The sequence below is a fragment of the Pyxicephalus adspersus genome, chromosome 3, assembly GCF_032062135.1.
Source record: "Pyxicephalus adspersus chromosome 3, UCB_Pads_2.0, whole genome shotgun sequence".
NCBI classification, from domain to species: Eukaryota; Metazoa; Chordata; class Amphibia; order Anura; family Pyxicephalidae; genus Pyxicephalus; species Pyxicephalus adspersus.
In genome coordinates, this window is record NC_092860.1 from 59109077 (window position 1) to 59181165 (window position 72089).

Sequence of the window (72089 nt, forward strand, 5' to 3'; positions counted from 1 at the left end):
TTAGTAACAAGTTAAGTTCAGTGTGTTTCGTCTAGGTGGGCTTTCAACACTACGTGTGGAGCTTTTTTGTGTTGCAGTTGTAATTTATGGTAATCCTGGAGGCAGGTATCTATCAGTTTATTGTGGGCCTGTTTGCGTGCTGCTCCCATTTTAATCAACTCACCCCTAATGTAAGCTTTATGAGCCTCCCAGTTTATGGCTGGAGATGTGTCACTCGCTACATTAATCTGAAAATAGCTACTCAACAAAGATTCTATTTCTCCCTTTGCCATGGTATCAGAAATAAAGCTCTTGTTAAATCTCCACCGAAACCCGGGTTGTGGTTTGCTAAAGCCTGTCAGGTATAAAACCAGGGGGTCATGATCCGACCAAGGAGTCGACAAAATTCGGGCCCCAAGTAAGTTGGGGAGCATATGGGACTGGATAAAGCCATGATCTATACGGGAGTACTGATCATGGGCCGCCGAAAAATATGTGTAGTCTCTAACCGATGGGTTCATCTCCCTCCAGCCATCTACTAAGTCATATTTTCTCAGCAAAAGTGAGAGGCCGTGGCTTTTTTTGGGGGGATCCCTATATCTGCCTAGTTTGGATTTATCTAGTATGTGATCCAAGGCCAAATTGGAATCTCCTAGCAGTATCAAGGAACCCCGCACTTTAGGCCAAATCTCACCCAAAAGAGTGTAAAAAAAGCCACTTGACCCTCATTGGGCGCATAGTACGATACCACCGTGATCATATGCAGACCAACATACCCAATCACTACTCAGAACCTGCCTCCTGGATCCCTAAAACCTCTAGAGGTGAAAAGTTCAAATTCTTCCGAAAACACAGAAGAACTCCACCCTTCTTTTTGTCAGAGATAGCATTATAAAAAATCGGGTAATTTTTATGGAGGTATTTGGGAACCGAACTATTGGAAAAATGTGTTTCTTGTAAGGCCAAAATATCAACATTTAAAGAATTATAGTAGTGGAATGCTTTAGATCGTTTAACAGGAGAGTTAAGACCCCGAACATTATGGGATAACAACGTTAGCTTAGAATGAATTACCGGGGCCGCGGAAGGATCAGTCATCATAGAAAAGTAGTATACGTGGAACCAAATAAGTACTTCCTCTGGGATCGGGAAAGAACATTTGGGGACTACAGGACAACACCAAAGACAAACAAGACAAACACAAAACAGTCAACCAGCACATGAAACATGCAAATAGAACAAACCTGGTCCCGGGGTCCGAGGGACAGCCCCAACCCCTGTGCCTCTAGGAGCTCCCAATAGCTCCATCTCGGCAGGGAAATTCCCTCCGGGCCAAGTCAAATAAATAGGGCCCGAACTGGATTCCCTGTAATTTGAGGGCATGCGTAACCCCCCGGATCCCAACTCCCCCCCAGAAGCAGACACTAAGGCATAGAGTACCCGCAACAAACCTAAGAAAAACTTTTAGCATCTTTATCTAGGGGTACAATATGCTTGAAAAAGGCTCGGCAGCCACTAAGTAAATATAACAACACAGCAGTAATTCCGAATAGGAAATTAAGAACATATGCAGTAGTAGAACAAAAAATTAAAGAACATGCCAGTGTGAACTATAAATAACCAATCACCGTAACGCCCCCTTTGGGGCCACAGCGGCAGTCTTAAAATTAGGGATCAACTCAGGTGAACAAAATAATCAGACTCCGCAGATAAAAATAAGGTTACACAAGAACCAAGAATGGGAGGCAAAAGAAGTATCAGAACATGCACTGTCCCAAACCGGCCACAAGGGTAATATCCCCACAGGTCTACTGGCATACGTGTAAGGACATAAAGTCAGAAAATAAAACAGCATCGCGTCCAACACAAATATTCAAGGTGTTTTCTGTGTCTGTTTCCCCGCTGCTTTGGCTTTATTCCACAGTGGGTACAGGGACGTGGAAGCCTCCTTGTCTGGGGTAGGCTGGACATCTGCTCTCTGGAGTAAGTCCAGATCTGGGAGGAGTTGCTCCCCCTCGGCAAAAGAAGAGAAGGAAAAACTTTTCCCCTGCAGTTGAAAAATCAATTTCAAGGGGAAGGCCCACCTATATTTATTCTTGTGGTCAATCAAGACTTGCAATAGTGGCTTAAGGGCTCTCCTACGTTGGATAGTGAATGGCGTTATATCCGAGAAAATTTGTATCGGGTGACCTTCCATCTCGATCAAATCCAGGCCCCTGGTCACTTTCAAGAGTGCTTCCTTGGTGGTAAAGTAGTGAGGTTTGACAATCACATCCCTGGGCAGGCCATCTTGTTTGGGGGCCACCAGAGCTCTGTGTGCCCTATCAAGCAATAAATGTGACTCTGGCAAATCAGGTAGAAGATTGTGTAGGAAGCGCCCCACCGCCTCTGTAATATCTTTAACCGATTCAGGGAGGCCCCTGATCCTAAAGTTATCCTATAGTTAAACTTTATCTCCCCGTTCTTGAGATATTAAAGTTTTCAGAAAGTATGTGGCCAAATATGTGACAGGGTAGCACAGTATGATAGGTATATTTTTTCTTATCTTGTAATGGTGCTGCAGCAATACAATTTTAGGGGGAGATGGCCACAACACCCCCCCCCCCCCTACCTACTTATCCTACAGCTCCCCTTTCAGAAGAAATGGGGATTCAAAGAACATTTATATGTGATATGGCACCAGGGTATGGTAGGAGTGATAAAACTTTAGTGTGTGTGTATGTGTGTGGGGGGGCAGGGTAGCCACAAGAGTCCTCCATATTCTACATTTTCCTTCCTTTACTATTAACCCCCCTTAGCGGTATTCCCGAGTGAGGCTCGGTGTAAAAAAAACATGCTAAAAGCAGTAACCCTGAGTCACACTTGGGGTAGCTAAAAAATTAAAAAAAAAAATCACTTAACTTGTCCCATTGGTGTCCCGCACATCCGTGCCTGTCCTCTTCTGCCAATCTTCAGCCCGCGAGTGCACAGACGTTCCCGGTGACGTTGGTGGGTGCGGTGGGAAATTTAAACTATTTTGCATTGGATTCAATACAAAATAACTGTATTGAATCCAATACAAAGTAATCATTTTATTATAGAAAGTTTTTTAAATATATAGTTATATATATATATATATATATATATATATATATATATATATAGTGTCCAGCTATGTATAACAGCGCAGCGTCTGCAAATGTGACTGCAGCGGCAGTGAGCAGTACTGAGTGTCTCTCCTGAGCCAGGGTTCCATGGCACTAGGAAGGGGTAACCACACCTCAACCTTACTGCCAACCTGAATGCAGCCCTAAAGTTTTGTGAACTTTAGGGGCACAGCACACAAATTGCAGTACCCTAATGTTCTTTGCCTTGAGAGTGGCCCCCAACATGCAAGCTCAATTTGGGGACCCTTGTCTTGAAAAAGCCCCACCTAATGTGAAAATACTCGATTGTTGTTAGGATTTCATGCTTGTGACCCTGGATCTGGCTTAAATTTGGTTTAGTAGCAGCTTATGGTCTCTTATGTAGCCTGGAAATTTCACACTTCTATGACAAACCATGAAGGAGATATGAAGGTTTATACGTGGGGATAATGACAGCTGGATGGACACAGACACAGCTCTCAGGCTGGGAATATCTCACAGTACAAGGTGGGCAGGAAGCCGCTCCGAGATGCGTGCTCTCCATCCGTAGCAAAACAACGAGCAGAGAGGGAATGGAATGAGGAGAGGACCCTTCGTTTACAATGTCATATCCTCCCGAAGCTGGCAAGACATCTTTCAGGTTCATGTGTTTCAATGGAAGTAATTGATTCCTACTAGGGAATGTCAGATTTTCATTTTTATAAATAGAGCCCATAGTCTTTAATGCCCCTAGCGGTAATCCCGAGTGTGACATGGGGTGGAAAAAACATCCAAAAAGCGGTAACCCCGAGTCACACTCGGGGTAAATCTAGGAGCCCCCCTTACCTTTGCCCCGCACTGCAGCAGCGATCGGGCGATCCCGCTGTGATGCCAAGGCGCCTCTCTGTCGGGAGGTGTGGCCGAGCGGGAAATTTAGAGTAATCTGCTTTTAAATGCTGCCCGGGTACCCGCCACGCCGCTGCTCGCATCCGCAGTTAGATGCAGGATTTCTGCATGATGCATCACATCAGACTGCAAATGCGATTACAAATAATACATTCTGGGGGGGATTTCCCGCTGGCATCACCCCTAGAATTTACTATAGCTGCTTGCATCAACCGGAGAATGTGACGCCCGCAGCCTCCGGGTGATACGAGCAGCTTCGTTGGTGGTTGCAGTGGAGTGAGCGGGGCAGGACATTCCCACCACATCACCCTGCAAGATGTGACATCTTCCGGGTGATGCGGTGGAGTGATGGATTCTGGGGGCAGGAAATTAAAAAACAGATTACTATGTAATCTGTTTTTAAATTTTTTTTACAGTAAAACAAAAACACAAATAAAAGTATAAAAAACACATTTTAGTGCACCAAGCATCATTGCCCAGTGCCCCGATTTACATTTTGCCCACTATTAGCCCCGACCTTGATCTGACCTTTTGATGACATAAATCACTTCATGAATGTATCATTTCATCACTTTGTCTTTGACCTTGATTGTTCCTGACTGATTGCCGGAGACCACATGGCATTCAAAAGGCATCTCGCCAGCGCAAGTGCTGTTTTGGAGAAATTTGAAATCAGCGATAGCGATTTGGAGTCCCTTGTGGAAGTGAGTGATTCACCAGGCAAGTTGTCATCAGACAGAGAAAGTGAACTGAACGACGATTCTGGACCTGAGGTCAGTGCTGTTCGCACATGGTGTCCTATTGACCTTGATGCGGACCAGGCAGTACCACCAACATTTCCATTCACCAGCGCACCTCGGATGAAAATTGAGGCTGAATGCGACGACCCCTAGCATACCTGAAGTTGTTTTTGACCGATGAAGTTATCGAAAAAATTGTTGCGGAGACAAATAGGTAAGCCACTCTGTGTTTGCTAAATTTTTGATTTTTTTTTTTATGCACATGTATGCTGCTTTGTGTTTGCTAACTTTTTAAAAAAAAATTATGCCAACATGTGCGCTGCTCTGTGCTTTTTTAAATTGTTTGCTTATTTTTTTATGCAAACGTGTGCTGCTTTGTGTTTGCTAACTTTTTGATTTTTTTTTGTGCAAACATATATGCTGCTCTGTGTTTGCTAACATATTACTTGCAAACTTTACACTATAAAAAAACATATCCTAAAATCCCTTTTTTATTTTGTTTTATGCAGGTGCTCCACACCTGAGGTTTGCAAGAAGCAGAAAGTGGGAACCTGTGACCAAGGATGACATTTGGCTGTTTTTGGGCTTGGTGATCCTGCAGGGAGTTGTGGCCAAACCCATACAGAAGTGGTACTGGTCCAAGAATAAATTGATTGCCACTCCATTCTTTGGCAGTCATGCCAGAATACCACTTTTCCCCCAATTATGAAGTACCTGCACTTCACAAACAATGAAGAATTTGATGGGACTACCCATCCTGCACCAAAATTGAAGAAAATTTGGGAAGTGTCTCAGATGATTCTACAAAATTTCCAGCAAACCTATGTGCCAGAAAGAGATGTCAGCATTGACGAAAGTCTAATGGCTTACAAGGGGAAGCTCAGCTGGGTGCAGTACATTGCGTCAAAGAGGGCATGATTTGGGGTGAAAAAGTATATGCTGTGTGAATCCTCATCTGGTTACATCTGGAATACGGTACAGTACACTGGAAAAGGGACACAGTTCAACCCCAGATACAGCCATTATGGATTGGCAACCTCTTCAGTGCTATCCCTCATTGAGCAATTGCTGGATCAGGGCTATTGTGTCACAAGTGACAATTTTTACACATCTCTTGAGCTTTACGAGTTTCTTCTGCAACACAGAACAGATGCCTATGGAAACGTTAGGGCTAACTGGCCATCATCCTGCCAGGCAGGATGATGACCCTGAGATGGCGTGACAAGATGTGTGCCTAATGAGTACTGTCCATGATGCCTCCACCGTTCTGGTACACACAAAACGTGGGAAAGAAGTGATGAAGCCACAGGTGGTGATTGAATACAACAACACCATGGGAGGTGTCGACAGAGCTGACCAAGCCATGACATTCTATCCAGCGAGGAAATGGTGAAGGAAGTACTACAAAAAGATTTTCAGGTATCTAGTTGAGCAATGCCGATGGAATGTCTACATTCGGTACAAAAGAAATTGTCAGAGGCTTGTGAATCATTCAGACTTCATTCTGCAAGTTTCCGAATCCATAGTCAAGAAGCACCAAACACCATCATTGGCTATGAATAGACCTGGACGTCGTACTTCCACTGTTGTCAACCCAGAATGCCTGACCAGTCGTCACTTCACTGAATACATCCCACCAACCCGGAAAAAGGCAGCACCTACAAGGATGTACGTGGTTTGCTGCTCAAAGACTGATGACAGAGGAAGGAAGAAACGCAAGGAAACCAGGTTCTACTGTCCTGACTGTGATGTTGGAATTTGTGCAGCGCCCTGGTTCAGAATTTACCACACCCAAAATGTCTACTAAAAATGTAAATATTTTTTTTCTAAAATCTGCATTTAATTTATATTATTATTTATCAATAATATTGCATCCTTGTTTGGAAAATTTCAGTGAGAAATTTGATAACATTTTTTTTTTATAAATTACATTGTTGTACTCTTTCTTTTTTTATAATTATGATTTATATTTATTATATTATAATTTATGATTATATTAAATAAATATAAATATTATTGCCGGGAGTTAATCCTAAGAATTACAGGCCCACATTATAAACAAAATTTTCTATGCAAAAAAAAAAAAAAATAGGATCACTTTTTGCATCAAAAAACTGACGGAATTAGAACAGTAGGGAGGTTAACTGGCAAGTTCTAAAAATATACCCCCTATAATTTGTGATTCCAACACGTTTTCCCAAAACAGCACCGTTATTTTGAATAGAAAATGTGCTATTAGGAAATTACCGTATTTTTCGGACCATACGGCACACTTTTCCCCCCTAAAGGGGTCTTATGGTCCAAATACCCTCACGGGCTTCCAGGGAGGCCCCAGCAGACAGCTGCAGTTCTATCTAGCCTGGCAACTCCCCTGCAGCATGGCTCCCTCCGTTCTGCAGCCTCCCCTGCCTGAATTACAAAAGACAAAGCTTTCCACCCCTACCTTATCCAATCGATCGCAGGGCCCTTCCTTTCCCCTCCCTGTTTATCAGCAGCTCACGTCTTTAGGGGTGCTGGATATGTGTTTCTGTGTAAGAAGGCTCCATTACCAGTGGGGAGGGAGGCAGAGAGAGCAGGAGGAAGGCAGTGTGAGGTTAGCAGTGCTGGTTAGCAGTTTTTTTCTTGTGCAGCATGTCATTCTCATATGACAGGTGAGCTGTAGCTTTTCTGTCACTATAGTCTTGTAGTGAAATATCTGTGCTATCTGCAATGTGAAATCTCACTGTCGTTAAATATTTTTCTGCTATATTTTATTAAATAATTTTTTTTACAATTTAATATTTTTTTTCTTGTTTTTCTCCTCTAAAACCTGTGTGCGTCTTATGGTCCGAAAAATATGGTAATCAATAGATTAATAATGAGAAACACCACAAAAACATATCATCCAAAATTATTTTTTTATTCAAACCAGGAGGTATTCACCAGTTAGTGCAAAATGCACTGCACACCTTCAGCCTGAGGAATTTACATCTAGAGATGGCTCCATTACCCCAGAGAACTTGCAAAGAGAATGCAATAAGTAAGGGGCACAGATCAAGTCTCTGCATTGTGACTTTTGAGCAGGTGACTGTTTCCCTGCACTCTGCCTCATGTCAAGTAACAAAAATCAAGAACTACACTCAGTAGGAATTCACTGGGTAACTCAGAGATGCTGACTTATTGCACTCAACAACCCACAACCCCCAAAATAAAATAAAAGAAAATATATTCAGAAGCAAGGAGTTAAAACTTTACTGAACTCCAGTGTTGCCGGAAACCCCGCAATTAAATTAAAAAATAAACCTGCATACATAGTAGAAAATCTTTTTTTAAAAAAATTCACAATTTTTAAATGTATATATCTTATCTTTAAACATAAAAGTTTACAATTAATGGTAAAACAAAGGCTCAGAGGAAAAAAAAAATCGCCCAAAATAAGAAAAAAAAAAATAACCAATAAACCTGAAGAGTTCCATTAAAGCTGCAGATGTATTCAAGACCCTGTTTGGAACCAGTGACTAATTGGCTTTGTGCTAATGTGTCAAAGAAAAAAAAAAAAGGATGTAAAAACTCTTGTCCAAACACCCACAGCTTATCCTTCAAACTCAGAACCTCTAGTCCCTAAGCAGGATGTGTCTTGACCAGGTGATTGTCACAAGTTCAGAGGTGGACGCGTCCTTTCATTTCCACTGTGCACCCCACTCCCTGATGTTAACGTCTATAAGGATGGAATCCTTGCACATTATGATTCTGTCCTCTTCCCAAGCCACTGCCACATGCAGGTGGGCCTGCCGATGCTGGTGCAGTTGTTCCTGTCGTGTATGAGGGGGGTTGTTGGCTGAGATCAGAAAAACTCTGTCCAAACCCACTCATATCCTGTCCATATCCTATAGTAAACAAATAGACAAGTATAAAGATTATGCAACACCAAACACAACCTAAACTGGGAATGTTAATAAAACTGGCACATGCAAAAAGACAACTCAAAATGTTTTCTGCCATTTTTCTTTGTTGAAGTTGCAGGAACGTGGACATTGTGCAACCAGCAGGTAAAAGTATACTCCCCACCCACAAAGCAATGAAAAACATGATGCTTTACTTTAAGATTGCCCTCATACTTCTGTAAATGTTCCCATGATGTTGTAATTTATTGTAGGCTGTATTTCCCTAAACACAGTCATTGTCTTTTTCAGTCCTAAAACAGTTGAGGAACAACCCCCTAGCTTCTACCTAATCTCTTTCTGGACTAAGCTTTGGTAAACCCTACTTTCACAAAACACTTGGCACCAGTGAACAAATATCGGTTTTGGCAGTATAGCCCTAGACAAATGTGACAATATCTCTATGTAGAAAGAGCTAGAACAAGACCAATATTGTCAATGTGATGCCCATAATTGAGAATACAACTTGGTATTTTTTTTTTATCATCTGAATTACTATCATTTGTCCCCCTATATAAAATGCTGATTGTTTGCATACAGAACTAAAACTTTTAGTTTAATTTCCTATGTTGGTGTTTTGAATTCATCCAATGGATTTCAATTACACAAAAATCCTAACACAGCGGCGTCAAAGTCAAATACACAGTGGGTCAAAATTAAAAACTTAGACCAAGTCGCGGGCCAAACTTGAAACTGAAATAGCACCTCTACTGCTACTACTAGTTCCCTGCGTCAAGAAAACAGTCCAATGCGAGGCTTAATGTTATGAGTGGCTGGAACTCCCTCTTCACTGAAATAGCTCTGCTACTACAATTTCCTGCGTCTATAAAACAGTCCAATGCGGGGCCACGCATAGGCAGAGAGGCCACTGGTCTATAGATGCGAGTGATGCCGCTACTACAATTCCCCGGGCAATACGTGCGTCTAGAAAACAGTCCAATGCGAGGCCAATGGTCTATAAACGCGAGTGATGCCAGGAATTATTATAGTTGTAGCGGCGCTATTTTAATGCAGCGGTGGGACAGCTGCAATTCATATTTAGGATTCTTTTGGGGGGCCAAAAAAAAGGAGGTTGCGGGCCAGAGTTTGACACTTCTGTCCTAACACATTAACGCTGAAATTTAAAAAACTTGTAAAAGTCTTTCCAACCTTTACCTCATAAACTAACCCAACAAAACCAATCCAGATACAATATAAACATATTTAGATACAGTTTTTGAAGTGGATCTAAGCCCTACCAAAATGGGATTTTGTTTGCTAAAGCATTGTATATCAAACAATTCCATATTTACCCCTTCATTAAATAATGCATTCACCTTTTTGCATCCCAGTACTGTGAAGATCCTGTGGCTTTATCTGCTTTCTTCAAATAAGCATAGGAGTGTCAATTGCAGATCATTAGTTTGGACAAGCAACAACAATGTACCTGTACAGCCACTTGTAGTAACCACTAGAGGTGAATGTAACAGCACTGATGCACAACTGTAAAATGCCTGAACAAGGACATTTATGTAGGTTTTCCAATGAAAACTGAATTAAAGATAATTTCAATATTCATTATGTTACAATTATATGGGCTTAGACCTACTTTAAATAGATTGCATAAATAATTGGATGTTAAAGCAACCTGGAGACCTATCAATCTTTAATAAATGAATGTCCAATATTTACGTGCGGCGATGTATCTTCCATAAGAATCCAGACCCAATTATAAGACATTGTACCTCTGGTTAGCCATAGCCAAGTATAAACACCTGCCCTTTGTTTAGAAGAAAAACACAAAAAAAAAAAAAAAACCTAAAGTAGAGGGAAAAAAGGTTTAGTCTTTCCATAACATTTAACTAGATTAGCAGCTAACCTGGTTCCTGAAAAGGGCTGAAATTATAATGGGCTGTAATTTTATTGGGCTATTGCCAAAAAAATTCCCTGCCCTCCATGATAATTACCAATTATCAACTTAAATATCCTATACAGCATTTAAACATTCACTTAGGCTTACTTATTCAATTTATTTTTCTTATGCTGACAGCAGCATTTACATCAGCTATTTAATATAAATATAGTGGAATTAAACCAGCTATACTCGCCCATCCCTGTTTCATCACAGGCCGCCTCCATCCTTTACTTCTTCACTTCCTCTTTTCAATCTTTGGCCATCCTAATTGAAAGGGCTGGGATGACCTAACTCCTATGCAGGAGTTCATTTAGTCCTGGCATTGTTTTTTTTTACTATTTCTATGAAGCAATCAGGCAGGTTAAACACATTATTGCAGAAGGGACATCTTCTGTCTTTTTCCGCAATAATGACCTGCCTGATATGATATTTAAAGTGGAACTTAAGTTCCACTTTAAAAAAAAATTCTATCCTATCACCCAAACAAGCTTACATTTAAATATACCCAACAGTCTTACTTATGCACACAAAGGTAAAGTGGGAGCCAAAAAAGCTTACCAGTGTTTTTTTTTGTGCTGGTGGGCAGGAGATACATTACATACAGGAGGTTGTGTTTTACTGGGTATTGAACTTGACACTCCTGTGCTGCAAGTCAATTGTCTTCACCATATGAAACAGTTAGCATGAGTGACTCCCAGTTACTAAAAGGAAATGTGAATTTGTTTCATACAAAATTAACTAGAAACAAGGAAAGGCCATTTATAGTGTAAATATTTTGTAGTTTTCTCCAGATTGAGCTTAAGGCTCCATATTCATATAATTCATAAGGTAGATCTGAAATCAGAATATCCCTTTTAAATAGTAGGTATGCTTATGCTCTTTCCTGTAGTAAGCTTATAAACATACACTTTTGTCTTGCAGTAGTCCTGTTCATCAGATAACCTTACTTTGTTTGATTCTCACAGTGGCTGGTTTTCTGCACCTGCCCCCCACCTCCTATTCTCTATTTTGTAATTACATACGTTTTTCACAAAAGGCTTCTGTAAATACAATATTGATCATACTTTTTCACAAGGTTGGATTTTACATTTAAAAAAATGGGTCAGATCCACTTCAGATATCCAGCGATTTTTGGGATGCATTACTGGTAATGTTTTTGAGGTTGCATTACTGGTAAGGTAGGTCAACTTAAGGGGAGTATGATGAACACTAATGGTGTAGTTCAGGTTCAAGGCAAATATAAAATGCACAAGTTTATGCTGTCCTATCTTCATTTACAAATATTTTGGTCTCACTTGGCTCTTGCATCTTCCTAAACTGCAACACTCAGACTAGGAATGGTAGGGACAGGATTAGGGCCAATAAGTGCTGAAATACTAGGGCTTGAAAAAAGAGAGAAGAATGATAGGAGTCTAATTTATTTTTGTACTAACTGTTCAGTTACAGGCTGCGTGAACCATAGAAACTGTAAGTGTCCTGTCCTGCCAGATATTGTTCAGCTGTTTGGTACACCTGTGGATATTCTCAGGAATAAACAAATAATCCATGTGGAATTTAAAACAGCCTCCATATACGTATTTATTCTGTTTCCTTTTTCTAGAGTTCCGCTACATTAGCCCATTGAAAAAATGTTCTTGGTTGGCTATATCTTAAGCTGCAGTTGACACATAGATATCGATAACTTATAAAAGACTGATTACTGTAGGATGCGTCCTTAATTATCATATAGAACTATGGGAATCCTTTATCACAATATCCAGTGTTTTTGTAAAACCGAGATTGAATAAATATATATAAAACAGATCTGAAGGTTAAAAAAACTAAAACTTTAAAAATACAAAACTACTAAAAATAGACCATTCTAGTTTCTCTGGTATGGACAGAACATGTGGTCAGTTATTGGTTTCTATTGGGGGGGGCCTTAAACTGCTCAAACCCTTACTAATATGAAGCAAATTTCAACGTATCATAGCAGCTGATTTTGAACTGTACTCATGATAATTGCATTACACATTTACACAAATAATGTGTAAAATATAAGTTCCAGATATTGGGCCCTATTACTATATGAGTTGTGCAAAAGCAGTGTGTGATTATACTTGGGGTTATTTTTTTTTTTTTTTTTTTCATTTTGAGCCAAGTAACTAGAATTGCACTTTTCCTACATTTTTATATTCGAATACTGTTTCCTGTATTTGGTAAAAAGAAAAAAAAAAAAAAAAAAAACAGTTTACAGGCTAGCTAGTGACTGCACTGCCACTCTCTGTGCAGGAAGAGTTCTCATTCATTTAGCACCTGGGGGAACATTAGCAGCTTGCAATGGCATATATTATGGGAGTAAGAGTGGCTGCCAGCTAGCCATTCCACTGCTGCTCTCCATGTGGACTGTCCTTAAAAAATAAAAAAAAACTATGAAAGCTATGATCAAAGTACTGCAATGGAAAGATAAAAGACTAATGTTTAATGAATGAGGGTGGAACACTAGAATGGAAGTGGTTAAATACTATGATCTACCACTACCTACCATCACTTACCTTTTGTGTCCTTCAGAGAGAGTTCAAATCCACTCGGATAATTTCACAAAGCAGGCATTTCCTAAAAAGAGTGATTTCTTCAGGCTTTTTAAGTGGGATGAAGAAGGCATGCACTACAACCCCAACCTGATATGCTAACCAGCCAGGCAGTAGGGTTAATGCACGGCATGGTTAGGAGCGGAGTGGTCAGCCCCAAATTATATTAGCAGGGTATGGGACATACAATTACATAAAAGCTATAAAGGAACCTAACACATCTCTCAAAAATCAAACCACTTCAGCCTCTGCTGAAGAGTCTGTACAAGACCTACTAACCACCCAACTACTACCAAATTACATTTTTAATGGAAAAAATAATGAAATATTATTGAAATTACTTACCAAATTGGTTAAAAGAAAATTCTTGTTGACCACCAGGTTTGCCAAGATCCTGAGCTGGCTGCCCTGGAGGTGGAGGGAATGCCAATGGGGCTGCTCCAGGAGTACCAGGTGGAGGTGGAACACCTGGAGCAACAAACTGATCTGGAGGTGGTGGAGGACCATAGCCATAGCTTGCAACGCCTGGCAAAAACATGCAATGAATTTGTTAACTTGACAAGCAGAAATTCTTAATATATACTGTATATTTATTCAAATTATACTTTACCAAATGGAGGTGGTGTTGCATAACTTGGTGGGAAACCTTGAGGTGCAGGAAAACTTCCTGGAGGTGTTGATACTAGGAAGGGGGTAAAAGGTGGAGCACCCCGGCCAGCAGGAGGCCCGTACCCGCCTGTGGAGAAGACTGCATTAGGAAGAACCAAAAGAAGCAGTAGAGAATGAAGTCATCTGCCCAAGTTCCAGAAGAATAGCAAAGATAAATAGGGGAATTCTTACCAATAGTCTGTCCTGCTGGCATCCACATGCCTAAGAAAAACAAAAGTGTCAATTTCTATTTACAGTGATTATAGCGAATTAATGCTAAGTGTTATACTTTGCTGATTTTTTTAAGGTACTTGAAGACGTATCTTTTTAGGAGGCAGTATACCATTCCAATAAAATGTCACAATAGTATTTTCTTTATCTATCTGCATTGAAACTCTTTTCGGCACAGCATAAAAATTTGGGCACAAGTCATCAAGGAAATTTTCACACACATTCCATTCTCCTTTACAATCCTCATCTATCAGAATGCCATTTTTTGTAGTTCCCCCAGTTTCACAGAAGTGGCATTTAGCTGAAAAGTTTGCCCCTGTTCAAAAGGATTGTTTTTTTCATTGTTGAAAGATGAAAGGTGATCTTCATTTACAAAATGATCAACCTGTAAGTGTTCACCATTTTGAAAGTGATGAACACAACAGGCATGATCAGTGGTATTTCTTCTAAACACCCTGATCACATTTTGATGCAAAATAGGTCTATGAATGCCACCTTTAAAAGTGGCGATTGTGCTTGGAAAATCTGGTGATCAGATACTCTATTCAAGTGAAGGGAGCTTCTGGTTGCTAATTAAGGTTAATAATGTAATTCTTTTTTGCTAAACACAACTGTGTGTGTGGCCTCTGTGTTTCTGAAGAAAAGTTAGTTGCGTATGTCCAATTATATAAATATCATATGTACAGTGAGGGAAAGAAGTATTTGATCCCCTGCTGATTTTGTACGTTTGCCCTCTGACAAAGAAATGACAAGTCTATAATTGTAATCAGGGCTGTAGAGTTGGTAGATAAACCCTTCGACTCCTCAGTTTCCCGTACCCGACTCCAACTCCTCTGTATTTACAGGGTTTCTCATTTTATCTTTACACTTTGGCAACTAAACTTACAAAGAAATCTGGACCCCCTAATTATTCATAAATCAATACATTTATTATAAAATTAAATATAACACAATATTTTTATTATAAGTTTTTCTCAAGAAACATATGAAAATAAATTAATGATTTGTCAAATATGATGTTTTTTACTTTTTTATACTTTATAATTAAATATCTATTTAAGGGATTTATACTAAGTTTTAAGATAACAATATCATTGATTCATTTTATCTTCAAAGTTATTAGCTTTATATTTAGTATTGCACTTACCCTTATGGCCAGAGAATTATGTAATGCGGAACGTCAAAGAGTGGTAGACAGTCATCTCAAAGGAAGTGATGCCTCTCAGATAGCAATGGTTTTGGGTTGTAATCGTACAACCATAACCAAACTTATTAAGACCTATTAATCTTCCGGTAGAGTGGAAAAATTACCAAGAGGAGGTCTGAAAATTTCAAAGTTGGATGAAGCCCATAGGGAGGAGTGACGCAAGTTAATGTCCGAAGATTGCAGAATAAGCCTCAGAGAAATTAAGGATCAATTATTTGCCAAATTTGGAATTAATGTATCTATTTCAACAATAAATAGATGCATTGATAATTTTCCAATAGTCATTAAAATGAACTTCTTTAATTCCTGCAAGGCGCAATGATTCCCACTCTCTTCAAGAAAGGCCTAGCTATGCTAAAAAAATCCTTGATCTCATTTTTAAGGAAGAAGGAAAAAATATCTACTTTCTTGATGCAGTAGTTTTACCATCTTAATGAGAACCAAAAGGGGAAGATCTCCTATTGGGCAAAGGGCGGTGCATGTTGTGGCTGGAGTGCGTTCCAAAAAATATTCAATTTGTCGTGTGAGGAATAAAAATGGCACCCTTCACTTTAGGTCACAAGCATGAGCATTTAATCAAAAAGCATTACTCAATTTTATCAATGAGGTTTTGAATGTTTTTAGTAAAAAGAATGTTCAGCATACCATCCTAATTATGGATAATGTCCCCCTTCATAAAACTAGCCAAGTAAAGAGCTTGGGTAAAGGAAGTGACACCAACTCCTATTTTTACCACTATATTCTCTATTTCCTATTGCTGTTGAGAACATGTTCTCTAAATAGAAAGAAGTAGTAAGAAGAAAAAGGCTAATTAATTTGGGTGCTTTATTAGAAAGCATCAATAGTGTATTTTTAACAATAGGCGGTGAGGATTGCTCAAATTAATATAAAAAAAATGTTCAGGTTTTTGCCTAAATACATAGGAGGAGAAAGAATTAATGAATAATAAATCATTTAAGTCTTACATATTTTTAATTATTATTTCTTGAGAAAAACTTTTATGGTAAAAATATTGATCTATGTGTTATATTTAATTTTAAAATAAATTTATTGATTTATGAATAATTAAAATAATTAACTATAATAATTAAAAATATGATGTTTGAATGCAAAAGTGTGAAGATAAAATAAGAAACCCTGTATTACGCTTACGTTTTTTCCACGCTGATTGAAGGAAGGCAACATACACGCCATTTAACCACAGAACTATTGGCTAGGAAGCCGAGGCTCTACTGTATTGGCCAGTTTAAACAAAAGAAAAAAAAAAATGAAAACCGTAAGGCTATAAAGTAATAAAGTAGTGGCATAGCATGCATAAAAATCAGGAACAGGAACTTTACCAGTTTAAAAATATGAACCACATTCTTTGGTGGTTTTAAAACAAAACAAAAACAAAAACAAAGTATAACTAAACTACATGAACAAAAATAAAGCTGGAAAACCTAAAAAAAGTTTATATAATAAACTTAGAATATAGTTGTAGAGTGGAATAGCTGTTAAATGAAACCAAAAACTAACTCAATGTAGTGTTGTTCGAAGAAACAGAATTGCTTCTGACAGATCTGATTATTTTTAGAGCTGAAAATAGTCTTTCAACACTGACTTGGGTGGGTGTGGCATTGCTGTTACAGTTCTAGCCACATCACTAATAATCTCAGGATAAACAAGGCTGGCTTCTTCTACAGTCAGCTTTGATGAGCGATCATACTATTCTACATATTTTAATTCTTTAAAAAACTCCTGCTTAAATTTCTTTATTTGGACATTTTCTGGTCATTTATCTTTCACGCATATGCAATGTTGCTTTACTGTTGAAAGTTCCATTTTGTAAAAGTAGGAATCAAAGCCTATATCTTCATTTGAAGAAAATGATCCTGAGTTACCAGTGCTTATACAGGGTTCTCCCCAGGCCTTTTTAGCTGGGTGCACCACCCGGCACTTTTCAGCACCCACCCGGCTGTTTTTGGGTGGTTACCAAAGAGTTTGGTCACAATACAGGGGCTGCCACCCACCTACAATTTCTTCCCACCCAGCTCAAAAATATTTCTGGGTTGAGCACTGTTATAGCTTCATCCAGTGGTGGTGTTTCAGGTAGTAATCCCTTCATGCGAACTGCTACATCATAGAGGGCCTTTTTTGCAGTATGAGTCTGGTCATCGTTCAACAAACTTCGGCTCATTGGATCAACATACATAGCAGCTAACAAGATTTGATTATCCAGTAAGAGATTCTCTCTTTTCTTCATTGAAGATACAATGCCATCAGCTATTAACCTTCCATTTTTGTTCAGGCAATATATCAATTTCTTCCATTTCAAGAAGAATTTACCAGGTGTTAAATCTTCAGATTCCAAACTCTTGGTGACAAGTAAAGGGGTTAGAAAGTAGATTTTCCAGTGCTTTTACTTGTGTTCACTGGCTTTGAGTTAATAAAACATTTTCATTCCACAGTTCTTCAAAAAAGTCTTTTAGTTCAAGCAAACGCTTTACCATCAAATAAGTGCTTCCCTAGCGTGTTTGATCCAAAATGGCTCTTTTTCCTGTACGTCTTCAAAATAGCATGTTTTAGGGGCCCTGGCTGCAACAGTTACTTGCCTCAATTTGTCAATTAGAGTAGCTGCATGACGATCTTTCAATCTATCTCTTATTGCAAGTTCCAGAGTATAAGAGCACAACGCATAAGTTGAATAGTAGTACGCTTAGATGCTTCTTTAACAACGTTATCCAAAATGTCACTATTCTCTTCGCTTTCTCCGATACTTGCAGAACTGTCTTCCTTTAATATTTGTCACTTTCTTCATTTTCTCAATTGTGCTCAACATATTAGAAGCATTATCTGACAATACATAAATTCTGTTCCTTTTTAATGACAAAATCTTCTAGAACATCCTCCACTAACTTCTTAAGATAGTCACTGGTGTGATGTGCCTGTGTGTCTTTTACTTAAAAATTTTTCGTTATTGAATATTTTCAAACAACAAATCTAACATTAAAAGCAAAACAATAGCATGCATCCATTTTTATAAAGACAAAATGTCCCTTCAGGCCTTTTCATAGTTGTTCCTTTTTACATTTTGCCTCTTCAATTTTAAGTTTACTTATACTTTCTCTTTCCAGAGAAACACCAAATTTTTTAGCTATTACTCCATTTAGGCCTAAAAAGGCTGCCTGTGAAAAAGAAGGGTAGTGGTACACTATTCTTTAATACCATTTCAATAATGTGGTTTTGGAATTTTTCTGGTGTCATTGTTATGGTAACTGTCTGATATAAAGAATATTCTTAGTTGTGTTTGGTCTCCAGTAGATTGTTGAACATTTTTTATTCCAGAAGAAGATGGAATATTTTCATTGATATCTTTCTCATTTACAACTTCCAACACTTTAGGATAAAAACGCTGAAAGTGTCTTTTCAAATTTGATGCTCTTGTATGTGCATTTTTGTTTGACCCACTGAAACAGCCAATTTTTGCATCACATCGTTTTTAACCATCATCTTCAAGAATACACTGGCACACGTAATGTTTCCCATCACTTGACAATGTAAAGTGCTCATAAACAGCAGACAATTTTATTGTTTGTTGACAGACTTTTTGCTATTGTGAATAGGGTGCCGCTTTCACTAAAATAGTAAAACAAATTTTATATTTATAACTAGCATATTCTTTAATTTACATACAAACATACACACAGTCCTGCACTATTGCAAACATACATACACCACAACACTATACACACAAATAAGCTATAGCCCTGCACTAAACTTAGACACAATTTGTCCTATACAGAAAAACATGCACAAACATATATACTATACACACAAACAACACAGAGTCCTCCATTTTACTCAGAAATATATACACAATATGCACTATACACAAACATTCATACATTCCTGAACCATACACACAAACATACACATAGCCTTGCAGTTTTATGCAGAAACATGCACACAGCCTTCCATCATAGTACTCACAAGCAGCCATGCAGTTTTAAAATAAACATGAACACTTACAGTTGAAGCCAAAAACCTGTCCCTTCAAGTTCTTCTAAGCTCTTTTAGCAGACAGAGGAAGTTGAGCAGATACTGCTGCCTTTATTATTGTTTGCTGATCTTCTGCTGAAGATAGGGCAGTGGGAGGCTCCAGGGCCAGGGGGGCCACTTAACTAACTTCCTAGTATTAGGTGGTGTGCAAAATGATGTTGCCCTGCATGGGAGCATATATGGAGAGTGCAGAAAGAACACCTGAACACACATCAGGCCATAGCACTCACCTACACCTATATCATTACACTTGTTTACGCTTAAATGAACTTGTTAAACACATTATTTCTGAAATAAAATAAAAACACTTTTTGTAATGTACATAATCCAGATTACAATAATGTGAATATCAGGTTGTATAATAGCTCAGTTGAACGTCACACTGATAGAAATACAACTATGCACTGGGCTTTATTCTTACATCAGAGAAGTACTTAATTATGACTATTGTTTGTGAAATAGGACATTTGAACTTGCTGTATTTTTTTTTATTATAATTTAAATCTATCAGGAGTCCAAGTCGGCACATTTTTATCGACTCCGACTCCAGGTATCCAAAATTCTCTCCGACTCCGACTCCACAACCCTGATTGTAATAGTAGGTTTACTGTAGCTGTGAGAGACAGAAAAACAACAAAAGAACCCTCAAAAACCCAGTGCTCAAAAGTCAAGAGCTTGATGTGCATTGTAATGAGTGAAATAAGTATTTGATACCTTATAAACCAGCAAGATTTCAGGCTCCTAGGTATCTTCACTGTATGCAGGTAACGAGCTGAGATTAGGAGCACCCTCTGTAAAGAAGTGCTCCTAATTCAAGCTTGTTACAGTACCTGTATAAAAGACACCTGTCCACAGAAGCAATCAATCAGATTCCAAACTAGCCAACATGGCCAAGACCAAAGAGCTGTCTAAGGATGTCAGGGACAAGATTGTAGACCTACAAAAGGCTGGACAAGGCTACAAGACTATCGCCAAGCAGCTTGGTGAGAAGGTGACAACAGTTGTTGGGATAATTCGCAAATGGAAAAACACAAAATAACTCTCCCTCGGTCTGTGGCTCCAAGCAAGGTCTCCCTTCGTGGAGTTGCAATGATCGTGAGAATGGTGACGAAGCAATCCAGAACTACAGAGGGAACATGTCAATGATCTCAGGGCAGCTGGGACCATGATCACAAAACAATTGGTAACACACTGCACCGTGAAGGCCTGAAATCTTGCAGAGCCCACATGGTCCCCCTGCTCAAGACAGCACATGTACAGGCCCGTCTGCAGTTTGCCAATGAACATCTGAATGATCCAGAGGAGAACTGGGTGAAAGTGTTGTGGTCAGATGAGACCAAAATTGAGCTCTTTGGCATCAACTCAATTGCTGTGTTTGGAGGAGGAGGAATGCTGTCTATGACCCCAAGAACACCACCCCCACCGTTAAACATGGAGGTGGACACAATATGCTTTGGGGGTGTTTTTCTGCTAAGGGGACAGGTCACCTTCACCGCATCAAAGGGACAATGGACAGGAGCCATGTACCGTCAAATCTTGGGTGAGCACCTCCTTCCCTCAGCCAGGGCATTGAAAATGGGTCGTGGATGGGTATTCTAGCATGACAATGACCCAAAACACACGGCCAAGGCAACAAAGGAGTGGCTCAAGAAGAAGCACATGAAGGTCCTGGAGTGGCCTAGCCAGTCTCCATACTGGTTGATAGGGGATCAAATACTTTTTTCACTCATTACAATGCACATCGAGCTCTGATTTTAGAGCAATGAGTTTTTGTTGATTCTTTTGTTGTTATTCTGTCACTCACACCTACAATAAACCTATCATTACACTTATAGACTGGTCATTTCTTTGTCAGAGGCAAAAATGTACAAACTCAGCAGGGGATCAAATAATTCTTTCCCTCACTGTATAATGTTAACAAAAAATATTCAAGTGTTTTTAACAATTAACTTGCTAATGAAATCAGTAAAAACATTAAAGCAACTTCTGTTCCTTACTAGCGATATTATACGCTCAGTTTGTTTTAGGATACAAATTTCTCCAAAATAAATCTCACCTTGTGGACTGTAACTCTGAGGCCATGTGGGAGGAGGTTGAGCTGTCCATCCATTGGCTGTGCTGGCCACGACCCTATTGCCCCACTGATTGGTTCCTCCCGGACCAGATGCTTGACTTTTACTATCGCGAGGCTCAGCACGTTTCACTTCCACCTAAATAAAGACAGAGTGTCGTCAAAAATCGTTCCATAGGGCCTGCCCACTCCCCCTCCTGCTGTACCCCTAAATTATACTTACAACTAAACTTATTATTACTATAATTCTATAAAAGGTCTACATTTGGGTCAGTGAAATATTTGACAGGCACAATATATGGCTTAATAAGGACTATTAATTGTGTGTACAAGGGGTTCTTAGAACTATGAAAAGCAAGGAAGCAGAACTTCAGAGTCCAGAATGAAGAGTACTGTGGATGTAGGACAATGCCAGGGTGATTCAAAAGACAGGTATACTTCAAGTGAACTGAAGTCTATACTTCACTCACAAGCAAGAATCACATAAGATGACGGGACTAGAAAATTGCTAGGGTGGATGCCGGTTGGCTTTATCAGAAATAGCTAATGGAAGATAAAGACTTACCTTCCGCAGGCTAATTGCTTTAAGAATCTCAATTTATTAACTTGCAAATAATGTCAGAGGAAATGGATGTGGTAAGAGAATCTTACACTAAATCTAACAAAAAAAAATAAATAAACAAAACATGCAAGTAATACAAAAAATGGACAGTTTGGTCAATAAGAAGCATTTTCTTCATACTGTGTTGTTAAGTTATCAGACCAACAGCTTCTAGAACTACATACCAAACTTTTAATCTCTAATGACAAACAAGGATAAAAGGTTGATATACAACGGCAACAATTGCTCAAACCAAGCTGTTCTCACTGATGACCATTTCCTATCACTATCGCCAAATCTGTCAATAATTGAATACTATCGCAAAGTGTAAATACCATACTCGAAATCAGAATTGATTTCTGCTAAAACCTAAACCATTTTCCTAAAGGGTGCCTCAAAATTGTACTGCAGAATTATATTTAGATGTCAAAAATTAAAATATGACAATAGGGGAAAAAAAAACATCTCACTGTTCAGATTAGGCGGACGTTTGTTACTCTCCATCCAGAGCCTTGTTTCATCCCCTCACCCCATCAGGATTGGTGTCATGTTCCAAATGTCAAAAGCCTAACGGTTTAACTCACTGAGAACCATTTTATATACCATTTTTCCCATTAAAACAATCAATTTACATTCCTAAATAACAAACGGTAATACCATTTTATTTTTTTCCCCAAATGCTATTTAGAGGAAGACTGAAGAGGAGTAACTCAAATTTAGAGCTCCATCTATTTGGTAATTTAAAAGTATCCTCAATACAATACCAAATCAATAAGCAAGTATTTCATATACTATATATGTCAAAGTTGCAAAAAAGTGACTATTTAAGAATATTGTTTCACTGTGCTTGAACTACACTATTAACATTTTTTTTTAACAGCCGACCCACAGTGTGGGAGGTCACCCTATCATATATTAGGGGCCCTGACAACACAGTATGAACAGATAACTTTAAGGCAGAATAGTTAAACTACTGGGAACATGGCATTTTGTACCAAAGATTCACAGTAAGTGACCAAGTAATGAAACAATAACAGCAACCAGTCCTTCATGATGTCTGGGAAAACAAAAAAAGGCCACATAACCCAGTGACTTTAGACATTAGACCCGAACCTATTAGCAAATTTTAAGTGACAATTACATCAGAAGGAGTGGCAGTAAACCAAACCTTAAGAAGAAGAGATGTCCTTAGGGCCAAAGAAATGTCTAGAATAAAAGTAATTTAACAACAGTAAAAAATAAAAAGGGCATCCAATCAATCTAAATAGAAATGTGACAATTCTTCTGATTTTTATCACAAATGTATTTCCCACCATCCCTATACTGCACACTACTGGCCATTCACCAAGGACATTAACTGCTTCCCAAGGCTTAGTTCGGTCTTAAGGTAAAATAAAACTACAACTACACACTTTTTTGCCCATGATGTCGTGAAAATGCATGTTGACAGCCTGGTCCACTGATTGTTCGTCCTCGAAAGTTATAAATCCAAAACCTAGCCAACGACGAAGAGTGAATCAAGGTAGCAGGGTGTTGTGACACAAAACAGGATGATGAACAGTATTAGGAGCAGAACCAAGGCTGTAGCAGCAGGATCACATAAAAGCAACTGCAGCAACTCCTTATATGTTCAGTATGTAGCAGAATTAACAAATGTACTGTGTGACTAAAATTGCTGTGTGTTGTAAATACCATTTCCAATATGTGCACTGATTTGACAAGGAATACAGTCTGTGAAGTTGCTTTACAGTCCTGATGCTTCCCCTCTGGTGGCATTTCGCTTTGCAGCTAGTGCTGACAGCAGCCATATATTGTTCTAAAGCGTTAAACAGAGATACAATATCTATAACAGCTAAGGACTCTCAAAGCTTTTCCAACCAAGTTGGGAAAGCCTAGGAGTATGTACTGGAGAGAAAGCTATATGAATCCACAAAGATACAGGCCAAGCTAAGATGCAGCAGGACAAAACCTGCTGTCAGCAGCAAGAGCAAAAGACATGAAAATTCTCCAAAAAAGTGAAGGGAAAAAAATGCAAATTCCTAAATTATTTGATAGTGTGTAATGAAATACACACTAAATATAATATGAAATACCGTAGAATAAGTGTAAATGAAATATCGGCAGTGCTGCAGTAATAAACCCTATAACAAGCTTTCCTTTACTAGTTAACAATTACTAGAATGATCTTGTTATCAAATTCTCAAATAGTGAAGGCTAAATACATTTTTGTGATCTTAAATAAAAATAAAAGGTAAGCAATGATATTTTTGTTACCAAGCTGTACAAGACTGATGGACAGCTTTGCAAAAATTATTCAACCACTTTCACCCTATAATTCTCACACGTTTTTATAATAAACCTGTGTTTTTCCATATTTGCCCATGTAGCAGCACACAGCTCATCAGTATTGTCACTTGAGGAGCCCACTGTACTCTCAGGCATGATTCAAATTAACAGCACGCTTTCTTTTTACTTTTGGAAGCTGAATGAAGCAACATGAGGGGTACCCATAGGTTTTATGGGAGGACTGCACTAAGTGGACCTGCCATTTCTAAACTTTTTGTAAAGGATGGCAATTGCCTGGATGTAAAGCTAATTTTTTGGTGTTAGTCACACAGCATACAGATAACTGAGGTTTTCACCCTCAGTTTCCCCCTTTCTGTCCTGATGGGAAGTGAGCAGAAATCTCTGATTGGGGACAAAGACAGTAATAAAAAACCCAATAAAGTTTCTAGCCTTTCCCCACACTATCAGACTGGAAAAAAAAAAAAAGTTTTGACTACCATTGGGCTTTAATGTGTTTTCTCTGCCCATTTGAAATCATTAATGATTTGCTTATCCCAATAACAAGCGCCTATATACCCATTTATTAGTTAACCTGTAAACATCTGAAGCCTGATTGAAATTGAATAAATTAGTAGAGAGCAACTGATATTTTAAAAGCCCAAACAAATATGTATTTGAAACCAATTATTAAAAGCAATAGCTCTAAGTGTCAAGCTTCTCTGCAAACAGTTTAGATAACAGTTAAAAAAAAAAAATAAGTCACTTTGCATGATTTATACAATGCAAAGGTCTGAACACTGCCATTTTTTATTTTACCCATTCATTTGATTTTCATACTGTTGCTAGTGCAAAAAAAACATACAAGCAGGGACACTTCATTTACACCCCAAAGTTAAAGTGCCCATCCTTTATCTAACCGAATTGGCCTGTACCTGAGTGATAGAGCTTAAAACACCTAAGGAAAAAAAAAGCTAGAGAGATAACATTAATCACAGTGAAACAAACAAAACAGACAACTTAACAATACTTTACTTAACTTAAATGAGGATGTAAAATGAGAAACACTATAACTTAGCTTAAATGCACAGAGCATTCTACTATATCCATATTTTGACAATGAAATGAACAAAAGAAATTCAGATGGCAAACTATTTTGACACTATGCATGGAACAGGCAATGGATGTTCTGCAGCCAGAACCAGCATGTGACTTGGGCTCAGGAAAGGTACATTCAATTGTATAACAGAGCAGACATTACCAGGACAGAAATTATGCTTCCTGCACACAATGCAGAACACACAGGATTCTGATTGGTGCACTGGCACTAATTCAGAAGTGCCAGTGTAACAAAGAAAAAGCAAAGATGGCAGCTCAAAATGAAATACAAGTAGAAAATGTCAGATGTCAAAGACAAACATCACAGCTTGCAAATAATCCAAATTGTATTCTGCAGCAAGAGGAAGGGGCTGGGCTGTTGGTTCAAAGTTTTAGAATTTTCAGCTCAATTTACAAATGCTGTCAGTTTGTACACTATATTAACACATCTCCAATGCAAAATGGAGCAGGAATCAAACCCCAAGGAAGGTGAAGACAAATGTGTGAATATCTGTAAACTGTAAAATTGTTTGCCATCTAAATGGGAAAAAAAAAAGATGAAAGACTGCAGAATAGGATGGATTAGCTTTCATTTACCTCTGGGCCTTTGTTTCTCAGCATCATAAATCATCACAACCTCAGTCACCTAAAAAAGAAAAAAGAGAAAAACTACTTCTGAACATTACATTACTTTAGCCCAAACAAGATGACCGTGATTCAACTAAAATAAAGCAGACATCTTCTGCATAACAAATTTGGTTTCCACCAACTGTTTAAAGAGGAAGTAAACTCAAAAGTGTCCAAAACAAAAAAAAAAATACACTAATCTTCAATCTCGCTGAGCAGTCAATTGGTCCGGAGGTTTCCATCGGGTCCCCGTGTCGTCCTGGTATCCGTTTTCGGGCCAGCACACCAGACGCCGTCATCTTCCCCTCTTCTTCGGGGTTCTTCTTCCCACGTCACCCGTCACAGGGGCGAGATCGGCTGATGTAGTTTGGGAAAAAAAACTTGCTGATCTCACTGTGCATGCGTGAGATCGGCTTTTTTCTCCCCTTTCTTTTTTTTTTCCCCCTTTAGAAGAAAGAGCTCCTTCAGTGGATGTCTGAGGTGACCAGGCATGTGCAGGAGCACCCAAGAACCTCCCGGGATGCGTGACAAAGGCATCCTGGGAGGCTTTGCGCTCCCATTCATTCTCAATCGCATAGGTGATCAAGAATTTATTTATTTTATTACACATTATGTGCAAATTTAATAATTCCCTATAGGGCACATTTATTTAAAAAAAAAAAAAAAAAAAAACTGGTAATGGCTGCACCACAGTCTGTAAATGTGTATTCTCAAAGTCACATAGCTAGCTCACTTCTAATCACTGGACACTTTCCCTTCAGCAGAAAACTCTTCAGAACATCCCTGCCTTCACACTGCAGACTCACGAATATAAAAAATAAGGAGAAAAACATGCACAGAACAGTGTACAGAGTGCTCCCACCAAAAAACACGTGCAACCAAAATTTAAATATTTTCAAATATTTCCATAATAGACACTTACCATGCCAAATTTTTTGAAGTAATCCCTCAGCTCAGCTTCGCCACAATTGTGAGGAATTCCACCAACAAAAATCTTGTTAGACTTACTGCTTTCAGTTCTTGGACTTTTTTGTTGCTGCACAAATAAACACAATCTACATTTACAATCTTTAACTTATGTAAGAACTCTGTATCTTGTAAACAGAAAAAAAAAAAGTACCATTCCATCTCGTGTTCTTGTCCTCTCTGGCTGCATTCCTCGAGGAGTACATGGCTTTGGGTCAATCTAGAAAACAACACTCTTGCATGACACACAGTATACAAGAAAGTATTTCTATAATGATATTTTTAGACACACACATTAACTCATAAAATGATTTAAACATTAGCGTAAAGCTATGTTTTTATTGATAAAAATCCTAAAAATCTTTTTTTGATTTAGAAAGGTATGGGAAGTCAAATGGCACTTATGTAGTCCCAGTTCACACATCTGACAAAACTAGCTCCATTTCTCTACACAGGAAATGTATTATATTCTAGCATGTGCCACATGGCACACCAGCCAGGGAAGAAATATGGGTGCATCCACTGTTAACATTAACAGACTGTTTCTAGCAAGAATACAGCAAAGCCTATTATAAGCAAGAATTCTATATCTATATACCATAACACACATTTTTTAAACTAAAGTTTAACTACAAGTTAGAAGTCAGGCAAAGCTGGTTGTGAAGTCTCATCTCTCTCTATTACTGCAGAGTTTGGTCCATCCACGGCCATAGCAGAAAACAAAATTACATACTTACATTTCTGCCATCCAATGTGTGAGGTCTGCTGGCTAAAACGGTTCCAACACAATTGGGATCCTTAAATTTGACAAATCCAAAGCCTCTCGACTGATTTGTTGTTTTGTCTTTCATTATTACACAGTCTACGACTTCTCCATATTGGGAGAAATATGTGCGCAGGGTTTCTGTTTAAGGCATATACATACAGATTACGTGAGAAATATTTCAGATTGCGACTATAAAACATTACAAAAGGTATATTTTCCCATTGGGGTAAACCTCAACAAAGCTGACAAAAGAAATCAGTTTATGTTCAGATTGTATTTATTTCAACAGTAAATTATCTTAAAAAGCCACTTCTATTTTTTAAAAAATGAAGCAAAATATACCCTTAAATGTATACACATTCCACTCCCATCTCCCAGACCTCTGTAGTGCTCCATTGCACAAGTGCACTTTACTAATGTACAATGTACGTATGCATGTTTGTGTATAGCTTGGCAAGTAAAGTAGCTTGGCACCATAGGGTTCATAACTGTAAAAAAAAAACTGCAATTGTAATTAAAAGGAATAGTGTCTGATGCTCTTCACAACAGATAGGTTTAGATCAATCTTTTTGATAAAGGCTAAAAAAATTATTTGTACTAGATCTACAGGTAGCACAGATTACCATAAAAGACACACTGAAATTCTAAAGTTAGCTATAGCCAAACAATGATAGACTGAGGATGCTATTAGGTTTTGTATTTAGAAGACTAAACAAATGCTAACTTCTAGGGGTACAGCAACTTACCCTGCGTTGTACTCCAATCAAGGCCACCAACAAAAAGTTTTCTGAGAGAGGAACATAAAAAAAAAATATTAGTAAACCAGAAAGCTGTATTTTCTCTTGTGATGTTCTTTTTTACTAAAGACAGGATAATTGATTATCTTTTTATTTTGTTATACAAAGCAGTGGTCGCCAACCGGAGGACCATGTCTCCCTTATGGAAACAACCCGCCCACTCTACCATTGCAGACTCTGCGATGGAGGAGTGGGCTGATTCTGGCATCATGACGTCACCGGATTGCATGCATTTAGTGGTCTGTAGGTCTGAAAAATGATTGGCGACCACTAATATAAAGTGATATGTATCTGCTTTTAACCTCCTGGGCGTTTTACTGATGTCTAGATTTCTGTACCAAAAGTGGTACACTGTTTCCCATGAAATTTTATTTTAAAGTTGTAGACCTGTATTTACAGAAATATGTCCAAACAAGGGTCTAGTAGGTATCCTGAATAAAAAAAAAAAGTTTGAAACACACAATCATGTAAAAAAAAATTTACTTTAATAATAAAATTAAATAAAAAACACAAAAATCAGCTTAAACAAGAATGCATAAATAAATCAAAAATACTGAAAATGCAATAATTCGGTATACTGTATAGTACTATATTTTTCTACAACACCTCCCTAGTGTGGTAAATTTTAAAACAAAGTCCAACGTCACATAACTATAGATAAAACCACATAAATATATTTTGTATTGGATTTGATACAGGACTTTATATTGAATCCAATACAAAATACTTGAATTTCCCTCTACGACCCCCGTTGACAGGCACATGCACTGACATCAGGGATCGCCGAGGGACGTGTACGCGAACAGCGAGTGTTCTAATTCTTTCCGTACTTCCATGCAAAAAGTGTTACATTTTTTGCATGGAAATTTATTTTAGATTGTAGGCTACTTATAGTTCACCGAATTACCGCATAACTCACCGAAATATGTCCAAAATTTATTAAATGTAATAAAAAAAATGTTTATAAAAATTCTTTAAAAAAAAATTAAAAAAAAGTGTATAATGTCATGTAACTGTACAGTACCCTAAATAAAAAAAAAAAAAAAAATATATATATATATATATATATATATATATATATATTACAATTTTATATATTTCAATTTATATATATTACAATTTTATAATATATATATTATATATATAAAGATTTCTTTGTATTGGACTCAATACAGCTTTTTTGTATTGAATTCAATACAAAGTGATTTGAATTTCCCGCCCTGCCTCCCGCCTGCACGTAGCGACATCACCGGGAAACCCCAGAGATAGTCACTGCACACGCTGAGAGAAGACTGAAGACAGAAGACATCTCCGGAGGAGCTGCAGGGACAAGGCAAGTTTTTTTTTTCAGTTGTAATCTTATTGTCATACAATGTTGTATGACAATCAGATTGAAGTGTAACGCTTATTATTACTTTTAGCTACACCGAACCTGGTACGGGGTAAACGCTTGTAGCAAGTTTTCTTACCACGAACCAGGTTCGGGCTAACCGCCCAGGTGGTTAAATAAACATTGTTATTGTAGTGTTCATTCATAAACCAAATTAAAGTCCAAGTTTTGGTTCACTGGAACCCGCTGCTGTATTGTCTTCTCATGGTTTTAGTTTTAACATGAAGCTAACGTGCATAACAAATGCTGCAAGGCAAGAACCTGTGGCACCTACAAGAGCTTGTGTTTTAGTACAATAGAGCTTTCTATTAAATACCTGTGTCTACCCCTCAGAGAGTGGGGCCTAGCCTGTACACAGGTTCCTAATTTCTCCCCAAATGAGAACAGAACCTCAGTTCTTATTATGAGTCTCCACCATTATGTTATTAACGGCCTGAGTCTCTACGGGTAATGATATAATTGTTTACCAGTGGTTTCCAAAGCTGGAAGAGGCAACTAATATGCAATCAAGTTGATCTCTGAAACCCAACATTCAGAATTACTTGTTGCCAGTATCTCACTACAGGTAAACCCTCCAGCAGGGTTATTTGGCAAATATCAGATTGACTGCTTTTAAATACACTTCAGAGATTGAAATAAAATGGTTTCTCCTGTACACTATGCCTAAAATGACCCATGTTGCAACTTAAAAAAAAATTAGAAAAGCACAAAATATTTTCTTATAATATTTTCTTTTAATAGAATATTATTCTATTAAATAAAAACTTTCCATTTACCATTCCCAGTAAAAAATACTGTGTGAACACCTGAGAGTCCCCTTCTCATCTAATCCCAAAAGAAGATAGTAAACATCAAACAATACAAATATACACTACTCATTTTTAGGTGAACAGATTTCCTGTTGCAATGAAGCATAGCTAAAAATTCAGTGAATGACAGTTTATTCTTTAACCACCTGGGCGGTTACCCTGAGCCTGGTTCGGGGTAAGAAAACTTGCTAAAAGCATTTACCCCGAACCAGGTTCAGCAGTAAGGTTACATTTGTCCATTCCTCATGCCAGGAACCACTGCTGCTTAAAAAACTTCTAGCTCTGGAAAAGCCAGGCACTTACCGACTGTTACCAATCCTAGGTGCCTAGCACTTACCGCCTGTTACCAATCCTAGGTGCCCAGCACTTATGGACTGTTACCAATCCTAGGTGCCTAGCAGTTGCCAGAAGTCACTCGGAAGGGGTAAATGTTTTTTGCTGCTAATATGAGCTAAGCCTAACTTGTTACACCACATTCATTATACTATTACACTACTACAAAGGAATACACTCTTAAAAAACTTAGAACACTAGTAAGTTGGGTCACAATACACAGCATAGGGCAGTTGTGGCAAAATACATAGAATAGAAAAATTGGATATACTAACGGGGCAGGCGTTACAAAGTTGTAACAAATAATTGGGAGAAGGTAGAACACTGAAACAATAAGAGGTTACTGGATACCAATGGCATAAACAACTGGGAGCACTAAATTTGTCGTTTTTTTATATTATATAAGCTACTGTACAGGTACATTACACTTTTTATTTTTAAGATTTTTTTATGTTTTATAATTTTTTTAGTGTATTATTAATTGGACATTACTGGACATATTTCGGTGATTTATACCTAAGAATTATAGCCTACAATGTAAAATAAATATCCATGCAAAAAAAGTAACGCTTTTTGCATGGAAATACGGAAAGAATTAGAACACTCGGCGTTCCCGTACGCGTCCCTCGGCGATCCCTGATGATGTAAGTGCATGTGCCCATCGACGGGGGTCGTAGAGGGACACTCAGGGTTCGCGTTGTTCGGCGATTCCTGATGACGTCGGGGTTGTGGCGGGAAATTCAAATATTTTGCATTGGATTCAATACAAAGTCCTGTATCCAATCCAATACAAAATATATTTATCTGGTTTTATCTATAGGTATGTGATGTTGGACTTTACCACACAAGGGAGGTGTTTTAGAAAAATTTAGTACTATGCAGTATACAGAATTATTTCATTTTCAGTATTTTTGATACATTCTTGTTTAAGCTGATTTTTGTATTTTTTATATAATTTCATTGATAAAGTTAGTTATTTTTTTTACATGATTGTGTGTTTCAAACTTTATAATATTCAGAATATCTACTAGACCTGTTTGGACATATTTCGGTAAGATACAGGTCTACAATATAAAAAAGAGAGACGCGGGGAGGGGAGAGAGAGAGATAACAATTAGTTGCTATTCTCAGTGCAGCTTGGCCCTAATAACAGCTCCTATAAATACCAGTATGTGAGCTAGGAATAGAAGGATGTAATCCATGGGGAGCAAGGCCAGGGTTGCTGTAGATATGGGCTGTAACTGCACCTAGTGTTTAATCAGCATAATAAGCAGGAGCTGCACACAGCAATTACCAAACAAAGATCAACTAGTCAAACCGGTTTTAAGCCAAAACCTTGGAGCTGAGAGATCAAGGCCACCATACCAGATGGATACAGAAATGGCTGGAGAAAATATTGGAACTCCCAGCGAGCAACTGTACAGAGCTAGCCTGCCTACGTCAAACAACACAGCCGAAGGGTATCGGTTCCACACAATCACTAGTTTACTTAGAAGGCGAATCTGTCCCGCCATATGGCATGAGTTTGCTACAATGAAAGCACGAGCCAGAGGGGTAAAAGGGACGCCTGAACCGTGGCTAAGGCCATGCGGAAGTAGAAGCTCCGTGGGTACATAGTTATGGCCTCACATGAGAAGCCATGCCTCCAACATAAAAAATGACATAATGCTAATATTGTGAGGCGACCTTCCACAATCGGCTGCGCACTTCGTCTAAAGCCGCCCAGCTTCCCTGTCTGACCTCCACGCCTTGTTTCTGCTCACACCACACTCTCAGGCCTGGCATCCCCTCTCATACTCTCTCAGGGTCACAACAGGCCTCGCCTTCTCACGAACCCTTATTTAAACACGACACGAAGACGGAACTGTTACCGTTCGCAGCCACTCACCCGATCTCATCCCCGCCCTGACTATTCATTTCTCCGCAGCCAGTCCCGGCTCTTAGCTGCTTGACTCTCTACCTCTGGCCGACGGTAACACAGTGTGAGACTACGGGGTTTCCACGCAGGGGGCGGTGTCATTTCAGACGCGCGAATCTGCGACGAGTGCGTAGTCTGTGTGGAATATTCGTGTGACTGGTGGTGATTTTCATCACTAGAGGGCAGAGTGAGCTTCACCTGTCTAAAAATGGAGCCATTTTGTTAGAGACAACAACCTGTCTCTCTAGACATATATGTGAAATGGGTGCCTGCATAGCATAAGAATGCGCATAAAAAGAGCGACATTGTTTCAGTTTATATATAGTGGTATCTGGCTAACAAGTTACCACTCTTTGTCCGCCCTTTTAAGACGCTTCTATTAGTTCAGGTTTGTAAAAGAACAACCAGTTCTTTGATCACTTTTTCATCATCAAACTAATTTGTAAATTAAAGCCTCCTTTATATTTATACAGGTTTGCTAATGGCCATGTTTAAATGTTGGATCTGGTCCAGAACTGGAAACACTTGCCAAATAATACCAAATGATCTTTAGGAAATCCACTCTGGGTTTGCTGAATCACCCTAGTTCTCCCATGATAGACGATCTTCTCCAGTCTTTGACAGCTTGAATAAATCAGGCCCTAAGTGAAAAATAGCAATAATGGTCTGCCCTCCTAGAATTAAATAATGGTTAAAGTTTAAAAAGTTAAATAGTTAAAAAAAAACCTTACATTTTGCTTGATTTCCATCCTCTTTCTTTCTTTACCAATCATGTCTAAAATTATTATGATGTATATAAAAATCCAGGTATAGGTGCAAAATGTTGAGATAAAACTTCAACTTTTTACTGGGGGTTAATCCAGCTCATATACAGCATCTCTTTCAACCCGGGTGATCGTGTCTTGGTCCTCGTCCCCACAGTTGAGAGCAGGTTTTTAACTAAGTGGCAGGGGCCATATGAAATATTGGAGAAGGTAGGGGAGGTAAATTATTAAACCAACTGGACAAAAGGAAAAAAGAGCAAATTTACCATGTTAACTTAATTAAGGCCTGGAATGATAAAGAGACCTTTTCTGCTACCCCTCAGCCCCTTCCCCTAGCCCAGGCGGGCATTCAAGATGTAGAAGTGGCCAAGTCCCTGTCAACATCCCAGAAGCAGGAAGTAAAGGAATTTCTGCAGAGAAACCAAGAGGGGTTCTCAGATCTGCCAGGGTGTACGGTAGTGCTTAAGCACGATATTATTACTGATCCGCCTAAAACCATTTATATAGATCAGTTCAGTGGCCGGCACAGACGCCTAAACAACAAAACAATAGCAAAACTTACCATGGTAACAATATGCTGACTCTAGCAGAGAGAAAAGAAATCACCTACTTTACATGATGATTAGCTCCCTGAATGTCCGGTAGCTAGTACGATTGGCCGTGACATGTTCCCAAGCTTTATACTTACTCTGCGTCAGATGTTTCCGGGACTTGCTCATTGGCGTCCCACATGTTGGAGGACTTCCAACTGTGAAGATGACGAAGCCGGGGGAAGCCGGAAGTGACAGAGTCAAGGTGGAACGCAAAATGCATTCCAAACACCAGAAAAGCCTGAACTGAAATGATCTATATATACATCTTTGCAATATATTTTTGGAGACATTGGAAGTTTCTTAATTAAAACCTATTTATATTTGAGACTTTACTGTAAAGGATTGGTAATACTATTGGTATGTTTGATATCCATCCCCAAATATTTACATATTTTGCAGTGATCTCTGTCAACTTTGCTGGGACTGCATTCATATTGCCTTCTGAGAGAAATAATTGAAAATTATACATCTTTTTTTCAAATTTCCGTGTTTGTAATGGTCATCCTTGAAACTCCCTGCTTGTGCCTGGTTGCGGTCTGTTCTGGTCGTGATAACCCTCTATGCTTTTTGTGCTTCAAGTTGCACCTCTGCTATTTGGTTGTACGTGCATACCCTTGTTTGATTTGCTACACTTTTTGATATATGAGTGTATTTATACATTTTATATGTTTATAATACATTGTTTAATCGTTTATGTATATATATATATATTTTTTTTAGTATACTGTAGTCACTCGTATTGTACTAAATTGTTCCCTGATGAAGTGTATTTAATCTGTGAAACAATTTGGAACGTACATGAGTACTATTTTTGTTTGATACTGTGTTAATTTACACTTACCGAGATCATTTGTACAGCTTACTAGTTTTTGATCATTGGGATTGTGACTTAAAAAAGATGTTGTCAATAAAATGTTTTTATACATATATTGTTCTATATGTATTGCCTTAAAAGTCTCCTACACCAAAAAAACTGCTCTTCGATATATATACATTACCATGGTGGTCAGAAGAATGCCTCATACATGGCTGACCAGTGGGAAGAATGTCACCCATACAGATATCTAAAATGATCATTATTGTAACCTAACCTGATTTGAGAATGACAAACTGCTCATTGATCTAGGGGAACTCCTAGCAACCTCTGGAAGAACCCTAGGGGTCCATGGAAACATGGCTGAGAAACCCTGGTCTGTGTTCTCCAATCTCGATTTTTTGAAAGCACATGACTTGCAGAAAAAAGATAGCTCTGTTAATTTTGTACATCCATCTGCAAAAATGTTTATTGAAACAAAATGTTTGAAACATAAACACAACCTAAGGATACATACACAGAGTATTTTTGTCCAATTATTGTCTCAGAGCTAGTATCGGACAAGAATCTGATGTGTGTACAGCAGTATTAATTAGTATACTGTTAAAGTGGAACTAAACCTGGGATATTCACCGTCCCTGTTCCCGTAAAGGTCACCTGTAATCTTGTTCATTTTCTGTTCCTAAAGACTGTCTTCAGCCATGTTGATTAGCCATGCTGCGATGATGCAACTCCCACACAGGTGCATGGGGGTTTGTTCCATCTTGGCACACGTAAGGGAAGCTGGGATTGCCAGGTATCGTGGCAACCAAAGCTGTAAATGAGCATGCACAACTCAGCTTTTTTTAGATACCTGTAGCAATCAGACAGACATGAGGAATGACTGCAAAAGGGACATCGTCTGTCTCTTTCTTCAATAATGACCTGACTGAGCATGGATTTTTAGAAGTGGAACTTTTACTTCCTTTAAGGTAAACTCCAGCCTTATTGTTATTATTTCAACAGTTGTACATGGTCCCTTGTACCTAAATTGCGTAATCCGATTTCACAGCACATGATATGCTTCTCACCATGTGCATTTGAAGCTGCGGTCAGATACAACTCAGCTTATTTCTTGGTTGTTGTTAGAATGTTGATAAGCTTGATAAGCTTAATTTTGAAAAATACCACACAAAATGATATATTTTTTGAAAGCACATGACTTGCATAAAAAACAGATGGTTCTGTTAATTTTGTACATCCAGCTGCAAAAATGTTTATTGAAACAAAATGTTTGAAACATAAACACAACCTAACTAAGGATACTTACACGTCAGAGTATTTTTGTCCAATTATCGTCTCAGAGCTAGTATCGGACAAGAATCTGATGTGTGTACAGCGGTCGTCTGATGTCGTTTATGGATCCCTCCTGGTGATTGAAGTGTATGCTTTCATAGTGGAGAACTTTAATAGCTCAGGTCCACTGTATTGAAGCCATCCTTGCATCTATGCAACTTATTTAACTTTGTCTTTTACTTAAAGTTCATTTAAAGAAGAAAGAATAATGTGCTGGTAGTAAACTAAAATAAAATTACAGGCAAAATGAATACAGGAAGCAAGCATTGGTCAGAGAAGGTTGCCTGCAGACAGAATTGTAGCAGAGGCAAGGGCCAGGATATGCCATGGATATATGAAAAACATATACAAGAATGAAAACGCCAAAAACACAATGGGCAGATGAATATTTTTGCCACTGCAGCAAACAATAACTGGTGATGTTAAAAGAAATTAGGGAGCACATAAGAACTATGTATATCAGCCAGCAGATGGTGCTGCCAAGTCCCTAGAATTAGTTTCTGTAATTGGAGGATGGCAGGCAGATAAGGAAGAAGCAGCTATATGGCAGGGGCACATGTTTACTAAACAAAGCTATGGGCAGATTAGATTTGCTCTTCTTCCCAAACCACCTTTCCTGAGTATAGCCTTTAGTTAGATATTCCAATAATGTAAGAAAATATATAGATGCTCTATTTCACCCTCCACTATTCTTTGATTTTATTTTAGCTCAATGTAAGCTTTTTGTGTAATTTCTATATATTTTAAGGACTGTAGGCAATTCCCCTTTATAAGAAGCTGCAGTCAGATACAACTCACCTTATTTCTTGGTTGTTGTTAAGCTACATACACACTTCCAATTATTATCGTTGGAAAACGAACGACGAACGTTCATGCACGATATATATGAACGATCGTATAGCACCGATCCTGCACATAGAGTTAACGACACGATCGTTCATAGATATTGTACACACAATAGATACGATCGTTTGAGCGACAGAGGAACTATGTGCATGACAGTAAAGTGAACGGACGTTCGTTCATCACGCATGCTCTGAACATGGACGATCAACGAACGACCGTACACACGAACGATGTTCAACGATCGTCGTCCAATCCGATCCGTCGGTCCGGTCGTTCGTTTCCAGCGACTTTCCTCGTTCGTCGGCGTCGTTGGTTACTTTTTTACCAACGATTTTTTGCCCAATCGATCGTTCGTCGTTCGATTGGAACGATAAAAATTGGAAGTGTGTACGCACCTTAAGAATGTTATTTCCTCCTCAACTTTACTTTCCCCGACCTAGCACTTTCATTTACTGGATTTTAATTCCTCCAATCATGAAGAGTCAATATTACATGTTGACATTACCCCCCCCAGCAGCCATGTTCTGTTTTGATGTATAGAGAAGCAAAAAAGAGCCAGTGATAATCACGGGGGCTATAATAAGGTATGTAATGAAGACAGTAAGGTTTTATTAAAGTATTTCGTTAGCATGTAAATGATAGGGAAGAGGGGAGTAGGAGGGGTTGCCTTGGGAGGCTTAATACACACAGAATAAACTTTTGGTTTATGAGATATAAATTACCATGCAATATTTACAGTAAGACATCTACTATCCTCCAACAACTTTGTTGTAGTTTAGTGTAAACGATGTTGAATTACACTGGGGAACAAATTTTTTGTTGAGTTAGATCCTACAGATGTTTTTAACTAATTTGTGGGTGGTGAATCCAGAAATGACCCCAGTTTTTTGCTATTACATCCAGTTTTTACGATACAGGGTACCCTCCATTTCTGTCATACATACAAATTTTACATACAATGAAAAAAATAAAGAAATAATATTTTAAATGTACTGTTTATTTAAATTTCTTTTGTTCATAAAAAGGATTTATTGTTACTCTATGATATTTTTTGTACAGTAAAACATTTGAAAATAATCAGGTAAGCGGTTAAGGTAAAAATTTACGCTTATAGCTTTTCCTGGAGTGTTCAGTGTTAGCACAATCCTGCCGGATGCTCCAACAATAGTCAGCCATCATATGTACATCCCATCTATCCTGATACTGTCCTTCCATGACTTTCAAATCTTGGTGGAACCGTTCACCTTGCTCATCACTGACTGCACCAGGGCTTTCTGGTAAATTAGAAAGATGGCTATGCAGAAAATGCACCTTGATGCTCATATTGCAACTAAGCATTTTGTAGCTCTCCAAGAGTTTCTGGACAATTTCTGTGTAATTATTTGCTGGTGTGTTTCCAAGAAAGTCCTTAACAATGGCTTTGAATGATAACTAAGAATTCTTTTCAATTTCTGACATTGTCCTAATATGTTCATCTTTGATGAGCTGCTGAAACTATGGACCATCAAACACATTTTGAGCCTTTATTTTTTCAAATGACAGGCTATGAAATGCCAAAATGAGGTACTTAAAACAGTCTCCTTCAGTTGGCAAAGCTTTAACGAACTACTTCATCAGACCCAGTTTCATGTGCAGAGGCGGGAATATAATATTCTTTCTATCAACAAGTGGCTCATGTAGAATGTTTGGATAACCCGGTTTTAGGGCAGATCTTGGAGGCCAATTCCTTTCCACCCAATGCCTCTCATGAGCTCTGCTGTCCCACATGCAAAGATAACAGGGATACTTGGTGTATCCGCATTGCTGACCAAGAAGGAAGCATACCATTTTAAGGTCAACACAGATGACCCAATTGTGTTGGTGATATTGCAACAACTCAATGACTCTCTTTATGTCTGCATATTCTTCACAAGGAGAAACTGAATGGCCAATTGGGACTGACCCAAATATATATTGCCATAGTGAAGGGGGACACACTTTAAAGCTCAGCTTTGAGCTATCGATGAATAGTCACCATTCAGTTGAGTTATAGATTGGAATTCCCAATTCCACCAGGTATGTTATGGCAATACACAAAGCCACTGTCAGTTCTAAAGTACTGCAGAAATGCAATTTCTCTGGTTCGAAAGTACGATACTGTCATTCTTTTTTCAAGTAAGTTTTTCTCACGCAGTCTTGATGCTAGGAGTTCTGAAGCCTTCTTCGATAGTGCCAAATCACTCAACTCATGCTGATGAAATCCCTTATAAACAGAGTCCTCCTTAATTTCAAACCTGACGTGATAGAAGAAAACTAACTGCACTTTCAGAATCAGCATACCTATTTTAGTGTATATAAGCTTAAAATTTGAAGTAAACAAAAAATGTGTTCAAAATTGTTCCCCAGTGTTATTTATTGCATTAAAGCTCAATTCCAGCCACAATTTTAGAAACATTTAGCACAGTAGAGCCATTAAACCATCAGGACCCAAATCCTGGAGATCCTTTTCTTTAATCCAACCCTGGTTGTATGAGAACAGACCCCTGTCACTGGCAGCAGGCCCTGTCACTGTGCTTCTGAGTGTGGAAGAAAAGCGCCTGCCACTGGATTATTTCAAGTTGCAAAAGACTGGATGATGTTACTTTAATTAACAGTCAAGTCCAGAATGCGGGAACTTCCTGGAATCAGGTTGTATTGCAAAATCTGAAAATCATACTGCTACACACAGAATTGATAATCTGGGAACCAGATATATATAATATAGGATAATGTGTTCTGAAAAGATTTGCCACGCAGCTTCAAATGTACTGCACTGCATTTCTTTTAGGAAAACCTTATATATTATATAACCTTATAGATATACCAAAATTGTATCAATTGAATATGTACCAGACCAAAAGGGAGCAAGTAAAAGAAATATATGAGTTAACGTACATTTTCAGGTATTTTAGACTCTTTGGCCCTGATTCATCAAGCAAAATCGGAAGGTCGCTTGCGCATCCGTATTCGCGATCCGAAATCGAAAGCCGTCGCGCAAATCAGCAACTGAATGAGCTCGCGACCAGAGCTGTGCATCCCCGGCAGCTTTACACTGGCGAGCTTGCATTAAAAGTCACTGTTCCCCTAAAAAAGGATTCTTTCTAATGGCACACATATTACCTTTAGCCCTAAAAAAAAATGTTTGTGCTGTTCAAATGTTTAAAACATCTATATGCGCTAAGAAAGAGCATATTTTAAAATTACTTATTTCTTTTCTGTTAGGCAAGAGATAACCGAGTTCAACTCCTCTCCATAGGCGCCTATATAAAAGCTTACGATGCCTGATCGGAGGAGTCGCCCGCGGGTAAATCTTGCGACTGTCCACGCCCGAAGCCTCGGCTTTGTAATCGGACTAGATTTTCCCATAAAAGTCACAAGCACACACACGTTCTTTTGTTTGCTTCTTATGTATATGTGTGTGTGTGTATATATATAATTACTATAGTATATATGTAATTACTATAGTTATTATAATAATAATAAAAATTTATATATACAAAGAGAAAATTGCTCCAAAAACTAAGAGAAGCCAGGCAGTGCCAGGAATGACCAGGCTCTTGGCCACTCTGTATATTTTAGGAAGGGGTTCCTTTCAAACCTCCTCGGCCTTAATTTGTGGACTAAGCCAGCCTACAGTTTCCAGAGTTTTTACGAAGGTCATCGATGCCATTGTGGACCTTATCCCACTATATATTCATTTTCCTCAAACAGGTCAGGAGTGGAGGAAGGTCAAGGTGGATTTCTTCAGGTTAGCGGAATTTCTGAATGTTTTGGGGGCCATTGACTACACTCATGTGGCCATTCAGGCCCCTAAATTGCAGGAAATCTCGTTTCGCAACCGGAAGCGATATCATTCACTGAATGTACAAATAGTCTGTGATGCCATCAGGAAAATCATGAGTGCACGCAGAGGTTTCCCAGGATCATGCCAAAATGCCCATATCCTGCGTCAGACAGCCCTCTATCGGAAATTCATCTCTGGAGAAATGCCTGAGGGCTGGTTAATAGGTAATGTGTAATGTTGTTACTGTAATACAACTAACAGTAGTCAAATCCTAAAGACACCTATTATGTTGCTATGTCCCTTTGCATTGTCAGAATGCCAGGCTATGACCTATATTGTATATATGTCATATTTTGTGCTATCATCTAATTTAGCAAATACTTTATAAATATTGTACAATATTGCCCTAGTATAATTACTATTTTCACAGCTCACGGTACTTCAGTGTGGTAGTCAATAGTAACAATGTCTACTAACAACCAAAAAGCAATAAAGTGACCGAAGAGCACAACCCTTACCGACCTTTGTAAAAAAACACAGAACACTTACTATACCAAGAACTAACATGTATTATGTTTGTCTTTTTGCAGCTGACAAAGGATATGGGCAGCTTCCATGGCTTATGACACCTGTGCGTCACCCCTGGCCTGAAGCAGAGCATAATTACAACAAGGCTCTGCAAAAAAGCCGGGGGATTGTGGAGCAAACCATCGGGCTGCTAAAAGCACAGTTTCTGTGCTTGGCGTGGCCCGGTGGTGGGCTCCTGTACGCACCGTAGAAAGCTGCCCAAGTCATCATGGCATGCTGCATCCTGCACAACCTGTGCCTGCACCATGGGGATTCCTGGGCATTCCAGAGGAACTCGAGCCAGAGGTACATCAACATCCTGCCTCTGGCTCCCAAAGCACAGCAGAGGGACGTCGAGTCAGAGTCAGAGCTGAACTCATCGCTAATACGCGTGAGTATTTACATTTGTTTACAATGCATGTATTACATATTTCAGCACATCATGTTTGGGTTACAAACCAACCTAGGAGTTTGATTTTTTAGGGGAACAGTGACTTTTAATGCAAGCTCGCCAGTGTAAAGCTGCCGGAGATGCGCGGCTCCGGCCGCGAGCTTATTCAGTTGCTGAATTGTGTGACGGCGTACGATTTCGGATCGCGAATACGAATGCGCAAGCGAGCGTCCGATTCTGCTTGATGAATTAGGGCCATTGTCTCTACCTGTCTCCAGGTGTCATAAAACTCAGATAATGCTAGTAGAGTGTACCCTGATTGACTTCTGAGCTGTATTCAGAAACCCATGTATTAATAGTCTTTATATTTCCACTATACCAGGAGTGTCGAACTCTGGCCCGCAGGCCAAATCTGGCCCGGCACGTCCTTTTTTTGGCCCCCAGAAGAATTCCTAATATGAATTGCAGCTGGCCTGCCGCTACTGCAATCCGTAGTAACGACGGACCACCTGCAATTTATATTAACTGACCAGCGGCCTCTCTGCCTATGCGTGGCCCTGCATTTTATAGATGCAAGTGATGCTGGGAATTTTAGTAGCGTCCTCACTCGTGTTTATTGAACAGCACCCTCTGCGTGGACCCTGCAGAGTTTATACTGACAGGTGAACTCAATATTCAGGAATTATCGGGATTATTATTATCAGGAATTATCATAGAGTTATTGCTATATTAATTGTTTTACTGTGCCAGGGAATGCAATGTGAAACCAAATGAATGTAGCAATTCATTTGGTTTCACATTGCATTCTCTGGTAAGGTAAAACATTTATTCTCAATAAGAAGAAACAAGAACACATGGGAAGAGTCTGCAGTAATATGCAGTAGATTGATTGGTCTCTGAACTCTGTATATTGTGCTGATTAATATTCTGGGGGTTGGCCTTACATAAAACCTGAATTGATGAAATTATTAATAAGGGCATCTTGCATGTGTCCACAGAGCATCGTGTTTATTTTTCTGTATTTATTTATGCATGTGTCCACAGAGCATAGTGTTTATTTTCTGTACTTGTTTATGCACTGTGTTTTTGTATGTTTTTACTTAATAAACACGTTAAAAAGGGTAAACTGAATCTCTGAATGCTCTATGTAGAAATAGTTTAACTTGCTAATCTGAAAATGCTACTATAACTATTGTTGATGAGACATCCCTTTCTGGAGTGGCAGTGGGTGACACAGACAGTAATAAGGAAGCAGAATCATAACTGCAGTTGTCAAGGGTAACGGTGTGTGCTTCTGTCTAAGCACATGGTGACAGAGTGGTAACGGAGTGGTTAACCTTGCCCTGTGATGGCCCTTCTCAGCCTGCTGGTGTGTGAATTGTTGCTGAACCTCTATGCGCAGGGTGTGGGCTAAGAGAGTCATTCGTGACAGGTTTGACCTATGCAAATTTGAGTCTGGCTTTAACTTATCTGTCTTTTACTGAGGGGTCTACTTATATATGTTTTCACCCATAATTCACCCAACTTTTATCTAGAATTTACACATTTTTCACATTGGATTCAATTAGAAAGAATGTTTAAATAATGGGTAAGACTTGATTCAAACATTTTCTTTTTGAATCTAATGAGAATAATGTAAACATTGGGTAAGGGTAAATGAATCTTTGTAAATTTTTTTTACATATAGACCACTTAAAGTCTGTTTAAAACTCCATATCCTTTTAAAGCTCTGTATGGATGTCAGATTTCAGTTGCTGGAAACAATTGCCATCTGGCAAGGATATTTATTGCAGGACAGGAAGCATTGTCCCTACTGCAATAAAAAATACCTACTTGTTCACAATCCCTTTTTTTTTTAAACTGAATGAGTATGGCAGCTCCCACAGAGCAAATACAGGTACGTGTAAATAAAAAATGGTGATCAGGCCGCAAAAATGTATTTGTAACATTTAATTCTGGTTTAAGACTTCCAGGATCCACAATGTAACAATGTTGCTGAAAGGAGCTGATGAATTTTGCTGATTCTTGAAGTTAATTATTTTTGTGCTTTTGTTATGTTTTGTAGATGATTGAATTGTGTTGAAACTAGTTGTACTCTTCTTATCAGTAAACTAGCATCCGCTGCCCCCCTTTTTGCCTTGAAATTCTTCCTTTCCTCCCTACGGCCATATATCTGTTACTTTGACAAAAATATCTTGTTCTAGGAGAACCACAAGGACATCTGTCATGTCTGCTAATTGTCTGTAGTCATGTGATCCTGCAATGATCGTGCCTTTGAACTGGTATATAAACTATGTGCAAACAATAAAGTTTTGAGAGTGATCTAACCACACATTAAGTTGCATGTTTTACATTCTTCCGGCGCTGTAAACAGAAGCTATTAAAAAGAGGGAAAAATTGATCTGAGATCAATAGGAGATCGCCTTAACAATTTGGCGTCAGAAGTGGGATATCTACTTAAAAGGCCCAGGATCGGGTAAGTAGAAATTTTCTTTTCTACCCCTGCCCTCCTGTGTCCTTGTAGATATTTTACGAACCTAAGCACTGTGGCAGTGTAGACTCCCTCATAGAAGGACTAGGTCCCCTAGGAAGATTTGGGAAATCTTTTTTGAATATGTGCAAACTGATGGCTTCTGTTTAATGTATAGAGTATAAGAATTTTGTTGCATGATTTAGAAGTGTAAGAGATATTGTATATAAGATAAGTTTGTGTACTAATCAGGTTCCCAAGGTGAGGTTGGGTCAATCCTCACTGCTGTGGTTGCCTCGGGCAAGAAGTAACGTGACCTAAGCTGCATTTTGGTAAGCGGACCTGGGAACAGGACGTCAGCGAGCACTGCAGCTACCTGCTGAACTAACTGAACTAACAATAACTGTGTACAACCATCTGATATTTATACTGTAATTTATACTATGGGGTATTCCCAAGGTAAGAGGAATTCCACAAAGGAGGAACAGCTCCCAGATCCACATAACAAACATGTAAAGAAACACATTAAAATCAGACAGAAACAAAAACTCACAACCATGTCTCCCAGTGATGAGGATATTCCTTATATTATTCCAGGGGAAACTCCTGTTGATTTTGTAAATCGCAGGGCAGGAGACTAATACACTGACCCTTTTACACTACATTTGAAAAATGCCACTGAAAACTTGAAATGCCCTGACCCCTTCCCACTGGAAGTATCATTCTCTAAATTCCATATTAGTTTTATCTTAAGAAGGTGTCTTAGTAATCGAGACCGATGGGGATATAAATTAGATCCACGAGTTCCCGAGTGGGAGCGGCAATACATTAAGGCTTGCCAAGAAGTCTGGTATACTTTGAAAATATATTAGAAAGATTACAATCCCCGTAAAGTGAAAACTGTTGCCCAAATCACATCCACTTTTACACCTGTAATACCGTATACACCCTTCTATCCACAACTAACAGCGAAAACACAAAGGAGAACACAGGAGGATGAGGATTACGAGCACGATATCTGTCTAATACAGTCCGTGCAGCAACAAACTGTTACACAGGATTCCCCCTCAGCCCCTCCTCTTCTTACCAAAACAAAGACCAAGCAGTCACAGATATTATTACCACCACCCACTAGTCCTACATCACCCAGCAGCAGCACTACACATCATCCACTGTTGTGTACTTAGCTCCAAAAACTTATGTGGAACCAAGTGCATAATGAATTTGTTAGGATACATGGAAATAGAAAATCAATGGCCACAGCATTAGCGTGCAAACAGAAAGCAGGAGAAACCGTAAGTGATTATGCTCGAAGGTTTAGGAAAGTGTGGAAGGAAGAAGCAGGTCTAGGATTAGGAGGAGATTAATCAGTCACTGAATAATGGATTGATCCCTAAACATGCTAAAACTGCCAAAATGATTATTGATAAATGTTAAATTGTAAAATGATAAATTGACAATTGTTAACTAAAGACGCTGCAGGTTGCTTTGAGCTACCTAAACCGTCAAAACCCCATGTGCAGGTACTCCATGATTCAGGGAAACCTGGAGGGGACAGAGGAAAAGGTAGAGGCAAAGGAGGTAGACAGGACAGAAGTGACAATAAACAGCAACCACATGGCGTGCCAATGTAGCCAAAATCAGCTCACAATTACAACCACCCTGCCCCAAAGTACCCCATACAATGGGGAGGCAAACAACATCAAGCATAGGGATGCCCACAGGAAGACTCCACCACCACTATGTTACAAATCTCTGACCAGGCTAATGAAAACCCAACAATCACAAAAAACGTAGGACAGTTCCTGACAGACTTCTTAGTAGACACAGGAGTGACTTGTTCTGTCCTCCGATCCTGGTCAGGTCCATCTACGCCTGGTGGGCCCTTTGTGGGAATAAACGGAGTCATCACCCCTACAAGACGCACACCTCATATCCCCATATGTACAGTACATGGAGAATACATTACACATCATTACTCATCCAAGGTATTACCTAGTTGTCCAGTTAACCTGGATACCTGATGGGATCCTTGGGAATGTCACTGGTTGTTGACCCAAAGGGAGGGATTATTGTCAATACAACCTTGCAACTGCCCTTTTTGGATTTTCCAGTTCCTGACAGCACATGGTCTACCGGACCATTTGACATGGGATTCCTGGACTGCACCCCAGATATAGCACTCACAAAACCACACACACAAATTTACCAAAAGCAGTATCTTTAACTAAAAAGACAAGTAAGATTCCTTAGCACCCATGATTCAATCTTCAGTCCAGCAAGGCATATTTAAGAAAAGCTGCTCTCCTTACAATACTCCAGTAAATCCTGTCAAAAAGCCAGATGGCTCATACAGTTTTACACAGGATCTCAGAGCCATCAATGAGCTGGTTACGCCCCTGACACCAGTCATGTCAGATCTTAGTACCATCCTTACAGCAGTACCGCCCGAGACCCAATGTTACAGTGTTTTTGATTTGGCCAATGCATTTTTCTCCATACCATTATCACCTGAGACTCACTTCATTTTCATGGGACAGCAGTACACCTGTTGCCGCTTGCCCCAGGATTTTGTTGACTCACCTGCAGTTTTCTCAATTGCCCTCCAGCAGGTCCTTGCCAACTGGCAGCCGCAGCATGGTTCAACTTTATTACAGTATGTCGATGATCTATTGTTGTGTAGCCCGTCGCAGGAGGCATGTCAGAAGGCTACTGTTTCATTGTTGTGTTTTTCGAGGAAGAAAGGACAGAGGTTGTCGCAGAAAAAAAATTCAGTTTTGTCTGCAACAAGTCTCATTCCTGGGAATGCTTTTAACCCCAGGATCCCGGCTGCTAGCCCCCAGCCATATACATGCCATTACCAGTCTGCCTTGCCCACAGACAAAGAAACAGCTGCTCAGCTTTCTTGGCATGATCAATTTTTGCAGACACTGGATTCCTGACTGCTCGTATTGGGACTCACAGCTTCGTCCCAGTACCACCCCCAGTGCCCCTACTAACATTCAATGGTCTGATGAAATGACTAAAGCATATGTGGTGTTAAAAGAATCCCTGACCTCTGCCCCTGCATTGGCAATGCCGAATTTCAATGTACCATTTGTATTGTATGCAAGAGAGAATTGTAAATCCATGGCTGCTGTGCTTGCTCAGATGCATGGAGGTAAATTGAGGCCTGTGGCATATGTCTCTAAGACACTGCCTGTTACTGTGCAAGGCAGGCCAGCCTGTCTGCGTGTGCTGGCAGGGTGTGCAATGGCTGTAGAAAGTGTCTCACTTCTAACTTTGGGTCACTAGACGATGCTTTACACATCCCATGCTGTACTACACTTGCTTAAGAATGTAACCACTCAACACATAACAGCAAAAAGGTTGTCTGGTTATGAAGTTATCCAAACATCCACTGCAGGATTAAGTGTAAAATATGCTTCTGCTAACAGCGGTCCTGTCGCTGTGCTTAATGCCCTCTTAGGTCTTAAAGGGCAGGAGGATGAAGTGCCAGAGTCACACTCATGTACTACTGAAATACATAACACATCAACACCACTTTCTGATTTATTCACAACACCCATTCCTTTAGCAGAAAATGTTTTTGTAGATGGGTTTTGTTTGTGACCCTCTGACAAAACTTATTTAGCTGGATATGCCGTGGCACAGCTCCCTGACACAGTCCTTGAAGCCGCCCCACTCTCTGTTAACTCTTCCCAAGCCGCAGAATTGATAGCACTCACCAGAGCCTGTGAAATTATGGAAGGAATAGCTGTAGCAAAATTCACTAGCGAAACATATTCACTGACTCCCGCTATGCTTTTGGAGTCGTACATGATTTTAGAACCATTTGGCAGCGAAGAGGTTTTACCACAGCTAAAGGAAAACCCATTCAGCAATCCGCAATAATTTCAAAACTTTTACAAGCCATTCACCTCCCCAATCAAATAGCCATTGTCAAATGTCAAGCACACACTTCTTCAAATTCCTTCAATGCCAGGGGCAACAGACTAGCGGTTTTTCATGCCAAAGCCACTGCTCAGTCCACCACACCCACCAATAGTCTAACACCCCCCCCCCCGATACACTTCTGCTCGCCATCCCAGCTTCCACTGAAACCAACACACTTCTGACACAATTACAGTCCTTCGCCACCTCACAGGACATTGAATTCTAGGAAAAGGAAGGGTTGACCTTAGATTCCTTTGGAATCTGGTCAAAAGGAAGGATAGTAGGGCTGCCCCAAATAGCAGTACCCCTCATTGTTTTTCAAATCCACGGTATAGGACACAAAAGCATTAAAACCACAACACAAGAAATAAACAAGCGATTTTGTGCCCAGGATTTAAAGGAACATACACAAGCCATACTTTCCCGTTGTTTAACATATGCTAGAAAGAACGTGCAAGGAAAGAAAGCAGGACAATGAACATTTTTTACCTCCACAGGGTCCATTTTAAGAGTTACAAATTGATTTCACACACATGCCAAAGGCTTCCAAAGGATGTCAGATAATGTTAGTGATTACAGATAGAATCAGCAGATGGGTAGAAGCTTTTGTAGTCAGGAAAGAAAATGCAAGAACAGTAGCTAAAATACTAAAATACTATGCAAGGAGATTATCCCCAGATTTGGATGCCCGGTGAGAATAGGCTCAGACAATGGCACTCAATTCACTTGTAAAGTCACGCGGGAGATTTAAAAAATGATGAACATAGAATGGAAGTTCCACATCCCATATTACCCCCAGAGTGCTGGAGTAGTAGAAAGGATGAATAGGACATTAAAAGACAAACTCAGGAAAGCCACTGGAGGGACATTCAATAAGTGGGACCAATACCTACCAGCCATACTAGCAGAAATAAGAATGACACCCTATCCAGTTATTAAGCTATCACCCTTTGAAATTTTAATGGGACGTCCATTTCCCACCCCTTGGGCCAAAGAACCCCTTATCTTACTACCGGGGGACTTACAACAAATTCAGGATCAATATGTAGCTAAGTTAATTGATAAATTGAACAGCAACTACGGAGATATCTCTCTCTCTTTTTCTCTCTCTACAGATCAACCGACGCACCCATTCAACCCGGAGACGTAGTGTTGGTCAAAGCTCTGCACAAGCACAAATCCTTGGATCCACCCTTTGGACCTCCGGTCACCGTGCAAGCCATCAGTAGAACAGCCATGCTGACCAGTGGAGGACCCACCTGGATACACGCTTCAAGAGTGAAAAAGGCACCATTGATCCGGTGCAAAGATGATGATTTCTGATCCACAAGTACCAGTCCGGATGTTTGTCTGCAGTTTTGGAGCCCTGATGATCATATTCTGCCTTGTTTGGGTCACATTAATCTGCCACTATCACCCTCAAGATTTACCCTTCATTTGTCTCCAATCAACCCATAGCCTAAAGAATGACTCTACCCTGTCTATGCAGCGACGAGGATTTGATTATAGTGACTGGACTGACTTCCGTGGTAACGTTGTTATTTCACGGATATAATCTGTGACAGTTTATGCAAATATTGATGGGTTCAATTTGAAGTGTACAAAGAGAGATAACACAAAGACTTGAACGATAATACTATTTAATAATAAGATAGACAAAACAATGCAATACTGTAATAACAATTAATAAGCGGTAACAAAAGATACTTAGCTGCGGAAGAAAACTGAATCCACCCAAAGATTCTGCTGGAAATCAATAACTTGGCAGATGATCAAAAAACATGTTGCATCCAGCAAGCTCTGGTCAAGACTCCTCATTAGGTGTGGCACTGTGTTTTTAACTACTCAGGAACCAAGACAAAGGCCAGTGTTTGACCATTACTGACCAATGATCATCCTTTAACCAGCATTTTACCTTAAAAGGGTACCAGTTAAAGGATATGCTGCATTCCTTTAGAATGACCTCATGTATGGTATACATATACCAGTATATATTGGTAAAGCATTATTGTTGGTGTGACAGTTTATGCAAATATTGATGGGTTCAATTTGAAGTGTACAAAGAGAGATAACACAAAGACTTGAACGATAATACTATTTAATAATAAGATAGACAAAACAATGCAATACTGTAATAACAATTAATAAGCGGTAACAAAAGATATTTAGCTGCGGAAGAAAACTGAATTCACCCAAAGATTCTGCTGGAAATCAATAACTTGGCAGATGATCAAAAAACATGTTGCATCCAGCAAGCTCTGGTCAAGACTCCTCATTAGGTGTGGCACTGTGTTTTTAACTACTCAGGAACCAAGACAAAGGCCAGTGTTTGACCATTACTGACCAATGATCATCCTTTAACCAGCATTTTACCTTATAAGGGTACCAGTTAAAGGATATGCTGCATTCCTTTAGAATGACCTCATGTATGGTATACATATACCAGTATATATTGGTAAAGCATTATTGTTGGTGAGACATAATTGATAATAAATTGTGCTAACCCAACAAACATATGGGAACATCTTGCCAAAGAAATATATAAAAGCTCTAGTTTTCGCTTATCTGATATGCATAGTTCTCAAGATATGTTAACTACTTGTTTGATTGCTGTCTCCACTTCAGTCAGCATATTGCTTAGTCCTTAGCAATATCTACAATGACACTGATGTTACTGAAAGTGATATACGTTTATCTCATAACTTGTATACCTTTTGCAACAACTGTAAAACCTATGATTCCCCGGAAAAATTTATGAGTTTTACACATACCATAAATATTACACAGGGAGATGTATGTTACCGTATTACTTGTAACCCCTTTGAAATACCTCACTGTAGGTTGACATTACTACAGAGAATCACTCAGCTTCCTCAAGTTATGTATGCCCAAGTACCTGAAGTTGTCTATTTGTAAAGGAAAAGAGGTTTGAGGTCAAGTAGTTATCCTTTGTTGAAGGCTAAAAAGAGGGAATGAAAGGAGCTGTTGAATTTTGCCGATTCTTGAAGTTAATTATTTTTGTGCTTTTGTTATGTTTTGTAGATGATTGAATTATGTTGAAACTAGTTGTACTCTTCTTTTCAGTAAACTAGCGTCCGCTTCCCCCCTTTTTGCCTTGAAATTCTTCCTTTCCTCCCTACGGCCATATATCTGTTACTTTGACAAAAATATCTTGTTCTAGGAGAACCACAAGGACATCAGTCATGTCTGCTAATTGTCTGTAGTCATGTGATCATGCACTGATCATGCCTTTGAACTGTTATATAAACTATGTGCAAACAATAAAGTTTTGAGAGTGATCTAACCACACATTAAGTTGCGTGTTTTACAATCAGCGCTGTAAACAGAAGCTATTCAAAAGGGGGAAAAATTGATCTGGGATCAATAGGAGATCGCCTTAACAGTTGCTGTGTATGACAACCTAATGTGTATTTTGTTAATAACTGGTTCTACTTGCCCTCAACAACCAGTTATATGTAAACCTGTCACAACTGGTTATATTGAATAGGGGTCTATATGGTTTTATCTGCAGTTTTGTAATAGCTGATTGATTCATCAGGTCCTTCATTTTTCAGTTACTTCTGACATAAATATGGTACAAAATATTCATAAAGGATGCCTACATGTCCTTTCAAACAACATTTTATTCTTAACTGTACATGAGACCTATTATCAGCAACTTCAGACCTTGTAGAGGCTTTCAAGGGTGTTTTTAGGACCTTTGAAATGACTGTTCAATTGCCCCTTTATTTGCTATTTCAAGCGTATCTGTCTTCAAGCTCAAGTCTATCTGTGGGTATGCTTGATCACTTTCCAATCCCCGTCTTTTATTTAGAAAAAAACTTTTTGTTATTGTTTTGTTGCCACCAACATCTGCCATCTGTGACTGATTCTCAGGTGTGCTGATTGGTAGATACTCTGATGCAGTCTGGGCTTTTTTGTGACATCATCATGCCTTACAGTCTGGAAACAAGGGGAACCACTGAACAGCTATATAAAGTGTCCACTGTATCCTGGCAGTGACTTACCTGAAGAAGGACCCTTCCCCTTTTGTATGACAAAAAATAGATGACAATAATAACCTTGGTTAGTAAATTTCTTAGGATTTTAGATTTGTGTTTTTGTAAAAACAGGAATAGGTTGGGAGGCTGGGTGGTGGAGTTAATGCGAAAGGGATATTGTTGTACCTAGATTTCTGGTTTTAGGTAGGTGTACAGCTAATCAGGTTATCTCTCTATTTTTACTCCTGTCAACAGGTTTCCTGTGTACACATTAATGCAGTAGAGCTTGATTGGCTGCTAAGGCTACGTACACACGTGCAATAATTGTCATTGGAAAAGGATCTTGCATGATCCTTTCTAACGACAAGCAACTGCATGATGCATGAACAAGCGCTGTACATACAGCCCTGTTCTGCTCTATGGAGAGGTGGGGGGAGGGGGGAGAATGACGGAGCAGAACCCCACTGCGCTCTCTCCCCTTCACTTTCATTACCTTTGTTCACCATCCATCAACAATACTGCTCATCCATAGATAAACATGATGAATGAACACCCTAGCATAGGGAGTGTGTTATTAGCAGGACCACGAAAAAAAAGAAGAAAAACCCTCTTCTTGAGAAAAAACTTTTGCAGAGACATTTTGTACACATCCACCCCCTCCCTTAACAAGAACATATATCCCCAAAATATTCCTGTATGCATGCTGATGTCTAAGGGCAGCTTTCAGTATAATATCACCAAACTATTGTCATGTTTAAAGATTGTGACAATTTGTGGTGGTATTATAGACATATTTGTAAAGAATTTTTTTTATGTTGTAATACAGTTTGTATGCAAATGTAAATGTGAATTGTACCATAAATTGCAAACTGTGTCTATTTAATCTATCTCCCACCCCCACGCATTGTACTTTGCTCCTGGACACATAGCATTCTAAGAGGACTTTGTATACCAGCACTGATAAGGAAAAAGTTAAAACTGCACTTTTTAACCATGCTGATTTTGCAGTGTGAAGTGAACCTGCAATTTCCCTTTCCAGAAAAAACTGTCCCTGCTTCCTGACGGACCTTCTTATTTAACCCTTTCTATTCTCCTCCCCTTAGCATGCGACCAGACCTCAAGCTGGTCCCCACCTCCTCTTCCCCTCTGACTCATCTCTTATCCCCTGCATGACCCTCCAGCAGGACTGATAACCCAAAAAAGGGGGGAAGGGTGGGGGCTACCAAAATACCTTAGTCATGCCGTCCTTTGCAAATTCCTGCTACAGGCCTCACTTTTGTTGAGTCTGTTTCTGGTTTCAGATTTGATATAATTCAAAGCTGAAAACAGCTGCTCACAAGCATTAGACGATCCAAAGTAAAGAAAAAAAAATCCAAGTGCTTTCATTGACTTAAAATTAGTTTGGCAGAGTATTCCACACTTTAAGGATTTCATTTTCAGAACTAACTGTGCTGTCATTTGTCATCCCTTTTATGTTATCTAGTGTTTCACACAGGGTGGTCTCCATCTTACAGAACTGTAAAAATCTGTTACTAAAATTCACCTTTGCAGCTGCTACAATGCTAGAAATTTCTGTATAGATTTCCTGATGGCTTGTAGACTGTCTGCAAATGTAGAATTTTTAAAATGCATTTTTAGATTTGAAAAATATTTTAGTAGCCCACTTTTAAGGTCCCTTTCAAAAACCTTCAGTTTTCTCTCAAATGTTTTGATATTACAAAACATCTTTTCTGCCGTTTCCCCTATAACTTGTAGTTGTTTGTTCAGTAAATTGAACTGTAGTGTAAAATCTGTAAAAACATGAGGTTAGTAAGCCAGGCAATGTTAGTGAGCTGTGGATATCCCTGTTCAGGCTACACATTTCTCCAGGACTTTTCCTCTGTTCAGCCACTGGACATTATTGTACAAAAGTAAGAAATGGGAATTTGAGGATTTACCTAAATAAATGGGACTTTCAAGGCCAATAATACTCAATTAACAAATGTATTTATCGTATGTAAATCAAAACAAAATCTTTATTCAATCACTTTAAGAACATTTACATTAAAACCCATTGAAAGTGTGTGACAGACACAATCACATATTCCTGTCTGGGTTGCCCAATCCTAGGGGCATACCCTGCTGATTTTCGATGCGTTTCACAGTTTAAAACTACTTTTTCAGGAAAGAAAAGTAGACAGAAATATCTAAAATTGAAATAATAGTACACTATTTCATCAATATCTCAATTCAAATAATACAAATATTACCACATATCTATGTTTTTTCAAATGTAGAAGTACCTGATTTCTTTAACACATAGAACCCCACCTCAAAGGGTGAGGGCAGGAAGGGACAGTAGTGTTTTTGGACTATGATTCAATCAGCAATAAATCTGTTCTATCTAATAACATAAAATGAAATTCTCAACTCAAGCTAATTTTACATATATTTCATGACCCATGTGCTCAAATTCTTGGAGGATAACTCTAATCCAAATTATGTGAATTATGTACTCGTGATTAGGAAAATTAATATATAAATGTCAATCAGGACCATATTTCATATAGCCAACTACTTATGTATTACAGGGGGTGCCCTAACAATCCCAACCAATAAAGTGTAGTATTACTAACACTGAAGTGCTATTCATTAATTTATATTAGGTGCGAGACACATCCCTTAATGCCTTAAAACTCATTCACCCATTTGTGTGTGCTTATTGAATTTACCGACATCCCTGTAATACACACTGCAAGAGACTGATATCTCTATGCAGGGGGGAAAGAAAAAATGTATGTGTTGAAGCTCATCCATTCCCCTATGTTACAATATACTATGCATATCCTCTGTCCCCATGACAGCGGGAAGCCAAATCATGTAATTCAAAATAGCAGCCATGTCAGTGCAGTGTTCAAGAGGGCAGTAGTTATACCAAAGCATAGATATCATTTGCAGATTGGAAATATTCAAATGACACCAATCACTAGATCATCTCAGATACTATTTACATCTGCTATGTAACTTGCCTGCATTATTCTTTATGACTTTATTTTAAGGAATCATGGTAAATCCACAGATTATTTATACATATTAAGGAACATCATATATAATAACAGTAAAAGCCCCCCTTGGAGTATATAGATAATCAGTGCAATTAACTATATTGAGTAAAAGCATAACTAGTACAATCAATTATCTAATTTTTATGCGCAATCATACATATAAATGCAGTTCTATATAGTTTTATTTTTAATTCACATTGGTAAGTATAAGTCAATTCCCTTCAGACTTCTACAATTTTATGATTGGAAGAGAGAAAATAAATAAATAACATTTTCTTTTTCCCTTCTCTTTCTTAGAGAAAGGATTGAAAACTTAGAATTTAATTTAATCCTGGAAAGTTTGTAGCATTCAGGAGAAATATCCATTTCATCTCCTTTTGTAGGATAAATTTATCCCTCTTTCCCCCCTCTAGGGTCTTCTGGGATCTGTTCCAAGGCCAGAAATTTGAATTCGTCTGCATTGAAGCTGTGTAGTTTCATGAGTCCCTTTCTTTGTCTTAGTTTCAAAATTACTGGAAACCAGTTTATCCTTCAATGATGGTAACCCTTTAAATGTCACTTGTGGATATGTATTATTATATATTTATTAACAATTGGATTAAGAGGTAAGAGTGGGCCAGAACTGGCAACAGATGTTTTTTAATATAGAGTGTTGTTGTGAATATTGAGTAATTATTCTTTATTATTTTATTCACTCTTGTTACTGGTTCCAAATAAAATTTCAGTTCTGTCTTTTTTTAACCCTATTATAGACTTTCTTGAGGGTTGTTTTTTTTTTTTTGTACCTTCTCTGTAATAACCTGTTTTGTAACTCTTTAGCAGCCAATTTGAAATCTGCATCTTTAGAGCAGTTTTTTCTTATCTTCAGATATTGGGAGAAAGGAATGCTCCTTTTTAATGGTTCAGGATGCGCGCTTGTTGCTGACAGAATAGTATTACCCGCTGTAGGTTTTGTTAAATCTGAGTTGATGCAAATTTCTACATCCAGAAATGTAATAGAGGTATTGCTGTACTGTATTGTAAATTTTAAAATTATAATCGTTGGTGCATATCATGTTGAAAAACTCCATTAACAATGTCTCGGAGCCCGCCACAGAATAAGTACATGGGTAAACAAAATATACTGTGCCTGAACCTTCTCAAGAAGTGCTTAAAACTGTTGCAAATTCAGAACACCAGCCATGATGTAATTTGCCATTTTTGTGACATCTTTGAGGACATTGCTAAATTTTTTACTGCTTTCCCTGTCACAAAGACGTTCTTAATGTATAACACTGGTCAACAAACATTTTCTTGCCAAACAGATTAAAGTCACTTTAGGTTATGTTTGATACACAGATTCCAAATATGGTATTGGTTTTGCTAGATTGGCTCTAGTTTTTGAAATAATGACCTCAATAATAACCTCATAAAAAACTAATGAAACATGAACATTAAGCAAAATTAAACAAACTATGCCTATGTATACACAATTAAATTTTAATTTAAATTTACTTAATGTCAATATATACTATATTCAGTATACTTACAGAACTAATCACAAAGAAGTCATTGAAAAACTCAGTTTGTATGATTTCCTTTTATGCTGATGATCAGTGTCACACTTACCTCTTCCTTATTAAAGCGCAGACGCTTCTCTCCTGCGCATGCGGGAAGTTTTGAATCTGGGCGTGCCTACGCTAGCAAGCTTTATCAGCTTTGCTGGCCAATCAGGAAATTCCCTTTTAATTATCCCTGGCTATTTAATTAGCTCAGACACAACACTCAGCGTTCGTGCACCGTGTCTCCATTAGGCCGAGCCCCTAGATCTGTTGAGCTAGTTCCTGTTCACCTGGTGCCTAATTCAGTGTTTTCTCTTTCCAGCTCCTGCGTTAACCCCTCATTGTCCAGTCTGTTGGTTCCCAGCCAACTTCCCTGTGCTGGTCTGATGTATATCCCTGAGTTACCTGAGCCTCCTGTTTCTTCCGGTGTCCCCTTTGTTTCCTGTGCCTGGAGTAGCCCCTGTGTCACTAGTGTCTGTCTTCTGGATCCCTGGCACTTGACCCCTGGTGTGTGACCTGACCTTCCTTGTTTCCTGCCTGCTTTGACCCCGGCCTTCCTTCCTACTGTGTTTTGCCACCTCGGTGTGCCCAAGGACTGCAACCTGCCAGTAACACAACATTTTCATCATCAGAGGCTCCAGAGAAGACCTGGTTACTGCTTAGACTCTGCGCCTTGACCCTTCTCAGGGCTCACACCACCTTAGTGCAAGCTGTAGCAGCCCCTAGTGATCTTGTTTCTCCGTACGTGACAATCGGGACAATCGCGTTGAAGGCTCCAGCAGTAGTCTGCCATCATGTTTCTATCCCATCTGCCCTCATACTTTTCTTCCATCAACTTTATATCTTGATGGAACCTCTCCCCTTGTTCCTCACTGAAATCGCCAAGGTTTTTTGGACATTTTTGCAAATGGCTATGGAGATAGTGTACCTTTATGCTCATAATAGCACCCAAATTTTTTAAGATAACCAGCAAGTTTTGTACCAGTTCTTCATAATTTTGTGCTTTATGGTTACCCAAGAAGTTCTTGACATCCATAAAAATAGCTGTACCAGTCAGAAGCTTCAGTATCAGTCATGTAACTTGTGGAATTTGAATCATTTATCAGTTTCTGAATCTGGGGTCCATCAAAGATTCCTGCTATTAATTTTTCAGTACTCAATACAGGGAAGAAACTACAAATGTATTGGAAGCAATCGCCGTCCTTGTTCAGAGCTCTAACAAATTGATTCATTAATCCCAACTTTATGTGTAGTGGAGGGAGAATGATTTTTTCTTTGTCAACCATTGGCTCATTAATGATGTTCGCTGCACCTTTTTACATGTTTTCCCTTGTCACTTTTCCAGTGATCCTGCTTTGCTCTACTATCCCACTAGCAGATGAAACATGGGTACGTTGTGTATCCACTTTGCTGTCCAAGTAGGAAGTTCACCATTTTTAATTCAACACATATGGACCATTGGTGTTCATGATAGCAAAGCTTTTGTAAGACCATTTTGATATTTTCATATCCTTACTACCACTTAGATTTAGCCACCCTGTTCATTTTTGCCACACCCCTAATCTAATACAAAATGGAGGTCTGAGGGGTTCCCTCAAAATATTTTCAGGCCAATAAGTGCAAATTTTAACAATTGAATATCAAAAACCATAACTTTATTAAATACCATTAAAACATTGACATAAAAAGAATCTAAAAATGTGCAACAAACACTACAAGAAAACTCCTGTCCGGGTTACCCAATCAAAGGGGTACACCCTGTTGTTGTATATACTATGCTAAAACTATTATAATACTTATCTTTTACATCCTCAACTATGATCAGTAATTATAGATTAGATTAGAATAGATTATAGAATGGTACAATAGCAATTCATATTGTTACTATGTCTATAAATTAGGACAAATAGCCAACCACAATTTTGAGTATATATACAATGCTATGCTCTGGCTATAACTTTATTTATCATTCTCATATGTTACAGATAACAGTAACCTATTGTTCATTTAATTCTGAATATATGAGAAAATTGTAATTACCTTTTTCTATATTCTATGAATCATATTCATTGATTGACCATGTCATTCTTTTTCTGTGTACAGTCAATTAATGCGGCTCGTAGATCCCCTGAGGAAGCCGTTTGGCGAAACATGTCGGGACATGAGACGTTACAGCTTGTCTACCGCACATTATTCCTATTAATATTTATGAGGGCTATTTATGTCTAGTCTGATGGTCTTCAACCCCACTGTATCCTAATTGGGGTAAAGACTGTATCACTTATTTGTTTCACTCATTTGCTTAATTATGAATTGTGTTTTATATGAATTTGAATATAACTCACTGAATACACTACCCTATTGCCAAAAACCCAGTTTCTTTCTTCATTTTTTTCTGGGAATAAATTAACCTCCATACACAACCTTCTCCTTTCTAAATCTCTGAACAACCTGGCTCTTACTGAACCTTGGCTTTCCCCCTTCCTCCTCCTTCCCTGACTCTGCCTCTGCTGCTTCTCACTCCTATGGAGGCCTGCACTTTACACATACCCTAGACCTGGTAACAGAGTAGGGGGTGGTGTGGGTCTCATTCTCTCACCTAACTGACATACAGTGTCCTTCCTACCCCGCCCTCTCTCATTTTACACCTCTTTTAAAGTCCACAGTTTTTACAAGAAGAAAATTGAGGAAGGAAGCAGGTAGGATTAATGAAGTCTTTTGACGCATTAATGGGTCAGCTTAGGGATGCCCCTCCAGGGACTCTCCTGGCCAGGCTGCCAGACGCAGATCTGCCCGGGGCAGCGCCAAGTCGGGGAGGAATCCCCGTCACAGGCCGAGTTCAGGTGGGGGGGCTGCGGCTTGCAGGGAGCGCAGCCCCCTGTCAGAAAGTGTGGGGGCCTCAGCTAGGGAGGCCTTGCTGGGGCCAGGGACCTCTGGTGGAGCGAGGTCCCAGGGTGAAGCAGGCGGTGGGGGGGCTGTGGTCAGCAGGGGACGCAGCCCCCGGTTGAGGACTGGTGCGGCCTTGTCAGGGGAGGCCGCACCTAAATCTGGGGCCTCACGTTCTGCGAGGACCCAGCAGGCGGCTTCCAGGAAGGGAGCTGCGGCTGCTAAGGAGCGCAGCCCCTGCTCGCCTGGGTTGCCAGAGCGGTGATGGAGGGCCTCGTCTGAAGCCGGGCCTCCCGTACTTCGGGTGCAGCGCCCGTCTGGTCGAGGATGCAGCCTGGGAAGTGGACCTACCTGGCAGGAAGGAGGTCCGAAGAAGACCCCATGGAGGAGACAGATCCTGGGAAGAAGGAGGAAGACCGAAGATGGCGTCCAAATCCAGGCCTCATGGTCGGTGGGAAACCGGAAGTAACACGGGGTGGAGCCGGGCCACGTCATCGGGTTCTCCGGGAAGTGACGTAGGCCCAGCTTCGATCCCGGAAGCGCAGAGGTCGGAGGGAGAGGTGTCCTCATCGGGTGAGGACGAAGACACAGGCCAGGTGCCGGAGGCATTACGGGGCCCTGGACGAGAGGCAGCAGGACCCCTGGCAGCGGGGCTGCAAGGTAGGATGAGTGGGGGTCTGCTGGGAGGGTGAGGGGTGGGTTGCTCCATGGTTGGGGAGGGACAGGGATGTTATCACAAGGAAGGAGGGTGGGGGGGGGTTTAGTGAGCAGGGGTCATTGGTGGGGGGGTTCAGGAAATATTGTCTGGGTTGAGGGAGGTGGTCCGCAGGCTAGAGGGGGGGAGGGGGGTGACAAGCGCGGAGGACACTGTGTTGGGGGGCTCGTTAGAATCTGCAAGCGGGGGGAGGGAGGGGTGAACCAAGGTGGGGGCGCAGCGGAGGTGGTCCGCAGGCTAAAGGGGGGGAGGGGAAGTGACAAGCGCGGAGGACACTGTGTTGGGGGGATCAGTGGAATCTGCAAGCGGGGGGAGGGAGGGGTGAACCAAGGTGGGGGCGCAGCGGAGGGAACAGGCGGGGTAAAGGGGCCCGGCCGCATACCAGTCTTGGGGGGGTCGTGAGTTTGGGGGAAAGGGGGTCCGGGGGGAGCGGGGTGGAGAAAGGCTTCGGGATACCCAGCAGCATGGCGGGCTTAGCACGGGAGCCGCGGAATTTGAAATTGGAGCTGAGATTTCCGAAAGTGGTGAAGGACAAATTGGCCAAAGAGATGAATTTGGGTAGGATGAGCGGCCCCTTTTCCTCCCCACCATTGGAGGGCTTGGTTATTTCCCCGTTGGGTTTGGTCTCTAAAAAGGAGGCAGGGAAGTTCAGGATGGGGCGTTCGGTGATGGCATCGATCCGGAAGTGTGTGCAGTGGCGTACACTTCCTTTGACTCGGCGATCAAGTGGGTGAGGAGGTATGGGCCCGGGGCCTTGTTGGTGAAAGCGGACATTGAGGCCGCTTTTAGGCTATTGCTAGTTTACCCAGATTGCGTGCGGTTGTTGGGCTGTAAGTGGGAGGGGGAGTATTTTGTTTATAGGTGCCTTCCCATGGGTTGTTCCATTTCTTGTGCTTTGTTTGAGCAGTTCAGTACCTTTCTGGAATGGGTGGTCCGATTAGTGGCGGAGGTAGACTCAGTCATACATTACCTTGATGATTTCCTGTTGATAGGGCCAGCTGGCAGCTTGGTGTGCAGGATGTTGTTGGCCACCTTGCAGCATGTGGCTGAGTGGTTTGGGGTTCTATTGGCGGATGACAAAACGGAGGGGCCAGTGACGGCCTTGACCTTTTTGGGCATTGAGCTGGACACGGTTGCGTTGGAGAGTAGGTTGCCCAGGGATAAGTTAGAGGAGCTGAGGTTGGAGGTGAGGGCCGCTAGAGGGCATAAAAAACGGTTGCAGGAGGTACAGTCCTTGTTAGGAAAGCTGAGCTTTGCATGGAGGGTGGTTCGTATGGGCAGGGTTTTTTGTCGCTGGTTAGCGGCCGCTACGGCTGGCGTTAAGGCACCGGGTCATTTTGTAAGGTTGAACGAGGGGGTGCGGGCGGATTTGGAAGTGTGGGATATGTTTTTGGAGCAGTTTAATGGAAAAGCCTTGTGGTTGGAGGGTCCAGTTGACGCGGTGGATTTGGAGTTATTTACAGATGCGGCAGGGGGGGGTCGGTTTTGGGGCCTATTTTGGAGGTAAGTGGTGTGCAGGGGTTTGGCCGCAGGTTTGGGTAGACGAAGGTTTGGTTAAGAATTTGATAGTACTAGAGTTGTTACCTATTGTGTTGTCAATGGAACTGTGGGGGAGGGAGTTGGCCAACAAAAAGGTTTGTTTTTACTGTGACAATTTGGGGGTTGTACAGGTCATCAACAGTTTTACGGTTTCCTCCGGGCCTGCAGTGCGTTTGCTGAGGCATCTGGTTTTCAGGTGTATGGAATATAATGTGTTTATATTTGCTAGGCATATTTCTGGGGTTGCTAATAGTGTGGCCGACGCCTTATCTCGTTTACAGTGGGACAGGTTTCGCGTGTTGGCCCCGGAGGTGGAGGAAAGCGGTCATCAGTGCCCACAGAATCTGTGGGAGATTGCGAGGAGATTATCGGAGGGTTAGTCCGAAGGTCGGTAAGTGAACGGACATGGAAGACGTACGAAGTATTATGGAAAGAGTGGCTTACATAGCAGTTCAGCCAATTCATGGGGTCTTGTGTCTGTTGGCCAAGAAATTTGCTGAGGGGGCATCGGTGGCAGTGGTGAACAGATTGGTGGCTTTTAGGTTCAAGTTTAGAGGACTGACAGATGTTACCAAGGCATTTAGTGTGTGGCAAGCTCTTAAAGGGTATAGAAAAAGCAAGAGGGTACAGGACAGTAGGAGGCCATTATCTTTTGAGTTATTACAGGGTTTGGTGGGGAGTTTGGAGGCAGTTTGTTTTGGGGGGTACGAAGTTTTATTGTTTAGGGCTGCCTTTGTGACGGCTTTCTTTGGAGCCATGAGGGTAGGGGAGCTAGTGACCCGTCGAAAGATTGACCGGGGGGGATCTTAGTGGAGGATGTGGTTCCGGTGCAGGCTTTAGTAGAATTTTTGAAGGTTAGGCCACGAGGAGCAGGTCCTCTGTTGGTTCATGAAAATAGGATGTTTTTGTCGCGCTTTTAAATTTGTGGCAGTGTTCCGGCAAGGTTTGGGGAGGTTAGGGGTGCAGGAAAAGATTATTCCCAGGGCTGAAGCCACGGTGCCGTGGATCGGGATTCCGGGAATGCTATGGAGTCGCGTGGTGCCAGAGGTCAGGAAGTTCGCAGTGCTGGATAGGCCGCCCAGTGTGTTAGTGGTGCATGCAGGAGGTAACAACCTGGGGAAAAGAGGCATAAGGGAGCTGATCCGGGATATAAGATTAGATATTTTGAGATTACAGGTAGAATTTCCTGGGATGTGTGGTCGGATATAATCGCAAGAACCAATTGGTGAGATGCGAGGTCGGTTGAGGGAGTCAGTCGAGGGAGAATCAAGGTCAATCAGGAGGTGGGTGGATTTTTGGCTAGGAATGGAGGTGTGGTAGTCGTCACAGAGAGTTGGAGGAGGAGACGTGGCGGTATTTACGGCGGGATGGGGTACACTTGAACGCTATAGGTACTGACCTTTGGTTCTTGGGCCTGCAGGATGGGGTGCAGCGGGCCCTTTGTGTTTGGAGGGGCGCTCAAGGATGAGTGGTCACCCTTGGGCGCTGTGGCGGTTGGGGTCTGGGGGAAGGTAAGTGCCGTGTGGTAATTCGGTGGTGAAGGGGCATTCCGGTTGGTGGAGTGCCCCTTTAAGTTGGTTTGGGTCGGCCCCTGAGGTAGGGTTGGGCCTAGGGGCCATAACGGTGGTTATGGTGGGTTGCAACTATTGAAACTGGAGGCGGGCTTTACCTTCCAAGACCTGCAGCCTGGGTAAATAACTCAAGGAAGTAGACTAAAAGGATAGTCTAAAGTTTTGGGGGTGTTAATATTTTGAAATGTTGGGGGGGTTATTAAAAGGTGAATAATCGGAGTTATTTTTAGTTAGTTATAGCTATTTACAGTTTTAAGGTTAATATTAATGTTATGTATGTTATTTATGGTTAATTAATATTATTATGGTTATTTTGTATTTATGGGTATTTATGCAAATGTTATGTTAAATTATTTGTTTGTATAAATAAACGGCTGCTTGCCAGCCAATTTTAAGTCCAAAAAGGTGTTGTGTTATAGGGAAAAGGGGGTAGGAATGGGAGGTTGGCAATCAAAGGTAAATTAATAAAAGAGGCAAGTATAGAGAGGGGGTAATTATCGGTGGTGGAAGTAATAAATGGAAAGGGGGGGGAGAAGAAAAGAGCAAGGGCACAGGATCCGCACTACCCTAGTCATGTTTTTAGTGGCATACAACATATGATATGGCAAACAGTATTCTTTTACATATTTTAGAAAACTTTAGTGTAACTACATGTGGTTCATGCCATACTTTTTATTAAAAAAAACAAAAAAACAATAGAGCTGCAAACAGGTAAAAGGCACAGACACCCAGAGGTGCCTGCATTTACCTGCTGCAGTTGTATTTCTCATGCTTTGCCCAAATGCTTGGGTATTCTTAAATGGCACAGATGCAATGCTTTTGGGTAATCTCAAATCAAATCCTTGACTGCGGCAAAACATAGCTCGGTCAACTTGCCTACCGACCATCCCCAAACTAACCCCTCCAAATCCTCTAAACTTTACCACAAAACTTACCTACTAAACCTTTCCCACACAAACATTTCCCACCAAACCCATTTACCTTAAATCCCCCACAATCACCCCCCTTTTCTTAACACCCCCCAACTTACACCCCATTGAACACACAAACGTTGCTTAAATGGCCCGCAGGCCTTTTATTAGATATTTTTGATAAATAACATATTAATAACATAATAAATACCAAATAATAAACGTATATCAAAATATTAACTATAAATATATATATAAATATATATAAATAACCATTACAAACATATAAATGATTTAACTGAACAATTAAATATGTAATAATTTATACCAATAATACAAATCAACAAATAACATTACAGTACTCAGAATTATTGCTTATTAGTTGCAGCTCCCCTGAGGTCCACCATTTCTAAAACTTTGGGCTCTGCACCTTAAAACAAATTTCTCCCAGCCGCCCATACACCCAGCTCGGGAACGCAATGACCCTTCCTCATGCAGACCCCCACCAACAAATTTACCAGACCGTTCCAACCAAACCGGGGACTCCATACCTTGGATGAATTCCCCCCAACATAACTATCAACCAAAATACACTCCCCCGAAGACCTCAACTGCCACAGCGCCACAAGAGAGACCCCTCACTCTTGTGCGCCCCTCCACACCTGCAGTGCCCGTTGAATCCCCTCCTGTAGGCCCAAACACCACAGATCCATGCCCACATCCGTTAAGTGTACCTCATCGGACCCCAAAAACATCCCTGTCTCAACTTCAAGATCCCAGTGCCGCACCATCAGACCCCCATTTCGAACAAAGAAGCGGCCCACATCCTTGTTCAGCTTTTTTCTGGCCTTGTTCAAACGCTCCACAGACCTGGCCCCCATCCAATGCAACCTACCAACCATATCCGACCAAACCACCACCAGCTGCTTAAACCTAGTCATCAACCGCAAAAAATCCCATTTTATATCCCTAATCAATTCCCGCACCGGCCTATCACCCAGGTCATTCCCACCAGCGTGCAATACCACCACATCAGGCACCCGATCCAACCTTATAAAACGATCAATTTCCGGCATGACCCCGCTCCATTGAAGACCCGGAACCCCGAGCATTCGAACTAGCCCAGCAGATCGAGGGATGCCCAGCTGTCTACCATCCGGACGAACAGCCGCTCTCCGTGCACCCCTCGCCACATATGAGTCGCCTATGATCCACACCAGACCGGGCAAAGCACCTGGAACAAAAACAGAATTGAATGAACGCCCCAAAAACCTTCCCCCCCCATCGCTCCCCCGCCAACCAACCAATATAAAACAGGAGGGGAGTAAACAACAACAGCCGACGAGAATTCCTTGTCATTCAAACCTTCCGCCCTCAAACATTTCCGAAACACTGCAAAAACTGAAACCTAGATAATGCCCTCCCATCTTCATGTATCAAGAAAGGGCCCTCCCCCACCGGCTGAACCCTCAAAAATTCCCCCACTGCTGCAACCGGGCAAGCACCCCCATCAACCTTCGCTAATTCCACCCCAAAACCTTTGCCTAATTGATCCGTCTTCGACCGAGCAATCCACAAACTAACACCATTCCTCCGACAAACCACCTCCTGCCATTGCAACCCCCCTGGGCGCCGAGTCGCCGGGCTCACCAATTCCCCAATTCACATAGCACCAAAGAACGCCAAAACAAAAGCCAGCCTAAACAGCAGCACCTCAAACTCTGATAAACAAACTTCCCTCAACCTACCCAACACCGCCCGCAACACCTCAAAAGACACCGGCCTCCGCCGATCACCCACCTTGTGCCCCTTCCTGTAGCCTTTCAAAACTTGTCGCACCACAAATTCTTTAGTGACATCCCTCCACCCCAACAATTTGAACAGAAACGCCAATGCCGCCAGCTTACGGTTCACCACCGACACCCCTTCCGCAAAGCTACAACATAAAAAATGCTCGGCAGGTAGAGCAGCCCGGACCTCTGCAGCAGGCCGAGGCTGCCCCACCAGATCCGCAGCCCTGCCATCGGGTCTCAGCTGTTCCCTGCCGTCTCCTGCTGTCCCTGTAGTCACGATAGAAGGGGGAAGAGAGGCAGGATGGGCATCCACAGCCCCCCCAGTCTCCCCCCTGTGACTCCGCCGTAGCCGAGGATTCCTCCCGGTCTCCCCAGCCGCAACCTCCTGCTGAGGCTGACCCCGGGAGACCGGAAGGTCCCTAACGGGGCTCCTATAATGGCGCTGAGTCCTGGGGGGCTCAGGACTCAGGCGCGCCGGAGGCCTAGATCTCCGCAGCCGCCTGGCATCCAGTCCCCTGGGTATGGGGACCGAAGCCACCCCCTGCAAAAGCGATCTCACTTGTTCTTGGAGCCAGCCTGGACCCCTGGCCTCGGCAGCGTCCCTTAACTGATCCAAGAGAACCTCCACTTCCGCCATAAGGTAAGCAGCTACTATTACTAATTTTTGCAAAACGGTTTTTTGAAAATTGCTGCGCCAAAAAACCTTCTTGTAAACAGCAAATCTTTATTCTTCCTGCTGTCTCTTGTAAAAAGGACTCTATTTCCGTTTTCTGACCTTTTTAACTCCTACCGCCCCTCCTATCAACCCCTCCCTGTGTCTCCCCCCCCCCCTTCTCCTCCCCTTTTCCCTTTCTTCCGCAGGTTCCTCTTCTAACAATTAACCCTCCGCTGTCTCCCTTCCTGTCTGCTCAGTCATGCTGGCCTTCCACTATCCTCCTTCTCTCGTGCGTTCCAGGCCTCCCTAACTGCTCCCTTGCACCTTCCAATACATTCTTCTGGTCTGTCATTATGATGATCCTTGTCATGGGTCATTGGTCAGAGAGGCATAAATGTTAAAAGCAAAAAGGGGGCAGGTCACTAACAAGTTGTCCCTAGAGCTTTGTCTGTTTAGATTACTGACAAAAAAATTAGGAGCAGCAGGGACAAGATGTTGCAGATACCTGCAGCCAGCTCCAGGGGTGTAAACTTCGTACCTACTTGACAATGTATTGATTTTAAAAATTAAAAGCCGGTTCAGGTGCTTATTATCATGTATACAGAGTTCTCCACTCTGAAATAAAAGTCAGGAAAGGAATTGCCATTGCTGACAACCTTCTGAAAACTAATTTATATTATATTTCATAATTGTATAATATATAACACTCTAGTGTTATATATTAGTCAGTTCTTTTTTGCATACTTTTTTTTGTTTCAAAGTTTTTATTGAAATTTTCAGATAAAGTAAACAATAACATTACACAACACATTTGCATAGAATAACAGGAAGAGAAAAAAATAAAAAAGGGGGGGGGTGAAGGGACGAATAGGGGGGGTTCAAAACAAAAGAAATAGAGATCCAACCAGTAACCAGACATCAGTAGAATAAACATATGGGGTCAAACATAGTTCAACACCTCTTTGGTTACAAAGTCTAAATACAACAAGGCAAAAAAGTAGCTTTCCAATATTGACAATAAAAAATATAATACAAATAAGTGCAATAATACAAAAATAGCCTTATTCACAGATTTAAAACTTGTGAGGTATACAGTCATATCATGTTTACAGTGAGATAATAAAGGTTGGCGGTTAAAGGTACCTTTTAATCATTACCCCCTTTGTAAACATTTAAAATTTAAATTGAAGAAAAAAAATTTAAGAGACAATTAGGAGGGGGGATAAGGAGTTAAGGGATTAAACAAGGGAGGAGGGAAGGGTCAGGGTTCCCTGCTTGAATTATACATGATTATAATCTAACCACCCTATGTGTTGTAGAACTTGTTAAGGTTGTTTTTAAGAGTACAGGTCATTTTGTCCTTGACCATTATCCAGTTAAGTTTGTTTTTGGTGAACTCAAGGGAAATAATGGAAGCTTTCCAGTAACAAGCAATGGTAATCCAAGCAGCTAACAGGATATATTTAATTAGTCTAGTTTACAGTTTTGGAGCTACCAGTTTATCCTCTAATTGGGAAAAAAGAGCACACTCTATTTTCCTTGGGATGTTTACCTGGGTGATAGAATGTATTAGGTTGAAAATGCAGGTCCAAAATCTCTGAACCCTGGGACATCTCCACCAAGCATGGAGCACAATGCCAGTTTGACCACATCCTCGAAAACAAAGAGGAGAGACAGAGAGATTGACTTGAATGGATCCTAACCGGGACCAGGTACCATCTCATCAAAACCCTAAAAAAGGCCTCTATTATCGAAGTGTTCAGAGATATTTTGGAAATGGACACTGATAGATCCTGTCATTCTTGGCACTCTGCTCCTCCTCCAAATCTGACTCCTATTGTTTCATATAGGAAAGTTTCTTATTGTGTGAGAGTGTTATATACTACCGAGATCCTTCCTTTGGATTCAGTTATAAAAATGCAGGTTTGTTCAAATCCCAAACTCTGGTAGGGTGGTTTCAACCCTTTAAGTTTATTTTAAATAAAGGACCTGATTTGTTGATAAAAGAACATTTCTGTATATGGAAGGAAGAGGCTCTTTTGTAAATCGGAGAAGATCTGCATACGTTTTTAAGGTCATTGTATTTATGCTAAAAAGCCAGAACAAAAAGGCAACAAAAATTGTTAGAACAGATTAGTAATAGCAGCCTTCTTGTATTCTAAAGACAGGTTTTCTTTATTAAAAAGACTTTCAAAGTGTTTAAGTAGGCTATGTACATGTCACATTATTCTTAACCAATACAAATGGTCAGGCTCATCTCGAGCAACAATTTAATTATGTATACACAGGTCTCCTATTGTTGTTAATGTATGCATTCTGACAAATTCTTTAACAACCGATGGTGAATGTCTACTATACATGTCAATAAAGAAGAGCACAGCAGTGTGCCATTCGCACTTCCTTCCTTTTTCTGTTTTCATAAAACAGAACGGTGCTGTGTGTACACTGCCCTACATAAGCAGAAGTTCAGCGTTCCAAACTCCCTGAACAGGTTCTCTTTCTATAGATTCATAGACAGGTAATATCTGATATGAGTTGACAGTCACTTGACCTAACTTTTTCAGTGAGCAAAATATTTCATATCACTTCACGTGGCTTTTCTTCTTCCAGCCTCAGTTGCAAAGCCCCAAAAGGGGTATTGTCTTCTCCCCAGGACAATTTTGTGTTTAAATGCATTAGCAGTACAAACTGTGTCTCCTATGTTTGATCCCAATATTTATTGCTTAAAGTAAATAACATCTTCTGCCAAGCATAACTTCACCACAACATCATTATGAATTAAATTATGATCTATACAAATATATATTTTCTAGCGGATTGACGACCGACATTGGGGAACCATTGTACACTTGTAAATTTTCACCTCAGAGGATCACAACTGTTTGTCTTAGGTGTCACTTATCTGACATGTGTATAGGAGAAGAGTAAACAATCAAAAGTACCATGGTTAAGGATTGTCCCAATGTTGGAGCTATTCATGAAAGGATGATATGAAGATATCTGCTGCCTCTGGCCAGCTTCCATGGACACAACAAGGATATTGTAATACATAGCCAATTGATATGTACACTAAGCTACACAATGTGCAAATGCCTGTGAAGGTTGTGAATGTTTACAAAAGCATTGTTCTGATAACAGAACACACTCATTTACTCATCAGTAGATTGTCATCTCTAAAAGGGTAAATGTTATTGTAAATACAAATCTTCAAACAAACAAGTAAAGGTCAAAGCTCTTGGATGATATAACATGGTACCATAATGTAGCTGCCCAATGAATATTATGTGTATCAATAATTATACCAAATATCTTGTGTTATGGTTGTAGAATGCTATAATTTTAATAGAATGCTATAATTTTAATAGAATACTGTACCAATGCATTACAAAAAAAATGAAAGTACATCTGCCTCTCCTCTGTTTTCTGTTCTCAAATGGAAAATAGACATTTACAATTCAATAAGAAACCAACTAAAGGAAAGAATAAACAAATACCCAAACAAAGCCCTTTCCAAAGAACCCACAAAAAAAGAGTACCAGATACTTCAAATACTAAAAAGAAACAGTTTTCTCGCTGGTAAAGTTATATAAAAACAGATATATAATGACCAAATGTAACACTGATTATAAAGTTTAGATTGTCACCCTCCAGAAATCTTTCATCCTAGCCATGCCCTACGATCATACCAACTAGTGTGGCGAAAAAGATCTATAACATCCTGGAGTTGGGCCGGTGATAATGTACCGTATTTTTCGCCGTATAAGACGCTCCGGAATATAAGATGCACCCAATTTTAAAGGAGGAAAATCTAGAAAAAAAAGATTCTGAAAGATTATTCCCCTTCTGATCACTCATGTGCCATTCATACCGTATCAGAATCGCGGGGGCGCGTGTGCCGGCTTCTTAGTTTCAGTTTGGCTCTGCACTGCAGCCAGGAGGAGACACACGCTGCAGCCAGCATCGAGGAGACACACATGGGATCGGCTGTCGGGTAAGTGTCTTTTAATTATTTTATCAAAAATCGAGGAAACACGGTATTTGTCGTATAAGACGCACCAACTTTTCCTCCCCAGTTTTGAGGAAGAAAAAGTGCGTCTTATACGGTATATTGTAAATAGGCCATCCATGTATCAAAAAACTTTTGAGGATGTGTATCTCTATGTTGAGTGGCCTCAGTTTTGTCAATAGTCATGAGAACTTGAAGATATTGCATCACATGAAAAATGTTACAAGGACTAGATCCCATCCACATCTTTAAAATGGCCTTTTTTTGCAGCAAATAAACACAAATGCTCAAATTTGGTTACAGGTGTCTGCTTGCTTGTGGCGTCAGTTGAATGATCAACCACATTGCCATGGAACAGAGCCAAATGAGGGAAAAAGAACCGATCATGTCCAGTGACCGTCCTAGTAAATTCAAAAACTCTGGTCTAAAACCTAGATATGATAGGGCAGTCCCATAGTGAATGTGTTTTGAGAGTGTAGAGGAATATTAAAGGTGTAATAAGCCCTGTGTATAATTTTAAATTGGACTCCACTGTTCACTGGTTATAATCTTGCAGGTACATGAGAATGCTATAATTTTACATATTTTAGCCTGGTATGTAAAAAATGTACGGGTTACACATTTTGCAACAGATAATTATTGGACACATAATGGTTGACTTGCTAAATGAATATAAACTGTTCACACACCAATGAAAATTGTCACTTACATAGGATTTTAATAAATGAGCCAAATTTTATTAAATGTGTCAATCTAATGCAAAGAAAAGTCCATTTTTTTAGATTTCCCAGCATGTGATTGGGTGTTTTTTGCAAAGTGAATTTTCCCCACATTCACTAAACTAAGTGATTTATACATTGCAAGGTGATAATTTACCTATGTAGGTGAACAGCCTAAACTCTTTTATTAAATTAGGCCCAACATGTCCAATAGTTGATTCCATATTGTAGTATAGAGATAAGTCAAGTCTAAAGCCACTTTACACCATTTACTATTCTATCCAAAATGGG

The 72089-nt window shown here is 40.1% G+C and overlaps 1 protein-coding gene across 7 annotated transcripts; it reads right to left on the reverse strand.

The window, feature by feature from the left end:
- Positions 1-7607: 7607 nt before the first annotated feature.
- On the reverse strand, positions 7608-33025 carry DAZAP1 (DAZ associated protein 1). 7 transcript variants are annotated; one of them, XM_072404853.1, is made up of 13 exons: positions 32870-33025; positions 28399-28439; positions 27624-27790; positions 27041-27106; positions 26843-26956; positions 25891-25939; positions 23325-23407; positions 21297-21450; positions 13954-13983; positions 13724-13849; positions 13459-13638; positions 13078-13138; positions 8457-8595 (listed from the first exon to the last, which is right to left on the reverse strand). In XM_072404853.1, exons 1-12 carry the CDS (start codon positions 32896-32898, stop codon positions 13101-13103), a joined length of 1077 nt encoding a protein of 358 aa, XP_072260954.1. In that variant the 5' UTR covers positions 32899-33025; the 3' UTR covers positions 8457-8595; positions 13078-13100. The 7 variants fall into 7 exon arrangements, with proteins under 7 accessions (XP_072260949.1, XP_072260948.1, XP_072260955.1 ...); XM_072404849.1 differs by having other exon boundaries at positions 13724-13861; XM_072404851.1 differs by lacking the exon at positions 8457-8595 and adding an exon at positions 10321-11244 and having other exon boundaries at positions 13724-13861.
- Positions 33026-72089: the final 39064 nt, after the last annotated feature.

Bases quoted from the DNA above. Each gene is read 5' to 3' on its own strand.
- DAZAP1 (XM_072404847.1), bottom strand. From the start codon at position 32,898: ATGAATAGTCAGGGCGGGGATGAGATCGG. The intron at 26,957-27,040 runs GTACTTTTTTTT...TTATTTGTGCAG, and splicing joins CAAGAACACGAGATGGAATG to CAACAAAAAAGTCCAAGAAC. The intron at 25,940-26,842 runs GTAAGTGTCTAT...TTTCTTTTTTAG, and splicing joins ACTTCAAAAAATTTGGCATG to GTGACTGAGGTTGTGATGAT.